Source organism: Carassius carassius, chromosome 6 (genome assembly GCF_963082965.1).
Source record: "Carassius carassius chromosome 6, fCarCar2.1, whole genome shotgun sequence".
Lineage (NCBI taxonomy): Eukaryota > Metazoa > Chordata > Actinopteri > Cypriniformes > Cyprinidae > Carassius > Carassius carassius.
Genome location: NC_081760.1, coordinates 26,320,003 through 26,374,675, shown reverse-complemented (window position 1 = coordinate 26,374,675; position 54,673 = coordinate 26,320,003). Strand labels below are relative to the sequence as shown.

The window sequence follows — 54,673 nt, the reverse complement described above, 5'->3', positions numbered from 1 at the left end:
AATTAACAAAGTTTGGCCTTTTCATAAAATTGCCGGACACATAACTTATTCTGCTATAAATTAATGCTTTACAGCATAAAGCTGCTATTTAATTCAGCGGCATAACTAAAATAAAATAAAATAAAATAAAATAAAATAAAATAAAATAAAATAAAATAAAATATAATATAATATAATATAATATAATATAATATAATATAATATAATATAATATAATATAATATAATATAATATAATATAATAAAATAAATGGGTGGGCCGCTCACACTAAATTGAAAAGTAAGTACTACTACTGACCAGAACAGTCAGTATGGTCCCACTTTCGATGTCTCTTGCAACAAATTCATTCGTCCCTATTATGCAATATAATTTCTTGCAGTACTACTGCTGTTCAAAGGTGCTGTTATATGTCATATTTGTTGCCATATTTTAGGAGAAAATAAAAAGTAACTTTTTTTTTTTTTTTACCACAGGTGGCCTTTAGTCCCATAGAACAGGTAGGCTATGTGTGAGAGCCTAAATCAGGGGTCTCTAAACTCGTTCTTGGAGGGCCAGCGTCCTGTAGAGTTTAGCTTTTTTCCCAATTAAACCCACCTGAACCATCTGATTAAGGTTTTATAGGCACACTAGAAACTACCAGACTCCAGGACAGAGTTTGGAGACCCCTGGCCTAAATCTTAGTCAATGTGAAATATTTAGACTGAAAAAAAAAGGTATACAAATGTAAGACCATAACTAGTGAAGACCACACATGATAATAATTATATAAATTGTGGCAGTTTGAAACTTTTATTCTCTTAATTTGATGTAGTATCGTCCTTCAACCAACAGATGACGGCATTGCATTGCGGCTGTTGTATCGCTAGACAGAAAAAAAATAACCATTTGGTTTTGTAGAAGGTTTGCCGTGGTCATATATCATAATAAGGACAAGACAAGGATAACAACAGCAGGGTAATTTTATTGCATTACTTTGAGTATGTGATGATAAAGAACACTAACAGAAAATGGCATCTATGAAATCTAGCATTCCAGAGATGAGATACTGATTATTGCCATATTTCTCAAAAGCTCCAATCCACTCAAAAAAAGAAAAAAAAAGTAGAGCATCATGTCATATACCTTTATTAACACGCCTGATCACTCCCTGCAGCCTGACAGTTTCAGGATATCAATGCCATGGTGAGCAAAGATATATCAAGTACAGAAGTATCCTAGTACATGGAACAACAGATGACAAACCCAAGACTTTAGATTGCAATACTTTTGCAACAGAGAAATCAAAATATCATGCACTTAATGGATCGAAAATGTCAAACTATTCTAAAATACAATATCACATTTGGTCTAATCTGTACAAATAAATTAGCAAAAGAACAAAACTCTGGCTTTGCTCCCTACAGTTTTCCTGCTTTACTGGCTCGTATAAAGGCAACTCTAAACTACTGCAAAATGACCCCAGAATAAAGTAGTGCTATAGGCACACCCTCTTAAGAATACACACACCAACAAATGCAAATAGCTTTCTTGTGTTTCTGCAGCAGAGTCAAAAAGTCAAGCAGTCTACTTTCAAACATACAGAAAATGTACTTTCAAGTTTCAGCAGGACAAGTTTTTTTTCTTCTTTTTGCCAGATTCAAAGTCTTTTTCCAGTCGCATACTTACATCCACCCTAAAAAGTGTTTAGCTATTCATAATCGGGACATGAGCTTTTCACGTCAGTAAATACAAAAGCAGAACGGATCTTTCATATCCAAAGTGCCTATACAATCAATCACACATTACGTTTTCAAACTGACTCTGGGTGCTGGAATCGGAAACCAAACTGGAAGAAGAGGAAAGCAGGGAGACAAGCACACGACCACTATACAGACAGTTCTGAATGTACTATGTTAAAGGCTGGGTTACACTTAATGACTTTTAAAAACAGAACAGGGGAATGTCCCTCCTCTGTTGAACACAAAAGAAGATATTTTGAATAATGTAGGTAACAAAACAGTTGCTGATCTACACTGACCTGACTTCCATAGTATAGAAAAAAAAATACTATGGAAGTGTCTCTTAGCTACCCACATTCTTCAAAATATCTTCTTACAATGAACTGAAATGCTACTGTATATTGAAATATTTTATAAACTGTGCTGGATGTTAAGTTTTCTGTGGAAGGGGAACATTTGAGCTCCTATATGAAACATACTGTTTATAATTACGGTACTACTACATGGTGACTTTCAAGTTGGAATTGTGTATATCGCAGAACAGTAACTGTAAAAAAAATATATTTTAGGCATATTTTGAGTTTTGATATTTGGGGTAAGGTCATTGGGCTAATTTTGACCCATTTTTGATTAGTCCCTGGTATGGATTTGTTTCGCAGACCTGGCAACCCTGCTTTCAAGCCTTTCCAAACGCAAGAATCTCACTCAGAACAAACTCACCTCAAGACACACAAATGTCAATATATGTGTTCTATAATCGTCACAAATATCAACAAGTTTGATATTCTCTTAACTGGTGGAATGATAATCTGTAACTAAAGAAATTGAAGTCTGTGCTGCTCATAATTGACAAGTTGGCTTGTGAAATCTGCAGACTGGCTCTTACTTTGGACAATGTACTCGTACAGATTATACAAATCGGGGGAAACATCATGTAGTGTATTCTGGCCTTATAGCTAATATTAAGTTTCAAAGCTTCGCAGAGTTGCTATACTGCATATGTATTTATGGATTTATATTTGAAACTGTCTCCATGTTGTTTCCCTAAGTAGTATTATTCTTTCATCTGCAGGCCCTTGCTGACCTCAGCCTCAGCCTCAGCACTGCATTCTGTGAAGTGGGGAGGTTGGGCATAGTGAGGGGAGGGCAGAGGTGCTGATGGTGCATTGGGGGTTGTTGAGGCTAAAGGCTCAATGGGAGCAGCACTCCTAGAGTCCTCTGATTGGACAGATGAGCGTCCCCTATGGGAGCGTCGTCTCTCTGGGTGGGTGGAGGAAGGGCTCTTTCCTGGGGGAGGGGGGCTGCGGTTCCTGACGCCGGCGAGAAAGCTGGATGGTTTCCTTATCTAGAGCTGTGTTCTACAGGAGAGAAACAATATGTTAATGTTCACATGAATAATGTGCACCCACCCAAAAATGAAAAGGAAACTGAAAAAAATTCAGTAGGGAAAGAGTAAGTGAGATGAAGTTATGATCTGGGAGGAAGAGAAAGAGATCATTTCAATCTTAAAGAGACAGTGCACCCAAAAGGAAAATTCTGTCATCATTTATTCATCTTGTTTCAAAATGTTATGACTGAATTTCTTCTGTGGAACACAAAAAATATGTTGGTCCACAAGAAAAGGTAAATTATGTTTATGAATTATGTTTTTTTTTTAAAGAAAGTGATGTCATGACTGTTGCAGGTCAAAACTTACTGTGACCTTTGCTTTAAAGGGTCATTTTTCATTTGCGTTTGACACTTTGTAAAAATAATGGCATATTTGTAGGGTGAAAACACTTTGTGCAGTTAGGTTTTTTTTTTTAATTTTTTTTTTACTGTTTTTTGTTTTGCAGTTTAAAATATTAGGTTTTTTTAATATATATATATATATATAGTTGGGCAGAAATATTGGTGACACCATAAATATAAGTAGTTAGCATCAGTGCAAAAACTTCAGTATTTCTGACTAAAATTAATATTTAAAAAAATTAAACATTCTGCCTCTAGTTTGAACTGGAACACATTCAAACTAAGATACAGAAGACAATATACATGACCTGGTTTCACTGAAAAGTCAATACTATCACATCACAGGTGGGAGAAGACCACCGCAGTAAAAAAAAATGTAAATAAATGACAGAGAGTGAAAAACAAGACTGAGGTTCATGACGGGATTAAAGTGAGTCAACAATTCTCTAAACTGTCAAATTCCCATGTCATGTAGAGGAGAATAATCACCTTCAGTGATGTTATTGTCACTTTCACCCAGTATAAAAGTGTATGTGTGGAGACAGAGGCGGGGAGTGAGGAGCATAGCAGTTAGTGTTAGTACATACCATTGCCTTGGAGCTAGTCAAAGGAAAGTAATGCCATGGGGAGAGCAGAAGCAGAGGACAGAGACTAGTCTTACTAACTGAGCACATACAGCACAAATTCATACACAATGCTGACATAACGTCTAATACTTCAGCTGAGGGACATCTCACAAGGACTACTTCAGAATCACTCAGCTTGCTTGACTGAAGAAAATATATAGCCACTTAAAAGGGCAGTTCACTCAGAAATTAACTTTCTGACATTATTCACCCTCATATGCTTCCAAACACACACAACGCTGTTTTTCGTATCCAAACAAGCTGTCAAGTTTTAAAATGAACAAAAAGCAATATAAAAGCACGTAAATAAAGTCCACACCACTCTTCTGAAGCCATTTGATTACTTTTTGCATCTATGATGCAAGTTTGATGTAATGACGTGTGCTTACAAGACACTTGTTATTATTGACATCAAATACATGCCATAAGAAGCATATTTATTTGAGAGCTGATTATCAGTGCATCAACTTTAGTCTGGTCATTACAAAGCTATAATTTCAGAACACATGTAATATAGCAAATTAGTCATATAGATAGACCATGGTTCCAGTGTGACATTTCTCAAAGAAACAAAAAAAAATAAAAACGATTTCCTTTCAGTATATTTGGAATGACTTGAGGGTGAGTATTTGGCAAAAGCTTCATTTTGGGGTAAGCTATTCCTTTCAATTGTGACATGTTCTGGTTTCTTTGGTACGTTCCTCAGCTGTAGACAAAACCAGTTATTGAAAAGAAAGCTTACAAAACAAATAGAATGTGTCTGGACCCTATTAATAAATATAGATATACTAGCTTTCAAATAAAAAAAAATGCATATTCAATTAAAAGGGGAAAAATTAAATCCCGATTTTATCTCAAATATCTAAATAACAATTAAAACTTTCAGTAAAAAAATTCATCCAAGGCAATTTTTTGTGCATAATTGAGCATCTCTCTCCCCCAGTCATTAGATTTATTCATTTAAATTATTAATTACAATACTGCCAGAAGATGGCAGATTTTCATATTATCAAAACATCTTTCTTTAAAATTTTGATGGCAGTGGTCAAGGTCCTAAGAGTGAGGCTCATTTTTGGGACGTTGGCAGCAGCCATGAAATAGACTATGTCTGGATTAGGCAACAGAGAGAGAGAGAACCCATTGAATTGAAGTGTTAATATTACAAGCGGTCAGTATTGCATGCACGCTGATACAAACCTTCCAGCTAAAGCCCAGAAAGAAAATGATATACCGCAATAATGCAACAAAGCAGAATATCACCGCAATAAATTAATTTAGAGAGCCACCATGAACATGGAGTGGAATGATAAGATGGAAAGACAAAAAGATTATGGTTGGGACATGAGGTATGATATGATTGTTGTCTAGAGTTAGATGCAGGACCAGCAAGTGCTGAAAAACCCAGTGATAGTGAATAAGAGGCAGTCGGAGTGCAGAGGCTGCTAGATTTTAGTGTAGTCAAAGAACTCAAGCTCATTAAAAAGAGGTTTAGGTTTGCAGTCAAATACCCAATATCCAGTGGTAGACATCACTTCGGGTCTCGGGAGAGCAAGGAAGGGGTGTAGTACAGCCCTGCCCTTACAGATCAAACTGTCAAATGAGATTCACATCAATGCCTATTCAGCCAGAGTCCCTGCTGCTGCTGTTGCTGCTGCTGCTGATGATTTTTCAAGCAGTGTAGTTAACAAAAAAGGTCCATAGATTTTTTTTAAAAAAGGTTAGGGTTTTAACAATGTATTATAAAGGAAAATGCCATAAACAAATGTGTCCAATGCAATGTTTAAATTAGTATCATCAGAATGTTCACTAATATAATTTATCCCCAGCAGAATCAAATGCAAATATGTCATGAATATTCAATATACCGCATAGCAGTTATTTTAATGTATACTGAGGACTTAGTTTCAAATATCAAAAATGTAATTTCCTTTCTGCATGATTGGGTCAAGTAAAAACAATGAATGATAGGTAGTTTGATTGCTCGTGACAATGTAGACAAGGTGAAGACCAGTGACAACACTGAAAACCACACATTTACAGAGACAAACACCTTAATGATAGTGAGAAGAACTAAGACAAGGCTGGTAGTGAGGGGTTTATGGGATGGGAATTTAATAACACATGGGGGTGGACATGGCTGAAAATGCTTCACCCATGTCTCCCTCTGAGCTCATAAAGTTCCGTACTTGGCCAATAGAACCTTTTACCAAAAAAATTGTTCTATGTAGAACCCTTGCATGCAAAGAACCTTTTTTTTATTAAAATGTATACATTCTGTCAAGCAATAAAATGATTATGATGAGACCTTAAGCAATTTTCAGGCACTATAGAGAGCAACACTTTTTTCACATCCTGTATTTAACACAATTTATTTTATTTTATTTATTTTTTTGAGCATCAAATCAGCATATTAGAATGATTTCTGAAGGATGATGTGATACTGAAAATTGTTGTAATAGCTGCTGAAAATTCAGCTTTGCATCACAGGAATAAATTACATTTGAAACTATATTCAAATAGAAAACACCTATTTTAAATAGTAATAATATTTCACAATATTACTGTTTTTACTATATTTTTGATCAAGTAAATGGTGAGCGTAAAATACTTAAAAAACATTAAAAACATACTGTATAATGCATTATGTATTTGAAAAAAAAGGTACAATAGAAAACTAATGGCTTATAGTCATTGAATATAAGCATAAAAACAGCACATTCAAATGTATTCAAATATATAAGTCTTTTGGTTGGCTCTCATGGATTTATGGATTATGGGTAGTAGGTTAGTTTTTAACCATCAGTTTGGCATTTGAACATATTTAAAGAGGTTTTCAAAACTTGAAATCATGTTACTTGTGGCATGTGTTGACAGGTTTATACATTATCACTTAAAAGAAAATTCTATGGAGAAATTAAGCATGATTTTTTTACTTGCACCTGATGTGCCGTTTTCTACAGTCATGTCCTATTTTATAGCTCTGGCAAATTTTGTCCTTTGCCCTCTTACAATACAATAATCTCTAATATTTCCTGAGATTTAGCAGTTATGTAATTCATGAGTGCTGAGGGAGACAAACTGATTGATTTGATGCTGGTGTCCACAGTGGCTGTAATTTCAGTGACGGCTATGCTTCGGAATTATGTGTAATCCAAGTACTAATCATCAGGGGTTGAGAGGATGACATTGGTTATTTTTTAAGCAAAGCATATTAACAGACGACAGCAGCTGCAGTTATGATGTGCAGACTGTTTCTCATGTGTGAGTGTGTGTGCTCACCACAATAACAGAGGCTCCAGGGAAAATGTTGCTCTGTTTCTGCACAGCGTTAAAGTGCTTTTTGAGTTTACCTGCCACCTCCATCTTCATATTGTTTTCCATTGCAGCACCCTCCTGTTGGTTATTGAAGTGGATTAGGATAGGCCAATCTAATGGCAAGCAATATAACTGTGTTCACCAAAACATTCAGACTAAATTGTATAGGTTTTAAGTTTGAAAAATAATTTGAAGCATAAATCAAAACCACTTCTAATACAGGTCAAATGACACAAATTATGTTTTATGAGTATATAAATGAATCCCTTGTGGCCAATCATGCCACATTTTGTCATATTATATTTTATAAATAGAAATCTGATACTGTAATGTAGCACATGCATTATCTAACTTGACAAAAACACACACATTCACACAGCACTTAACCTTTTTACACACATTTACCGTGACCCAGGGGTGAGACAGAACATCCTCTGCTGTGTATCTTGCTTCCACATTCACCTGCAGCATGTGACCAATCAACTCCTGTGCGAACACACCATGACCATATTTTCAATAAACAGATGTACTTCATTTCATCATAAAAACAGAAAAGGTACACAAGACAGAAAACAAATAGTTCCCCTTCAGAGACTTCCCTTATGAAAAATAAGTTTATTCAAGTGTGCTATTAGTATACTTCTTTTAAACTAAAAATAGGAAAGTATGCTTTTAGTTTACTTTTTATGGGCTTCTCAGATATATCCTTAAAATAAAATTTAAGTATATTTGACTTTTACTTCCAAAAAGTCTAAATATATTTAGAAACCGTGTTTTCATTGTTTTATGGTAGAGGGCGCTAGTACACATCTTCTGTACAGAATTTCCAAAAAAACACAAGTGAAGAAGAAAAAATAAGCAACAGATACTAGCACATGTAACACGATCATCTGACATGAAATAGCATCATTCATAACTGTAAAGTTATGGAATAATATGTCAACCGGTGAAGAGGTAATAATCACAGTCAAGCTTTGGGGTGTTGATCGACTCCATCTACCTTTTGATTATTATTCTGAATCCACTTCCTAGTCTTTTTTCAGCTTTTTGTTCAAAATGTTATTTCTTTATATTTCTTTTTAATAAAACTTACCCACAGTAAAGTGTTTAAAAAAAAGAATGTATGAATCTAGAATAAAAAAATTTTGTTTACAAGCAGATACCCTGTTCTTTCTCTGGATGGTATGTTCAGATATTCATATAACAAAATATATGCAAATTAAAACATAAATAAGGTCATAGTAGTATACATAAAGTATGATGTAAAGTTCACTTAAAGAAAATTTATGAGTATACTTGCAGTATAAAATATACTTCAAAGTGTACAAAGTATTTAATTAGTAATCTATCAGAATACATATGTTCACTTTTAGAATAACTGCAGTACAAACTACAAACATAGAAGTAAACTAGTTGTGTACTCAAAGTTTGCTACTGTTATACTTAACGTATAAAAGTATACTTTTATATACTAGAAAGTGGGCCAATTTAGTCCCAAGAAGTATTGAAAGTACACTTACAAGTATACTACTAGAACACTGATATTTGTAAACTTGCTACATGAAGTATACTTAAAAATATACTTAATAAAATAAACTTGAAATATACTACTTTTTGGTAAGGGTTGTGCTGCATCAGAAATGCGTGACGCATGTCTCTGCATGCAATGCTCTGCACATGTGTGAAATCAGTCCAATGGAATGGCAAGATGTCATAGATGGGATGACATAGCAACCAGTAAGCTTGTGTGTGTCTGTGCCAGTGCACAATTCTTTATTTCGTTTGCAAAAAGAGTGACAAGCAACATTTAGATTGTGTGTTCCTACACACATTTTAGATTGTGTGTTCCTATACACGCAATCTTTGCGTTGCTCGTCTGGAAGTGGAGCACGCATAGACAGGTCTCAAGGGGGCTTACTGTAGCTCTCACTGTGTACACTCTGCTTCCACCGGGCACTCTTTGAGGAGGGTGCCCTGGCAAGCATTATGCACGGCTCGGGTCCTGCTTCTGCCGAGGCAGAGTGGTGGCTACGATTGTGGGATCACAAATGGATCTGGAGGAGAGGTTAGAGACAGGCTTGTCCCTTTCTTCGCCCTCACCCATTAGATCCAGCGCTCTCTCTCAGGGATCAGAACCCAGCAAAACAGCTGGAACCAGAGCGGTGCTCCCAGTCTAAATCTTTTAGACAGAAGACTGTTCTGAGGACCATCATTCTTGCCTAGAAGGCTTCGGCCAAGAAGTCCTGACACCTGTTGCGCTGGACTTCTGAGGGCAGGCCTTATTATACAGTGCCCGTCTCTCCTCAGTGACCTCACATTGTCCACTCTGGTTCTCCCTCATATGCCCAGCTCCTCTGGGACTGAATGGTATGGTACAGACATGGCTGAGCCTGCATCTGTATGCATTTTACCTGATTGTTCTGCTCCCGGTAGTTCTGGAGTTCTACTAGTAGCCCGGTAGTTCTACTAGTAGCCCCATTCTGGCCGGGCCAGTCAACTCCCTGGTTGGTTCAGTGCTGGAGTTCCTGCAAGAACAGTTTTCCACAGGGTTAACCCCCTTCACCCTGAAGGCATATGTGGCAGCCATAGCTGCTTACAACACCCTCCTGAATGGTCAGTCATTGGGGAGAAACCTGTTGCTTACACAATGGCACCTTGATGCTGAGGCCTGCATCACGCTCTAGAGTGCTATCCTGGGATTTGGCCGTGGTCCTAGAAGCTCTTTGTAATCCTCCCTTTGAACCCCTTGAGGAAGTTTCAAAGTGGTTCCTTACAGTTAATACTGTTTTCCTACTGATCATCTCTTTCCTTAAGAGAGATGATGATCTTTAGGGCCTTTCTGTGGCCCCTTCTTTTCTGGAGTTTGCGCCTGGTATGGATAAAGCATTCTTATACCCTAGGCTAGGGTATGTGCCTAAGGTGCCCCTTTATGATGCAGGCTTTTTTTCCTTCTTTAGGGCCCCGGGCCAGGAAAAGCTTAATCTTGTTTGTCCAGTCAGAGCACTAGACGCTTATGTCCACAGAGCTTCCCTGTAGAGGAAGTCTAACCAGTTATTTGTTTACTTTGGTCCTCCCAAGAGTGGTACCCTGGCAACCAAGCAGACCTTAAATCGGTGGATTGTGGATGCAATATCTTTGGATTATATGTCCACTAACCTTCCTTCACCCTTGGGAGTCAGAGTGCCACACTCTACTAGAAGTAGACATGCATGACATCTGTAATGTTGCAGGTTTGTTTACCTCGCTTACGTTTGTCAGGTTTTACAACCTTGACATGGGAGCCACTCCTGGCTCCTCTGTTCTCTTGTCCCAGTTGTATAGTGTTCCACACTAGGCAGGAATTTGTAACCATGTTGGAGTGAGTATTCTCATTCCCAAAGCATTTCTAATGCAGCACAAGTTCCCTGAAGGGGAATGTGACGAGTGGGGCGGGGCCGAGGGACATGGGAGCGAGGCCGGTGAAGTGATTGGAGATGAGCTACACCTGTTCGACCCGCCGGTCTCGAGGCCCACGGAGGAGATAGAAGGATATAAAACTGGAGCGACGACAGTGAAGGACGAGAGAGGACCAGGCCTGGGATTTTAGTTGTGTCTTGGTTTTATTTTGTGCGCACCAGTCGTCCGTGAGGGGCTGGTGCGCAATTTTGTGTTTATTTTGAATAATTAAATGTTATTTGATTGTCCGCCGGTTCCCGCCTCCTTCTTCCCGATGATTAGGAAGTTTTTATCATTACAGGGAACATCTCTGGGTGATGTATGTAACCATGGCTCCCCTAAGGGAATGAGACACTGCTGCATATGCTTTTAAGCTTCCTGGTCACCATGTCATCCTGCCTATGATGCCTCGCATTCAACTGGACTGGTTTCACACTTGCTTCAGATCGTTATCATGCAGATGTATTCCCAAAGCGTTTCTGATGCAGCGTCTCATTCCATAACTTAGCAACGTTATTTTAAACCTTTCTGCTTTAAGTTAAGGAATTATGGTAAGTGAGGACATACTTCAGTGAATCCAAACTTCAGAAAAAGACTTATTTAGTTTGTAAAACATTAGTCTTAGTGACAGATTTAGTCTCAGCCCTAATGATCTAACATTTCTGGATTATGTTGAGTCCCAAACAGAATCTGACTTTTTAAAAAAATATATTATATATAAATACATTTAAAATATAATATAATATAATATAACATAATATAATATAATATAATATAATATAATATAATATAATATAATATAATATAATATAATATAATATAATATAATATAATATAATATAATATAATATAATATAATATAATGTAATTTAATGTAATATAATTTAATGGCCTGATTTCCTAATAAAAAGACCATTAACATGAGTATGCAAAAAAAAATAATAATAATAATAATTCTAATATTAGGACTGAATGTCTACATTTGCCCACAGCAAAAAAAAATCTGTCATTGAGTGCAAAATAATATGTTAGAAACCCAGAAAGGAAAACAGTTCTAAAGCTGGATGGGGTGAATGTGAGAGGGGGAGGATGAGTGAGATGAATGAGATGTGATGTGAGTAGGATGAAACAGAGTAGGGTGCAGTCATGACAGAGAATATTAGCATTAAGCATGAAGGATGTTAAGATAAATGGGTGAAAGTGAGACAGTGTGTTTAAAGTATGCTAAAGGAATACTTCAGCCAAAACTGAAAATTTGTTGCAAATTTACTCACTCTCATGTCATTCAAGATGTAGATCATTTTGTTTCTAAATCAGAACAAATTTTGAGAAATTTAGCATTACGTCACTCACTAATGTTACTAAATCTTACTATTGCTATTCTGATGAATAATGGAACTTGGATGGCCCATGGGTGAGTACATTTCTAACAATTTTGACTTTTAAGGCAAACTATTCCTGTGTCTCCACTCACTTTAGCAGAATCTGTGATATTGTCCCAAAAGGGTGAGGGGAACTCTAAACGCCCCACTAGGATCTGATCAAATAGGTCCTCCTGGAGGTTATTCTCACTACAAAAACAAATGCCAAGCACACAGACAATAAAATATATATTTAATGTTACAAACAATACATACAAAACATGAGCAATATGAACAATTTGAGACTAAATATCACATTTTAAACACTGTAGATTATTAACATGAAGGACTGCGCAGTCACTATCTTGTGGTACAGTACCTGCGGAAAGGTGGAAAGCCACATAGGAGGATGTAGGTAATTACACCAGCAGCCCATACGTCCACTTTCAGCCCATATCTGCGGAGATGCCCAGACAGAAAGACACAGTCAATAACATTCAGCCCCAGTATTTTAAAGGCTATTAATCACAGCTATGCATGCGTCCATATCAATATCACTTTAGAAAAATAAAAAAAAAACAATTATAAATAAATATAATAAAAGATAAAAAAAATTCTGATATGAAAACAAAACAATCAGTGATTCTTACCCCGACTCTGCTATGATTTCTGGGGCAACATATGTAGGTGTTCCGCAAACAGTGTAAAGCGGCCCTTCAACCACTGTGGCCAAGCCAAAATCACCCAACTTTAATGACTTTATACCATTAGGGTACTCACACACCTATGACACACAAATTGATTATTTTTATCCACCCAGATTTATGTTTTTTTTTGTTTTCTTCACAGTTTTTTTTTTATTATTTTTATTTCTGTACTGCTGTGTATGTGTTAAAGATGTGTGAACTAAAGTATTTTCAGATTTATTGTCTTGGTGGAGAATGTGTAGGTGTATATACCTGTACAGTATATTGTATATTTAATGTCTCTTTTGAGGATAGGTTTGTCTGCGTATATAAGCGTACCAGCAGATTCTCAGGTTTGATGTCACGATGGACGATACACATTCTGTGCAGATATTTGAGAGCTGCCGCCAGGTTCAATACCATGACACCAGCATCTCTTTCAGTATATTTTGTCGAGGAGGTGATTGAATCAAACAGATCTCCACCCTGAAACACACAGATGGCAATACAAATAACAAAAAATCCCTGTATTTTGTAAAAAACACATTTTCACCCAGAGGTAAAATGTTTTGGTCTTTATATGGGAGTTTGAGTTTGATCAATAATCAATAAGTTTGATCAATATCGAAAAATTCAGATTTTAACATAGATATTCAGGAATTACCATTATTACACATTATATTCCATAAAAATTACATAATAATATACACTATGATATATACTGTTTATTGTATTTTTAACCAATTAAATGTAGCGTTGTTAAGCATTAATTATAAAATATCTTACATATGCCAATGGTAGTTTGAATGGTAGTGTCTGATATAAAAACTAAATAAATATCAAATAATATATAAAAAAAGTTTCAGAAGCAGGGTGTGCAATGTTGAGAAATGTATAGACTGTATCAGATTGTATAAGAAGTGGCTAACAAACCTTCACAGCAACAGTACCTTCACAAGCTCCATGACTAGATAGAGCTCAGTGGGCGTATCCACCTCCTCAATCAGCATGATTATATTAGGATGCTTAACTCGCCTCAACACTGCCACCTCACTCTCGATCAGGTGCTCCTGTGTGTTCAAAGCATGTGTCACAACAAATTCCCAACCATAAAGCAACTCTGAGCATTCATTTGCCTTTAGCTGCCTAGGCATAAATCTGAATGAATTCCTGAGGTTTGCTCTTGCAGGAAACCAGAAAAACAGGAAATGAACTTCCTTGGTTAAAACACAGACTGAAATTAGATTATGAGACATTTTCCACCAATATAACTGCTGTTTACATATCATTCATACATGGCCAAAAGAATGTGAACACCCATTCTGAATTATGGGTCTAGCTATTTCAGTAATTCTAGTGAAAAGGACTCAAAATTTAGCAGCTTACAATGACATTACAACTTTATTTCAACAGTTTGGGGAGAAACCTTACCATTCTAACCTCAGTAGATAAAGGGAGATCCATAAAGAAATGATTTAATGAGTTTGGTATAGAAGAGCTTGACTGGTCTGTACAAAATCCCTTAATGCTATTGAACACCTTTAAGATCAATTGGGTCTCGTTTGTTGGTCAGCTTTTCTCCCATGACTTGCAAAAACTGCAGCATGCTGGGTTAATGGAAGTACATAAAATATAATCTAATCAGCCATATTAAATGGACAAATTTTTTTGCTGACCACTAAGACGTAAATCATTTGGATTGCAATAACCCAACCTTACAGGCAGTGCTCAAAACTCATAAACACCAATAATTGCATCGTTATAAGGACAAAAATATATGTATTATCAATAAAAACAATGCAAAATACAGTTTCATGGCTGGTAAGGAATATTCATAACTGGTATTTTCTCAATTCACTCTCTACGTTGGGTGGTGTCGCAAAAAGGCCAACTCACTTTGCCTCTGCATTTGTTTTTATCGATGATCTTCAGTGCAAACTCCTTTCCAGTGGATCTGTTGAAAGAAAGAAACAGAAAAATAGACTTTGTTTCACGGAGGTTAATGAAGGTCTGTTTTGAGTGCATTCAGAGCCTCAGGTATCTATTTATGAGCTGGATGTCCTTTTTATGCACAAGAGATCTTCCTTTGTACATTCTAGCCTAAAAACACAAACAGGAAAACTGAATCTAGATGTGGACAGTATTATTTATGTATTTTAATCAGAGATCACGACAATAACAAACTTAGAAGAGAGAACAAACAAAATACAGCACAATTTTATTAACCCCCGAAGAGCTATTTTATGTTTTTCTGACAGAACAAAACAACAACAAAAAAAACACATTTTAAATTATTATAACTTGTCATTTTCTTACCGTTCGACACACTCCTTTACCACAGCAAAGTTCCCATCACCTATAACTTTGCCAATTTTGTACTTGTCCAAAATAGTGGAAGCAGTAATGTTCCTGTTTCCATTAACTAAAGGGAACAAACCAATACATTAAACATATCAGACTGAAAGAACATCATTTTTTACCATATGACCAAAAATGTTTTCAAGGTGAAAAGTCATGGGTGTAGGGATGTTTTGTAAAAAAAAAACAAATAACAGATTAGCCCCAACTTCCTCATCCAGCAAATCAAACTTGGTCAGAGCACTAGGCAGACAAATAGCCGAAGGTCATTCTGACTCATGCCCTGCTGAGCAGGGATGTTTGCACAGTGTGTGAAAGGGGTGGAGTGCCTGAGCAAATGTGGCACAGAGTGGCATGTGTCAGCACTTTCACCGCCAAACCTTGTCTGGCCTCTGAAATGCCCTTTGGGGACTTCTGGCTTGAAACATACTAAGATCCAAGGTGAGTGAGGGCACGACAGTGATTCATAGCAGGTGGACATTCACCTTCAGGGCTCACACTGTTGTTGTGTTGTGGGGGAGTCTCAGAGGAGCCGTTCACATTGGTTGCAGAGGAGTGATGTGCTGGAATCTGCAAACAGAGACTAAATAAATCACAAAGAGCTAAAACAGAGCTAGAAAGCACCATAGATATTTTACTTGCATACAATAGTGATAGGGCTGGGCAATATAACTCAAAAAGTATGAGTGATTTTTGTTTTCCAAACATCAAATGTAGCCAAGCATATAAAAAAATATTTTTAAGTAAGTTAAAGTTTTCAAGGCATGGCCATAACCATCATAGAATTGATCAATAGGTCAAGGCATGTTTTCAGCAACGTTTTTCACAATGAAACAGTGCAGAATGAAAAAAGGCAACAATATTACAATGGCTTCTGAAAATTTAGCTTTGTCATCACAGGAATGAATAACATTTAAAAATATATTATTTTAAATTGCAATCATTTTTTACTATATTTCTGAACAAATAAATACAGTCTTGGTTAGCATAAGAGATTTCTTTGAGAAACGTAAAAAAAAAAAAAAAAAACCTTCTGAATTATAAAGTTTCACTGACCATAAGTCTCCAGTGAACATTTCCTAAGCGATAATGCTATGTATTATTTGAATCAGAGTTTGATGAAATTATTTAGATTAATTTCTGTTTCATAAAAGATCATAAAAGTTCATTTGCCCGAAACAGGTGAAGCTGTATGAATGTGCTTTGACTATGAATAGTCATTATTGATAAAAGTGCACATTTACCACCTTCCTGATTCACAAATCCATATTCCTGACAAGTGAACACCTGTTATTAAATGCATTAAAGGTTAAACTACAAATAGTAATTAGGGGTGTCCCCGACTAAGGGTTTTCATAGTCAAATCTGAATTTTCGAATCTTGCCGATAGTCGACGGATAGTTGAATCATATGTTTGGGGGGCGATGCAAAATACATTAACAAGAGTCAAGTCAGACATTCGACTAACATAATCAATGATGTTAACACACAGGGAAAATGTGTAATGAACACCTTGCAGATATAAACAAGGTAAATAATGTTTTATGTTTTGATGAACAGATAGCTAACACTTAACATCGGCGTAACCATAACAATTAACTATTTTATTTTTATTTTTTTACAATAGTGCTCTCATTATAATGTTAGCCTAAAACGTTAGCAGTTAATGTTCTGCATTTCTGTTTTGAGCAGCTGACACTGAGTATCATCCTTAGTGAAATAAATGGTTGATGAGGAGACAAAGAGAACTGTCTGGAAGAAAAACTCTGGCTGTCACACTGTCTCACTTTGAAAAACACACTGAAAAACACACTGTCTCACTTTCACCCATTTATCTTAACATCCTTCATGCTTAATACTATATTCTCAGTCATGACTGCACCCTACTCTGTTTCATCCTACTCACATCACATCTCATTCACATCCTCCCCCTCTCACGTTCACCCCATCCAGCTTTTTGCTTTCTGGGTTTCTAACATATTATTTTGCACTCAATGACAGATTTCTTGTTGTGGGCAAATGTGGACAATCAGTCCTAATATCAGAAAAAAAAACTCTGTGACTCTGGCTGGAAAAAAAATGGAGCTAGTCTTAAAATATTTTAAATGGTCTGACAATCGGTATGGTTAAAATGCCTGCAAGTTATCTTTATTAAGCAGCCAAATAAGACTCAAACCGAAGTGACAGTGACATGTGAGAGAACACTAAGTAAGCCAATGGAGACAAATACTGGCAGCACCCTGGTTAAAGCTGGTGTGATAGAGGCCACAGGATTCCTCTAGTTACACAAGTAACAGTTGGGTATTACAAGCTGTATTGAAGGATTCAAATACTCCAGTGGATTGGAAGTTGAAATATACTGTTGTTAAAGTGACTGATACAATCATTTGTGTAAGATCCCAACTAAAAACGTGAATACCCAGAAGGAACTGCAGCTAATTTGAACAGTGCTACAGAAGGCAGAGTTTCATAATACCTGTACAGAGAGACGGAGGGGGACTCCCATCCGCTTGTTGCAACTAAACTAAAGGCAAGTGGGAAGATATTTATGTAACCACAACATTGGTGCGTTTAGTCTAAAATTAGCTTGAAATTTCAGGAACAATGTGCAAAGAACCAGCCTCACAGGCAACTCACCATCAAACCACTTATTCAGCCATATTTCAAGAGCACAATAATGGTAGAATACTATGAATAATTTGGCAAAGGCTGTTTCACAAGGTCATAAAGTTTTTGCAGCTTTTAAACAGTCTTATACAGCTTTTTACACTTAATATAATGCAATACAATTTTTACTTAAACAACATTTAACTTTGTCTCAGATTTTTATCTAAGACATCATAGTAGATTTCCCTAGGAACAATTAAAAAATAAAAAGACAAAGCAATTTATGCCATATGAGAGATTAAATTAATATGCATGACACCGGCCAAATAAATCTTAGCATAATGCGTAATGTCAAGCTCTCTTCTGAGAAGCTAAGTCATCCTTGTGAGATTCCCAAGGAAGTGGATCTCTCTCTCTCTCTCTCTCTCTCTCTCTCTCTCTCTCTCTCTCTCTCTCTCTCAAAAAAAATAAAAATAAAAATAAAAAAACACAAACAAACAAACAAAAACAACAACAACTGAGATCTCATTTGGGATTTTTCTACAAATTGACTTAGTATGTGCCAAACAACTCTCTATTCACTATTAAATCTAACAATAAATCATCTAAAAATGAATGAAAGTGTCCTGTTGTCATGCAATTTATCCTTGTGCTTTTAGGAAGCTTTAAAGATAGCACCGGTACAAAGAAGAAGCTTACTGTATGATAGACAGGTCAGTTAAGCAGATTAACAGCAGGAGTTCTCGAGGCTATGATCATACTTGACTTTGACCTTTGCTTTAATTACAGATCTGTAGTCAGACTCTAAGAATAGGAGTGATCAGACCTATCAGAGCAGATTTTCTGTTACAAGTGCTGTTGAAGACTTCTATGTCCTTACTAGATAATGTTGAAACAATACTGATACTAAATGACCCCTATATAGACAACTACTGAATGCTCTCAAATATTCAATATTGCAATTTTTATTTCAGAAATTGCCCAAACCGAAACACCCCAATATTATCATATTAGTATATTAGCTACCAGAGATATCACTGACATGTCATTCATGTTACCATTTAACAAACAACAAAGAGATAACAAGGTAAACGCTTGAATATACAGTATCATCAAAATTATATGAAAACTTTACACAGCAGAAAAAAATACATAATTTCTCATTCAAAATAATTTTTCCTGAACCGTATAATTTTTTTTCTTAAGTATAGGAAAAAGTTAAAAAGTGTCATCATTCCAACCTGAAGAAATGCAGGGGCGTTACAACGGCTGCTTTAACTTGTTGTGAGGCAATCATTTTAATTAATCGTGTGTGAGAGTGATTCAGTCATCCTGAAACCCAATCTTATTTTTGAATTGATGAAGAAATAATCTATTCTAAAACTCTGATTCTAAAAACTGATTAGAGGAAACATGTTGCAATGTCAACGGGTTTACCTTGAAGTTACGCATGCTGCGGGGGCTGGTAGGAGAGGAACTGGAGGCTTTTGCAGATTTGGGGGTAGTGATTTGGCTGTTCGGCACTCCATTTACTGAGGATTGTGACAAGAAGAGGAAGGGAAACAGAGAACAGAGAAAAACACATCGTCACACAGTGTTACTTCTTACACTGCTTATTTAATGATACACATGCATTGTCTTGGACATCATCAGTATTAGTGCTGAATACATTTCAGTCTGTTTCAAGAGGATGTGACATGTGATTCCAAATATCATTTACAATGTCAAATTTCATTACTTTTCATTTTTAGCAAACCTGTATGACTTACTTTCTTCTGCAGACAACAAAAAGACAAACAAAAGGCTTAGCTTGTTTCCAAACGATGAGTCTATATGACTTGCCAGTCTACTAAAATCATATAATTCTTCCCAATCATTGTAGCAGTCAAATTATATTTGTGCAATTTTAATGTATGATTATATACAGTCATAAGCAGTGTTGGGGATAATGCATAACAAGTAATGTAAATTTGGTAATCAGATTACAAGTAACTAGTAAAGTAACGCATTACTTTTAAATTTACAACAAAATATCTGAGTTACGTTTTCAAATAAGTACGGCAAGTTACTTTGTTTTCCCATTTATTCCTGTCTCCGTGTTGAGAGAAATTGGGAGTGAGATGCAGAGGCAGAGGTACTTCCTTCTGCCTGAGGCTTATTCTTTCACTTTTGGTGTGAAAGAGCCTCTACAGTTGCCAAAAAATATATTTTGGGGTTTCTGTTATTAAAAGCAAATAAGCAAGCATTCCCCAGAAGACAAAAAGTAATGCAAAAGTAACATAATGCATTATTTTCCATAAAAAGTAATAAAGTAATGCAATTAGTTACCTTTTTATTGAGTATATTACTTTACATTACTTTCAAAAGTAACGTTCCCTAACACTGGACATAAGTGAATTTAAAGGAGGTTTGAGAGCTATGCTGGAGGGAAATAACAACTTAAATTCTGATTTTCCTCACACACATAGTGTACAGTACATAACTGCAGTCTTCATCTTATGTTAATGTACTTATTCTCAACCAAGGGTGCCAGAGTCAAAACAAGCTTTAATTAAGGTTTCCAAGGTTCAGAAAGCTATGTGTTATCAAGCATCAAACACTGTTTTTAATAGATCATGTCACCCAGATACATACAGGAGTAGAAGAATTAAAAAAAACAATGCACATTATTGGAGCGCATCCCAAGTGCGTCAGAATCCACAGGGAGCAGGGATTTGTAGAGAAGCTGTTCTTGGCATTTCCTGCTGAGGTTGTCGATAGAAGCATGAGCAGATTTCTCTCCAGGCATGCAAGAGAGCCTTAACAGTTCACGGGCACAGGAATTTGGGGTGTGTGTACTGCATTAGCCAGTCTAAGCAGAAAGCAGATGAGGATGCCTGAATTAAGTATACACATCCAATTGGTATGTCAGATAGATTAGAGTGTGTGCATGCCAGGGTTCGGGGCAGTGGCCAGTGAGGGAGTTTTAAATAGCACTCTAGTCTAGCTGATGGATTTAGACAGGCCATGATGTAGAGCTATTAGCATGATTGAATGGCGCACTGTAGGGTTAGAGGTCACATGCAGCTCATTCCAAAGATGAATGTCCTTTAGGTAAATTCTACATCATTTGGGGAAGATCCTCTCAAGATGCTCAAGAATTTCATAGGGCTGTCAGATTCTCTAGTTGTCAGCTCCTAAGCTAGTCTTGGTCGTGGTAAAGGCATCAGGAACTAACATATTTTACTTATTTTACTTTTATATTCTACTTTTTTTACATATCAATGCTTATTCTGTATTTAGTTTGGCAGGGGCGCTGTTAAGCTGTGGTCATACTGGCAAAATTCCATGGACAAAAAAATCCAATTGACTTATCAATAGACTAGCGATGTATTTAACACAGCTTACACAAAAGTAACTTTCAAAGCAAGCAAATTACTGTTAGTCAACTCTGTGAATCCACTTGAAGCAGCTGTGAAATCTGCATGAATAAATCTTTCGCGTCATGTAAAATTTCAGATCGCAAGAACTCTTACTGAAATGGCCAGATTTTGCCGAACCATGCTACACGTGACCACACCTTTATTCAGTTAACATGTGAAGAGGTTAGCCAATCCTAACAGAAGTCATTTACCTTTAGAAGTCTAAATATTTTGTTAAAACAAAGGGTTAAAGAGTTCCTGTGACTCAGTGGTAGAGCACTGCGTTAGCAGCGCAAAAGGTCATGGGTTCAATTCTTGAAACAATTTTTTGTTTCAAAAAACCTTGACAAATCCTTACTTGGTGATTTGACTGGAGACTGACTATTTGCAGAGAAGTGTCCTGCTGTTCTTCTCACTGTTTAACAAAGAACAGAACATTTCAGAAAGGAGTGGGAGAAGGGAGATGACAGGAAGAGACGTGAATCGCAGTTGTAAAGGATTGTTACATTTTTTAAACAAAGGTTTATGTGGTAACAGGATTGTGTGGTTTGTGTCCATGTTGCATGTAACTAGTGGTGGTGCATTGTTTCCTCACCAGATCCAGGGGATTTGCTGCGGCGGGTGGGTCCTGGACTTTTACTACCAGAGTATCTCACAGGGGGAGCAGAACGAGAAGAATAGGACGACTTGAGGACCTCACATTCTGGACACAGAGATAATATAAAAAATCAGCAAGGCATGCACGTGTCTCATAATGTGTCATGATGAAGTAAAATTAGGAGCAGTTATTGTCATTACTCATTCCAAATATATATATATATATATATATATATATATATATATATTATTTTTATTTTTTTCTGGTTGACTTATTGTTTACTACATTTCAAAAGTTTAGAGATAAAAAAAAACATGTTTTTGAAAGAAGTCTCTCTTTTATTCTCACCAAAGCTACAGTTAAGCATGAGCCACCATCATTATTGACCCTTTTTTGGAAACAAACACACAGACAAGACTAATATACAGTCGATACAAGTTAGTAAGTGAATGGGATTATTTCCAAATTCACGTGTGCCAAGACTGTGAAGCTTTCTGCAAAGGCGTAATCAAATTGTCTACTCAAGGCCTATAAGAGCAGACCATCTTTCTAATGAGAGCAATGTGTGCAGAACTTCAGTAAGGATTGACTCATATTCTACAGCAGCTACTGGGCCCGATCTGTCCTATCTACGGCACTTGCTAATGACACCGAGCAGTGATAAATTAGCTGATGAGTACCAGATTGTCAAGTGATGAAGATAAAACAAGCCTGATGCCATTATTAAAATGCCATTACTGCCCAGCTAATCAGTTTCATGGAGCTTAATTTAAGCATTTAACAGCAGAATCTGAAAGAGAGTGTGTAATGAGTTCTTTAGTTACAGAAGATTTAGATTTGTGGTGGGTTTGCATTTTAAGGACACTCCACTTCTGCTGCGAACAGAAAAGGTTGAGGAGTAAATACTTGCAGACACAAACTTACCGTGTCTTTATATTTTTGGAAAACTCCTACTTAACCTAAGTGGGGCAGCAAAGAAGAACTAGGACAAAATGCCAAGCAGATGAACTAAATTCACACAGCTATGAATCAAGTTATCAAGTGTGTGTGTGTGTGTGGTAAATGCTACAAGATCTGGAGGCATTTCAGCAAATCAGGATGAAAATTATTGTTAATAAAAGTTTTTATTTAGAACTTCACAGCCACAGAACACCTTCACTTCCCCACCTGTATTACCACATTCACTAGTAGATAAATACAAACTACACACTGAACAATGTGAGGAACCTGCATAAGAGGCCTTGAAGGGGGTCATGAACTTTTTGAATTATTTAATATGTTGTCTGAGGTGTTGTCTATTTTTTTACATTCAAAAACCACCAAAAACCATTGCTTTTTAATCTCAGTCTCTCTGCTACTCCAGCGTCGACCCGTGTCTTATCTACAAAGGAAACAGCAGTGAAATGAGGCGAACAAATGCTCAATGTTTTACTCACGTGAGCTGAAACGTCATTAAAAATAAAGTTCAACCACGCATTCCTAATATTTGAATCTGAAGGAAGGTTATGCAGCGACTGTGTTTTCAGTTATGAAACTTACAAGATATTCTTTTGGTACGATCATCTCTTATATATCTAAATCTCAAGTTGATTTCTCAATTCATGACCCCTTTAAAATTGCCAACAGGTCTATTAATGTCAACCTGCTTTAAGTAGATTAGATCAGTGATTATAAAAAGTAGTGTCCTAAAGTTGTCACAATCCTTACTTTCTCTCTGTATTTTATATACTGTATATTTTTTTTAAATATGAATTGACAGCTTATTGTTATGCTGAAAACTGCTTTATTTTATCAGGGACATGTTCTTTTATTTGGAATTTTAAAAAAATATTTATATTATTAGAGTTTAGTATCAGAGACATTGGGTTGAAATGAAGTTAGTGTTTAGCTGAGCCTACCGGTTATAAAGGCTGTGGAAGCCTTACCACTGTGATCCAACACAAAATCGTCCTGCGCATAACGGTACTTCTCAGGGCCACATGCGATGAATACATCATCGTCCCCGAAAAGGTCTTGCAAACATATAATCTGGACAGAGAGAGGAAGGGGTGGAGGAAGAGGAAAAGAGAGAAACACTGTTTGAGAAAAGAATGGAAGTACCTGTAACCATGTGACTGCAACAGCCAACTGACGGACTGATAAAGCATGTAGCAGCTCACATACGGCACTGCAGAATATCCAGATCCAGTTTGAAATACCAATAGCTAGACTCAGACTGAGGATAGTTTGCAAATTTATTTGCACAAATGGATTTAAACTAGGGCTGGTAAGCGATTAAAATTTTAAATTTTAAGCTTCAAGCTTGTTTGACTTGAAGTGGATCATCACCATCAGACCGACATGACTGACCTGACCAACACCGACATGTGACATCAAAGTACCGCAAGAGCTTTAGAGAGCATACAGCTATTTGAGTGTAAAAACATTTAAAAGCATTTATTGTTTGAAATGTATTATAAAATTGACAGTTTGAAAGTTGAGACTTTGGACATGTTCATACTAGACAGGTTTGATTGGATTAAAGCGAACTTTGGTGTGATTGCTATGATATGCAATTAATTTGAATAAGTGTGACCAGTACCATCCAAGCCTTGTTGCACATGAAACAAGCAGATAACTGCCTTTTTAAGTTCACTTCCAAACAAACTCTGGTGCAGTTTGATTGAAATTTGAACAGAACACAAACCAAAGACAATCAAAGACAAATCGAAGACAAGATGCAGTACAAAATACCCAACAATACCTGTTTTTTCTTACCAAAGGAGCTACAGTTTGTTACCCATTACAATTCGATTTACTGACAAAGTCAAAATGAGCCTTCTATTAAGCGCTAATTGAAAATCATGTTTTAGTCTTCAATTTCGGCCCTCCAAACTATTTAGTCTGTAACAAAAAATAAAAAAAAATGTTGGCCAAATAATTGGGGATGGTGCAATTTTAGTGCATCACTACTTTTTGATAAATGTATCAACTCAGCATTCAGGATGAGTAATATACAGAGCGTCTCTAGGAATACTAAAAGGAAACATTTTGAGAGCACATGCAAACACACCCACATACACTCGCAACTGCAGTGGGCAAAGAATGATGTCCGGATTTCAGCCCACTCCTCGACTCATGAAGGTGGGCAGCAGGAAACAGATGGTCCCAATGTGGAGCTCCATCAAACACACACACACAAACACACTTCTACATGGAATTGAGAGAAAGATCAGACAGATGGAGAGGAACACAGCCCCCTCTTCCCCTTCATGAGCCTGACACTATACAGAGAAAGACACAAAAGGCCAAGAGAGAATTGTTCCAAGATCACTCTTGTACTTTATTAACAGGATGCTAATGATAATGAGTGATTCAACAGCCTCTCATGGCAATGAGGACTTTAAATATCATAAAGCACACATAAAAAGACGGTGTAACACAACTGAGCTCAAGCATTTCAGTCTCTTTGTGCTTGTGTTTAGATTTTTTATCATATTCGCATTATAATCTAACTGATTAGGCAGTCATAATACTCTTATTATTCATTTTAAAATCACAAATTAAGCACATTTTTAAAGTAACACCCTCAAATCGTTCTCTCTAAATCACATACAAATCTGTACTGTAAGGAATCCACATGGCCAGCCTGTGGGTTGGATCAGTATTCCCATCATTCAGCAGATCAGAGGAGCATATGGGCCCAGTTGTTGGCCTGAGCACAGTAACAGACTAAAGCCACACTGGGAGACTATTACACATGCCTGACACTATTCAGCTGATATCTTGGTTCTGTAATATAAAGTACAGTCTGGAATGGAGCCAAATATGTTTTGGTAAATTGACTGATGGAAAACAGAAGATACATATTTTTGTCAACCGAAGTTCAAGTGCACATATATGCTGTCAGAAAAAAAAGAGCAAAAATAGGACATTTAGGGGTACAACAGCTTGTCACTAAGCACCAGTTCTCAACCGGGGTCCTTGGCTCGCTTACAAGATGGCTTAAAATTATTTTAAATGACAAAACAAGCTTAAACAGCTAAAACGCAGTGTGAGATTACATTACATTTTTAATTTAATTCGTTCCTTCTGCATTAAATCTTTCTCACAGTCTTGGGATACCTGGATAAATGAGGGATTTCTAGACCTGGAAAAGTCATGGAAATCCTAAAAAGGGGAGCAACTGGGGGTTCAGTGCCTTGCTCAAGATTGAGGGTGGAAGAGAGCGCTGTTCATTCACTCCCCCCCACCTACAACTCCTGCCAGCACCGAGACCTTCAAGTTGCTAGTCCAACTCTCAAACCATTAGGCCACAGCTGCCCTTTATTTATTAATAAATAAATAAAAAATAAATAAATAAAAGTGTAAACCCTTAATAATATTTAGTTATTGAAACTTCTTTTAATATACTACCATACCCAGTTTCTGTAAAGTTTGTAGAAGTACCATGTCATAGGGGCCTTTCAGCAAGTTCCAAGTTTGTATCAATTTTGTAAGATGGCAAAAAATGACATGGACAGCATGAAAAATACTGCAATGTGTAGATTTAAACTGATAAAACCATGTTGATTCTGGTTACCAGTATAAATTTCCAAGCTCTCACCCTCAGTGCTCACCCTCCTGTCATTCCAAACCTGTCTAAATTTCTTTCTCCTGTTGAACAAAAAAGCATTGTGTACCTTAAATAGAACATATTTTGAAGAACCTGGGTAACTAAACAGTTTCTGTTCCCTGTTGACTATGGAAGTCAATGGAGACCATCAACTGGTTACACTCTTTAAATCTCTTAAATGTCCTTCTTTTATGGTCCAGGGAAGAAAGTCAGTCATACAGGTTTGTAATGACAGGAGGGCGAAGGTGAAGTAGAGATGGTTGCTTGCAGAAGTTGTGCATGCTGGTGTTTTGTTGCCAAATATCTCACGGGCATCTGCAATGCATAGGCTTCTCTCAGATGCAGAAGGTCTCCCTCATTTCACTGACTGAGCCACCAGGAATGTCCCAGTGCACATGATGGCAAGTACATGCTTCATGTTCACGAATACTAGAATAAACAAAACGAGGCATGATGCATATGCAAAAAACATTTACCACATGTTGCTTTGTTTTTACTTTCTCAATATTTTGGAAGGTTTTGAGTATTTGACGCAGCTGCTAGGTGGTTAGGTTAGTTGTTAGATCTATGAAGTGGCTGTATTACTATAATCAACATTACAAATTCTAAGTAAATTAAAAGTCTTTTACTTGTTTTATTTTAAGTTTCTTACAAGGTGTTCATTAAGACTTGTATTATTAAGCTCCTCTAAGCCTTAAAGTACAGGCCTGTGCTTCGAGACCCGACAGGATACTGAGACTAATAACAGCCCTGCTTTATTTGGATGACAATAATGCAGGGTGTATAAGAGCAGCATTGCTCTACACTGTGTCAAGACAGAAATAACGAAAGGATTAAGAAATAGAAAGCATATAAATGGGATGGGGGAGGAGTTTTATTCTCAAAATTGCCGTTTTGGGTTCTTATTTGACCAGAGATCCAATGCAGAGTACATGAATGTCAACAAAGAGGAAAAGACAATGGAAGATCATAGTATTAGCCAAATTGACTTGAAGGGGGAAAAACAGAACAGCACATAGCTCCAGCAGTGATTACTGCTAATGTGCTGTTAGCTTGGCTGTTTCTTGCAGGCAAAATTGATTACTCAGAGGCTTTGAATGAGCTGGACCCTTCTAGGCTTGTCAACCATTAGCTACTAAAGAAGAGGAAGGGCAGTTAAGGAAAGAGGTTTTCCTCAAATCAGCCATTAATAATGAATGCTGTTAAAGGCGGTGTTGACAAATGGGCCTTTCACAGAGAAAATCCAGTTATGATATTATATTTAATGGGACACTTCTGCTGCCAAGTCAAGTGGGTTTGAAATAAATCAAAAATAAAGTAAAAAGTGCAAAAAATCATGGAGTTTCATAAGTCTACAATATTGTACAAATACTATAGCAGGAAGAGACACATAACAGACTAAAGTAATGTTTGTTTTTATATACTATGCAATTCTTTATACTACTGTTTAAAATGTTGTGCTCTGCACAATTTCTCTAAAAGACTTGAACACTTTTATTCAGCAAGGATGCAATAAATTGACTGAAAGTGACAGTCAAGACATTTATAATGTTACTTAACTTTCTTTTTTTATATAAATGCTGTTCTTATGAATTTTGAATTAAAAACTTGAAAAATGCATCCTAGTTTTCAACTGTTTTCAACATTGATAATTATAAGAAATATTTATTGAGCACTACATTGGATATTAGAATGATCTCTGAAGGATCATTTGCCTTTGAAGACTGGAGAAATGGTTGCTGAAAATACAGCTTTGCATCACAGGAACAAATTGCATGTTAAAATATAGATAAGTAGAAAACAGTTCATTTAAAATGTAATAATATTTCACAATATTCTTGTTTTTACTGTATTTTTGTTCAAATAATTGCAGACTTGGCGATTATAAGAGATTCAAAAACTGTTAAAAAAAATCTTACATGCCCCAAATCTTTGAAAACCATGTAATTTAGATGTTACCACATAAAGTAATTTATTTATTTATTTATTATTATTATTTTTTTAATTTTTACAATAGAACTAAAGCAGCTCCTACAGCGTAAACCGCACAGGACAGAAGAATAAAGGCAGTCTCAGAAGCCGGTCATCAAAAGTCTAATTGATGAGAACAAGCAATGAACAGGACATCAGTTTTCATTTATCACTGTGATGAGATGAGCTGTCAAACCACAGTAACATCAGCACCAGGCTCCCCACGCTAAATCTGCTGTGTGGGATTGAGTCAATCAAAGGGCTTATCTGCTCTACAGTACTTAATATTTGAATTTTAAGAAAAAAAAAAAAGTTTTAATATTCATGCTATTATTTAAATTGTGAACCTGAATAATCTTAGCAGAAATCATGGTGCCAGCCAAATTTGTGCTTGAGCAGATTTACAATTTGCTCACAGCATTCATTATAAGATTAGAAACATTAATAAACAATATTCTGTTTCTGTGATGCAGGAATCCTGGAAGATTCTTAAAGCAGGGATTATATTTGGTGCCTTGCATTATTATTATTATTATTATTATTATTATTATTTCCATAAACGTATGAATGACAGGAATTGGTCAATGTTTATGAATGTATAGAAACAAAAAATTAAAAAGTTAACGCTGCTATTTGCTTTAACATCAGACAGAAATGTATTTGTACCAATTTACAAGATGCCAAAAAAAGGAAAAGAAAAGAAATGGACAGCATGAAAATAAAATGCGTGGCCCATTATTAAAACAACAAAAACAGCCTATACCAGTGTAGATGTATACAGCTAAATCCATTTTATTGCTGGTTGCCAGTATACTTTTAACTGACCGGTATGCTGGTCTAAATGTTATAACCAACTTGTGCCAATAACAATTTTTCAGAATTCAAGAGGAACATAAATAATTTATATTCTGCTTCTGAGAAATCAGGGATCCTGAAACAGGATCAGCATTATCATTTCCTAACAGCATTTTTTTAAGGTTCAGCTGGTTCATGTTTCTTAAAAATAGCATTATATTTTATGCTTTGCATTATTTATTTAAAGGGGTGGTTGACCGAATTATTTTTTTTTTTTTTCTAGGCTTGATTGTGCTTATGGGGTTCAGTCTAAAATGTGTTAATGCTTTGATAAAAATATAAAAACAGAAACGTATTATTTTTCACATAATTTACCTTTATTCCACACCGCTCTGTCCCTTCTCTGAGAAATACGCTGATAATTTCTGATAATCAGAAATAGGCGATGGGCTCTGATTGGTTAGGTAGCCCAGTGTGTTGTGATTGGCTAAACGCCTCTAGTACATGTCTGAACATCCCGCCCCTCACCTCAACAGCATCGTTAATATGGTTTATCAGTTTGAGCCCGATTGAGAAGCAGAGGATATTATTAAAGAGGATCGTGCAGAACCTGTGCAAGCACGGCTTTTAATGCCAGGCCTATGTTTTTTGTTTGTTGTTGTCTCATACTTTTAGATACGCTGTTATTTGTAAATGCTATTGCTTATGTTAGCTTTTCATTTATGGTTTTATCCTGATTAAAGCTTTAATAAAGTATGTATGTACTTTATAATAAAGTACGTATGTACTTTTAATAAAGTACGTATGTAAGTATGTTTAATATCATAGCTATGTGAAAATAAGTTTATAATTGGAACAGTTTATTGTTGGAGCTGAGCTGGATGAGAGAGAGACAGAATGAAAGAACAGCTGCCTTACAACATTGATTCTGAAATTTGTGAATCCGTTAGAAGACAGAATCGCGAGTCATATATGAATAGATTTTTACATGCACCTATAGTTTTCTCTTCCTCTTCTCTAAAGCAGCGCATCATGGCCTCGTCCCTTTTACTGTCTTTTCCCGAGGGCAAGGTTTATCTGGGTTTGTTATATCATGAACCCGTGAAGTAACTTTGGGAACTAGTAGTAGGAAGTAAATAGTCCCTACGAGCCATTTTTGTAAGCAATAAATTGCCAGAATTTGACAAGATGTATATCTCCGTTTGCATTGAACTTTCAGCTTCGTAACTTTGCAGATACTGTTTATGCTCAAACAGCAACGTTACACAGCAACGTTACACACTAACTAACGTTAAAAAAGTGAAATCGCAATCAACCAAAAAGTGAAAGGAATTGGTGAATTTGCTGGGACGTGTAGAAACAAAAAATGAAAAATGACAATAAACAGGAAACTGATAACGGTGAAAAATGGGGCACGTGGAAATGCTTTTCTGCACCCGTGGACTCACTTGATAAAGACTCCAGACGGGGCAGACAAAAACAAAAGATTGCACTGAGATCACACAGTAACCCCAGCTGACTCCACTGACATGTTTCTGGGTGTGTGCCAGCCCAGTCTCCTAGTGATGCCTGATGGGACTGGCAGGCCAGTCAGACAAGTCATAGACACGAGGCACTTTCTATTTTGCCTGCTACTTGCATGAAGCATCCACACAGACGGTTTGTTATATTACAGTAATGTTGCATTTGCAGATGGTAGTTGTCACGGAGCAAACCCGTGATCATGAATGGACTGTATGTAGGTACACCATATCAAACACACAAACATGTGCAGCATTAACACAGTCTGTTTACTGACACTGATATCCTGGATATTCAGACTGCAGTGTTGTGAATGTGCAATGTTTGTGCAATGCTTGAATGTATTGTGTATAATGTGTTTTAGATATTTAAGGGTACAATGTGTATTTGTTTGTTATGTGTAGTGGATATGTACAACGTGTTTGGGTATCATTAGCCGCTAACATTGTTCATTCATCTTTATAGAGAACTACAACACAAATATGTTTGATTTGAAAACTTTATTGAAAATTGTGTAACACATTATTACATATCTAACTTACCTGCTTGGAAAACACCTGTGACCAAACCTGTATTAAGCAGAGTATTTAAACATGGTGGACATGCTGCTGTGTAATTTAATTATAGATGTTGTTTAATATGCATTAGGTGGTTGGAAGTACATATGTTAGAAAGTAAAACTTACCTGTAGAATGGTACATTCCAGGGTGTGACCTAGACTATAAATGGCTGCCAGAAAGCATGGTGTAGGAGGGTCAGGTTGGTTGTGTGAAGTGGAAGCAAACCCATAGAACTTGTTCCAGAAAGTTTGTTAACCAAACGATATAACTGCTGTTGTGGCTACCTTTCCACAAAAACTTGTAAATATTTATGTTATTTTTTATATAGTTTTTTTTTTCTTTTTTTGTTTTTGCCGTTGGATTTGCACTGTCTTCACAATAAATTCACCTTAATTGGGATTTCCTGTCGCATTGGTCTTATTATGCCTCTGATCGCGAGGGCGATCACTAACAGTAGTTTATATTAATTAGAAGAATAATTGTTATCTTCATGATACTTTGACCTCAATTACTCTTTAATCCTGATCTGCCCTTAAATAAAGTGAAGCAAATAATGTTCAGGTCCTCATGTGCCTCAGAGCCACCGCAGGATGCATCACATTTTTATATTGCAAGAAAGAAACTAACCTAAACTTGTTTCATCTAACAATTAATTTAATTTGAAATGCAAACCCTTTAGATGTTACAACTACGGTGTGTGCTAAACGTAAGACAAAGTGCTCGAGGAGGATATTGATCAAAATGAGTTTACTGGATGACGACGGAGAATACAGACTATACACAACGCCACATTAACTTCACAATAGGTTAAGATACAAATACATTAAGTTACATTCACATTCAGATGCACATTCAATCACGGACCAAGAAGAACTAAACAGACAGGGTATTTAAACATCCAGGAGGTAATGAGGGAACTGGAGACTGGAGGTGGGGAATAATCAATTAACAAAACAAGAACAGGAAGACCAAATAAGGAAACGGAAAGTTCATAAACTTAACATTAGAGAGGGTAAATCCTATCAGATTTCCTTATTCCTGTTCTGACTGTGAGGTAAAACTAATATGGGTAAGAGATTAAGATATCTAAAGAAACTCTAGCAGACAGAGTATTGTTACAAAGTGTCCTATTTACTGCTGAGTTGATGATCTAATGTGATTTAAAGGACTTGAAGAAATGTGGTCTGAAGTCTGTTATCTCTATTATCAGATTGTATCAGAGCTTAGTTTCTTGTTCACATTATTTTGTCATATAAACATAAAATGCTGTACAGCTTTTAATATGCTAATATGCATTAAGTAAGGTCTATTACCATGTCATTGGTTGCACTTATCAGCTAATCACAAAGCACACGGCTGGGAGAAGACGTAATGCATCTAACATCTAGGTTAATACATCAAAACTGGTAAGTTTTATTGACTTATTACTAATTTGGCAACTCCTGCCAAATAAAATGCAGCTTCTTTCTCTCCATCTGCTTCTGTGATGTAAAACCAAGCAAAGCTCTTTAGGGGAAAAACGAAAGGAAAAAAAAGAGCGATTGTCATTCATGGAGTTGGACGTTAAGAAGCGTATCTGACTGAGAGAGTCTTGTGTTTGCTAGTACAGATCCGCTAGCCCCCCTAAACGCGGCTCACACCTGCCAGCTGCACTTGAAATCCTCCAGCCTTTAGGGTCTATTACAGCAGAGTTGGATGGAGTCATAGTGGGGTGTCTACACCTCAGCATCCACACCCCCACCTGCCGGGAATAAGGCTCGGGAGCAGATTGCGTCCAGTGGCTATCATGTTAACATGCATGTTACCACTAAATATTCACAATTTAGCATTTGATTTGGGTGGGGGGGGGGGGGGGCTTTCTTTGATTTCAAGGCCTTAAAAAAAAAAAAAAAGCTTTTTAACAATAATATTGATAGTTTTTTGCTTATAATGGATAAGGCCATCTTAATTTTAGATGCATGCAGCCTATCGGTGTTGCAAATTGCAAGCATTACGCTTATTAATGTAGATTAATATAGCTTTTATATAACAATATAGAATTAAATATAAACACACTACCATTCAAATTATTTTTAAGAAATCATTATTTTAATTCCGCAAGAATGCATTAAATTGATTAAAAGAAGAGTAAAGGCATTCATAATGTTACAAACGATTTCTATCTTCTATTAGAATGATTTCTGAAGGATCATGTGACTGAATGGCTGCTGAAAATTCACCCTTGCCATCAAAGGAATAAATTACATTTTAAAACACATTAAAACAGTTATTTTATTTCACTTTGGCAAAATAAATGCAGCCTTGGTGAGAATAAGAGACTTGTTTAAAAAAAAATACTCACAGGCCCCAAACTTTTAAAAAGGTAGTGTAAATAAATATAATATATACATGCACTAAAAATGCATCCCAGCCAATATAACCCTGCTCAACATAGGCTCTTGGGCTTCATTTCTCTGGAAGATAGTAGCAATATAGTCAGAAACAGCTAGAGACACTACTGTATATACCCTCTGCAGCAGGGGATGTCCTTTTCATCTTTTTTGCTTGCAGCTGTGCATTGAGGACATGCCACTACAAACTCTTCACAGTCCTACTGAGGGCGTACCAACTGCAATCAAATATGACATGCAGTGATGCCTTGCTCAAAACAACCAAAAAAGCTCTGAAGTAAACTCAGTTACAAAGCAAATTCTGTCTTTTGCAAGTGTACAGAGTAAGCAGCTTAAATGTAAGAAAAGTTTCATCTAAGTCAGTCTGATGGATTAGCATTTTGACTGCATTTTGTTCTAGTTGGATATTTCTTGGAACCTTGTTATTGGTGTCTGCAAATACAAAGTTCCAGTCCGAATAATATTTTCTTTCTCATCCCATTTCTTATACCTCAGCTGTAAAGAGATTCATCAAAGACGTTAATCTTACTACACGGCAAAGAAAAGACACAGTGAGAGTACCCCAGCACTGAACTATTTGCCGATGCCTCACGATTGTTAAGGTGAGCACACAAGATAAACTGTAGAGAAATGCACGAGTGGACCAATTTTTGTACAGTACACTGTTTCTGCTACATTCATTCTGCCGTGTCGGGCCTGCAGTAGAGCATATTCTAAGACCCTTCGGGGCCCCATGACTACTTTTAACCATTCGAGGCAGAAATAAGATCTGTAAGATAAGTAAAAACATAACAAAGATGCTAATAACCTGGAATTAAAAGCTGTGACTTAAAAAAAATAAAAATTATATATATTTCATTTATTTTGTCTTGACTTCTTCATCTTGCAATCTAAAAGTAAAAATCCCATTTGCTGGTGTTAAGATTCATAAAATTTCTCCTCAATAAAAAGTATTTCTGAAATGTCTTAAAAACATTGGTATAACTGCCGTGCTATCCCATTATATATTTGTAATGCTTATCGGTGACAAACCATGCTATCTGTGTGTGTGCCAGGACCTACTCCCACTGAGCCACTCACAGACATCAGGATTCCCTGTGCTGCAGGGTAGATGACATGTTCTACTCAATCATAGACAGCATTAGAGCCTACATGTATTAGTGGTAAACTGCCATTAGCTGCTCAATCTCAGCTACATGAAGTCAATGAATAATGTAAAGCACTTTGGGCTAAAAATCCATTTCACAGGTTGAGACGGTCTAACATGTGTTTAAATGTTTTTTTTTTCAAATGAAGTCTACTTTGGACATTCCAAACTTTCTAAGATTTAATAATAATAATAATAATAGCAATCATTAAAGGCTCGATGGGAATTAGTTGCAAAGCTGTGTTGCTAACCAGTTTTGCCATTGTTGTATTTGCAAAGGTAAGAGTGCAACCAGACTTAAATGCAAGGAATAAGTAAGATTATAAGAGTGGAAGGCAACCCTCTACACACTGTAATATTGTTGGTCATTCAGTGTTTCTGTAAAAAGGGGGAGAAACTACAATAATAATAATATGAATATGAATTCTAATACTAATAACAATATAAAACACACTAAAGATTAACGTAAATATTGAATATTAATCACATTGTTGTTCACCCCAAATGATTTACTGAAATCAAAATAGGGACGATAATAGGTGAGCACCAGCCTATAAGATTGCAATTTGCACATAAATCGTGCACCTTCACACTAGAATTTACGTAAAAAATACAGCCACACTGCTCATCCATTGAGATGAACTGAAAAATAATACAAGAAGTCAGTCCGAGTGTTCGGTGAGTAAAAAAAATTCTGTCCTAAACTTAGTCTTAGCCTACAACTCACACACTGGCATGTAAAATCTAAGAATTTATTAGCCAGTGGCTAATGTTAGACATCATTTAGTCAACCAGAATAAAAGAATTTGTTGCATATGCGACCGATTTACTCTACTACATTGTAGAGGGTTGAATAATATTGATAGTTTTTTGCTTATAATGGATAAGGCCATCTTAATTTTAGATGCATGCAGCCTATCGGTGTTGCAAATTGCAAGCATTAAGCTTATTAATGTAGATTAATATAGCTTTTATATAACAATATAGAATTAAATATAAACACACTACCATTCAAATTATTTTTAAGAAATCATTATTTTAATTCCGCAAGAATGCATTAAATTGATTAAAAGAAGAGTAAAAGCATTCATAATGTTACAAACGATTTCTATCTTCTATTAGAATGATTTCTGAAGGATCATGTGACTGAATGGCTGCTGAAAATTCACCCTTGCCATCAAAGGAATAAATTACATTTTAAAACACATTAAAACAGTTATTTTATTTCACTTTGGCAAAATAAATGCAGCCTTGGTGAGAATAAGAGACTTGTTTAAAAAAAATACTCACAGGCCCCAAACTTTTAAAAAGGTAGTGTAAATAAATATAATATATACATGCACTAAAAATGCATCCCAGCCAATATAACCCTGCTCAACATAGGCTCTTGGGCTTCATTTCTCTGGAAGATAGTAGCAATATAGTCAGAAACAGCTAGAGACACTACTGTATATACCCTCTGCAGCAGGGGATGTCCTTTTCATCTTTTTTGCTTGCAGCTGTGCATTGAGGACATGCCACTACAAACTCTTCACAGTCCTACTGAGGGCGTACCAACTGCAATCAAATATGACATGCAGTGATGCCTTGCTCAAAACAACCAAAAAAGCTCTGAAGTAAACTCAGTTACAAAGCAAATTCTGTCTTTTGAAAGTGTACAGAGTAAGCAGCTTAAATGTAAGAAAAGTTTCATCTAAGTCAGTCTGATGGATTAGCATTTTGACTGCATTTTGTTCTAGTTGGATATTTCTTGGAACCAGAATAAAAGAATTTGTTGCATATGCGACCGATTTACTCTACTACATTGTAGAGGGTTGGGAAGGTATCAAATATAGATGTGAATATCTTTACCATAGCAATAATAACTTAGCATGTGACTAAAAAGCAGTATGTAAATATTGAAATGAAAAGGGCCAAAAACAGAGCCTTTCACAAGGTTGTATTTATTAGGTCACAGGGTCTCAAAATGACAATATTTCTTCCACCAATATCACACACTCATATAACAGAGAATGAAGTGACTCGTTTCAGCCACTTTCTCATTTAAATCCAGCCAAAGACATTACAATAATAATTCTACATTCACCTTTGTCAGGCAATTCTTGGAGGCAGTTTTGCATAATTAAGGCAGATTAAGCCGGGACAGACTTCAGATATGTGAATGGGTTCCCTCACTAAATTCCAAAAAGATTCACGGTGTTCGATAGGCAGCCTGGAGCTTTCTATATACAATTCACTACTGCTGTGCCAAATCCCTGATAACATCATCAACCCGTCAGCTGCACATCCCATCAAGCGTGTACCCTAGCTTTTTGGATGAGAACAGAAAGGGATAATTCCCCTGCCCCCAAAAGATTTCTGCATGAAAATCCTTCAAAATGTATATTTTGTTCCAAAGAAACAATATTCATTTGCTGAAATTCCACATTTAGATTTTTAGGAAACAAAGGATACATTGTCTCAAAAACTTAAAAGAAGAGAAAACAAACACAGAGGAGCACACAGACAGGACATGAAATGCTACATGTACAGATGAAAAGAGAAGGAAAAAACTGTGGGACACACTCTGTCTCTGCTGGAAAGACCATGGCTGAATGATCAGTGTCCATGTCATTACCAGAATACAAAGGTCAGTTGTGCTTTCTGCCAGTCCTCTATATTATACTGTGTCAAACAATTCCAATATAATGTGTTCACGTCTATTTTTTTTCAAAGACTACTGTAAATAACCAAAGTATTTTGATGACTTCTAGTGAAGTATTTCATTTACTAAGATGAATGGAAATATCAATAAATGATGTGAAGCTGCAACAGAATTAAACACATTCATTTACTTGACACTTTGCTTTTCTTATAATGGACTATAGATTGGTTTAACCACATAATATTGTTTTAGTGTTCTAATAACCACAGAGCTGGCTAAAGACAAGCCCAGTCTGGATTTCCCATCTGGACTGGTTAAAGCACGTTCAGAATTAAAGAAGGTGGTCATTACCAACTCCTGATGTAAAATTATGCACTATCTATATGACAACAGCTCAGATCATTATTTGAGAGTCCCTTGAGGGTAGCATCATTGAAGTGTTCACATTTAGTAAAGGTGATAAAATATTAAAGTGTGGCCTCATTTTTTTCCCAGGACAATGCTCTGTTGGTGCATCCAAGGATAAAGGAGAAATACAGTAAGTATAGGAAGCTACCTCTAAAAAACAGATGAAATGGACTTTACTTGCAATTAAATTTAAAAAAATCCATTGCATAAATAAGTCATGAAAATATTGTTTTTAGACGTTTTAATTAAAACAAAACACCTAAATGTCAAAAACTGAAAAACAATTCATGGCAAGACTTGTGGGTGCTTGAGGCAAATTTGTTCCCTATGAGGAAAGATACTGTCACATGAAATGCAGTCTTCAACTTTTATTGGTCAATTGGACTGACATTTTGAATATTGTTGATCGCTAGTTTTTTTTACAGCCACTCATCTATAATATAAGAAATGCAGTTAGCCACAGACTCTTTGTAGACTGAAAGTTTATAGAGTCTTCAACATGGGGATAAAAAGTTATAGCTGTTCAAATTAAAGATGTAGTAATGACACTATTCCAAAATAAAGGTAATAGGCATGTGCTGGTTTCCTATGATATCCAGGCAATGCCAGAGCATAAATAACTCAGACAAAATTCAGATTAATGATCCTGTTTGAAACCATAGGGGCCATTCCAACCCACTGTGGGCTTTGGCTAATATCTTTATTTAAATAATTGTATTAAATTACTCTTTAGATCTATCACTTACTTGTTTGCCTTCCAGAGTATAGAGTCTTTTCACAGCCCCAGAATCCAGTTTAATGGCGTCAGTGATGTCTGTGAGCACCTGCTCAAAGGAGTGCACAGTCTTCTTATTCAAGAGGATCCGGACAGCTTTACGGGGTTTGACGCCACTCCTGATGACCGTCACCAACTTGGGTTTGATGAAGTCTTTACTTTCTTGTTCTCTTAGCTCATTCTTTGAGGTGGTAAGAGATGGCAGTGAGCGGGATGTGCCCGTCTTCACATTGACTGACCAGTTGGGATTGATGTTCTTGGTATAGTCCACTTTACGGTAGGGTTCACTGGAAGCACACACATAGCTTTCACCTGCCAAGGGCAACAAGGAGAATAAGATGAATTGAATTGTTTTGTTCAAATTGCTTCAAAATGCAGATATAGGTTTTCAGTCATGAATAAAGTGCCACCTTACTGAAAACCTAAATCATTAATTTATTTCCAAATGCATTTTTGACATCATGTTTGGAAGTAAGAGGTGATTTGGATATTTATGAAGCAGACATTTAAATAATGTAATGAATACAGTCTATTTTTACTTGATTAAATATTAACTAAAAGTTATAAAAATAGAACCTTAATTCTATTATTCTTTTAATTAATTAAAAAAACGGTGCACAGCGGGCAAATGCATTTACAGGAACCCTCTGGCAGTCTGGTTTTAAGGGTTACAGCAATGAAAGGTATGCACTATAACACCAAAAGTGTGAAACAGACACACTATACTATAAAGTTCACTATAAAGTTTCATTTGGTAATAATAACTGACTATATATTACTTGGCCTTGTAAATAAAACCATATTGATATTTATCGATGGTACACCTTCTCAGTGACTCAGACAGCACACACAAACATGAATGCTGATTTGAGTGATGTGCCTGCTTTTGATGAGGAGATTGTAAATAAAGAATGAATATTAGTCAAATTTAAAATTGCATTTGAATGTTAGGTGTGCATCTGAGAACGTCATCAGTGGCGCGTGAGAAGCGGTGATAATGTAAGTGATATTGTTGCAGTTTAATGGTTTGTTAGTCTACTCTAACCCATGAGACGCGCTGCTGCTGCATTATTCATTCAAAATATTAGAGAAATATAGAAGCTCAATGCGGAGAAGATCTTGATAAAGGTTAAAACAGAAACCAAGTGATTCACACAGATGCATATTCAGCACATTTTTAAGGTCGGAAAACTATGACTGTTGCACTCGCATCTCACACAAGAGATGTATAGAAAGCCATGCAAAGTTATAAACCGTTTAAACTTTTTGCAAATTAAAACGTAGCAAATTTTTGATGGAGGGCTCATTGTCCCCTCCTGTTGCCTCGGGATATAATTAGAGATATACAATAAAGACCTATTTAATCTGCATATAAAACATTAAAAATTAAATGTTTGTTTAATTTTTATTTTGTGTCTGATTGTTAAAACAAAACCTATCTGTTGTTTGTCTCAATATATTGTATTAATTTTTTTTTTTTAAATGGTTATAAAAATGTCAATGATTATCGATACCGAACGATATGAAACATTTTATCGTTGATAAAAAAGAATTTGCTATATCGCCCAGCCCTAATGTTGGTTAAAATAGTTATACAGAATTTATTAATGTTAGTTAACATTAAGTTCAAAACTTACTAACACATTATTAATTAAAATGTAACGTTGTATCTGTTAACGTTAGTTAATGCACTGTGAGCTTATAAGAACATGAACATTTTATTAACATTATCAAAAATTAATAAATGCTGTAAAAAAAAATATTATTCATTGTTAGTTCATGTTAGTTAATGCAAAACTGATGTTAACAAATGAGACCTTATTGTAAGGTGTTGCCAAAAGTATTTAATGATCTATAGCCATATTTATTATTTTAATGCAAACTGCTGAAGTTTCATCAAAATCAGACAACGTATGTGCAAGTTATAACACACTTCCTGTTCCCCTTTTTTTCACAAAAACAAATTGTCACCTCGCCATGGCCAAATCATTTGAGATATCAAAATCCCTTCCCAATTTTGCAAACCCAGTGTCTTACGGTTATGTTGACCAAGTTTGGTGGTGATCAGATACAAAACCTAGGAGGAGTATCACAAATTCCACAGACTAAATAATAAATAATAATCCTTAGAAAAACAATAGGGTCCTGCACCCTGGGCCCTAATGAATCGGATATGAAAGCCCATTTTGGCAGTGGAACAGAAAATAAAACTGGTAATTGTAGGATAAAGTTGAAAATGAAAAGTTAAATTCCATTAAAAAGTGGTATTTTACCACCCTCCTGGACAAATTCTAAGCACCTTTCTAGAAGAGCTGGACAGGCTGCTGTCCTCATTCTCAGAGGATGGCAGTCCACTTTTAATCTTTGGTGACTTCAACATTCATCTGGACAAGCCTTATGCTACACTCTTCCATTCCCTCCTAGCTTCATTTGATCTCAAACGCCTTACCACTACAAGTACTCCCAAATCAGGCAAACAACTTGACTTAATTTACACAGGCAATTGCATTGCAGACAACATTTTGGTCAAACCCCTATATATATCTAACAATTTGTTCATTACATTTACTCTACATTAATAAATATCCTACTTTCTACCTATGTGCCACTAACCCCTCTACCGGTTACTTTAAGACAAAACCTACACTCCCATTCACCCTCACATCTTTCCTCTGTACTATCCTATTCTCTTCCCCCACCTATCCATTTCCCATCTCTGGTTGTGAATGCAGAAACTGACACTTTATGCTCAACTTTAACTTCTTGTCTACATGATATTTGTCCTCTCTCCTCCAGGCCAACACGGGCTGCCCCCTCTAACCTTTGGTTATCTGATGTTCTCCGTGAGCATCGGTCCAAACTAAGGGCAGCACAGAGAAAATGGCACAGATCAAACAGAACAGATTTCTCTGCTGAAGTCCACACTGCTGCACATCTAAGATAACCAGAAACTGCAAAGGGTTGGGTTGAATAAAATACACTTAACCTATCTGTGACCCCAGCTCTGCCGCTCTACACACTTCAGCTGTGGTTTTGGACAAAGTCCAAAGCAAAGTATTTTCCTTTTTGCATAAATTCATATGTAACTGTTAGCAAATATGCACTCCCGTTCACATAGCTATACTTCACAAACCAAAAGGCCTTATAAATAAATACCATTAGAATGAAACATTATTTCCCAAGAAATATTGCATAATGCATTCCTTCCTTATGGAGTTCATTATGAAACGTTTCCATGACTAAACTTTGGCATGTCTGATAGACATTGGGCCCTATTTTAATGATCTAAACGCAAAGTGTAAATGTCCAAAACCACTTTTGCTATTTTAACGATGGAAAAACGCATCTCCGATATATCCTAATCAAATAGATATCCTAATTCTGATACATGCGATGACTATCCATTATGACATGTGTATATATATATATATATATATATATATATATATATATATATATATATATATATATATATATATTGTATGTAGCCTACAAAAAAAAATCTTATGCATTGCAATCCTTTAATTTTTTATATTTGGCTTATGCTGTGTTTAATAAGCAGCGTGTAAGCTCTTTAAACAACACAGAAAAAACATTGCGCCAGACATTAGACCAGGTTTGAGCTGGGCGCAATAATAAGCGCAAATACATTTGCTAATTAAACGACGTGGCGCTGTATAGGAAAATGTGTACGACGCCAGACTGAAACTAACAAACAAACTTGCGCTCCGCCTTGCATCGCATTGCACCGGGTGTATGATAGGGCCCATTGTGTTAATACCATAGACTGTATAAAAACATAGACGTAGTGTCCGTGACGTCACCCGTAGACTCCTGAAGAGAGTTTTTGAAGCCTAAAGTGTGCAGAGTGAGCCGTCGCGATCTTGGCAGCGCGTCACCGCGCGACTCTCCCGGACAATCGAAAATGGGCAAAAGGGCGGGAGCTGGTTGCTGAAGCCACGCCCACCTAGCGCGACGGCTGTGACAGCAGTGGCAATTCACCTGAGTGGCCACGCCCTTAATTATGCAGAACTTTAAGGCTTAATATAATTTAAACGGATGAGTTATAAAAAAATTCACCCCCTCACAGTTGTCATGAAGGGCAAAATTAGCTATATAGACCAAAATCATGTTTTGCACCAGGCTGAAAACATGTTTTTTTCTGCTGTAAAGTTGGGCATTTTAACATGGGGAGACTATGGGATTGACTCTCTTTTGCAGCCAGCCTCGAGCGGCCAGTCGATGAATTGCAGTTTTAGTCACTTCCTTATTGGCTTCACTAGAGAGAGCGGGAGGTTGCCGCTCGGTTAATACTTAAAGCCCATGAAAGTGTGCATGACAGCATAAAGGCCATGTTTGTTGTTCATGTGTGATGATGGCACATCTTGGCACTACAGCAGAGGCAGTTGGTCTGAAAATGGAGCTTTGTCATCCTAAGGAGTGCATTGCTGTTGGGTCAAAAGAAATGCTACTGTATCAAATGAGGACAAACATCCCTTCCTGCTTCCTCTCTACCTCAGCTCAGAGAAAACATATCTGAATGTCATAGTTACAACAGTTATGGCTTCTGATGAATAATCAGGAAAAACATCCATCAAAGCATGATTAAATTAATTTCAAATCAAAATGAATTTGTGTGATGTATTTTGTATGCAATTTACTCTGACAAAAAAAAAAAAAGTAATATTGATTTGGTTAGTTCTGTTCCTCTACATTCACTTGCCAAGATATTCAGTGTGACATCACTCCTGCGAATATGATTTTGCTTTATGTTTGATGAGCAGTGTAAGCTTTATGGTGGTAAAGTGATTCTCATATTAAGGTCGAAGGGTCAAGATGATATCAGGAGTTGAAAATTTAACCATTCATGATTACTGATGAAAAACTAACCCAAAATCAAATGGCAGCTATTTGACATAATATGTGTGTTGGAAGACAGAATTATAGTAACACTGACGTCATTCACATGGGACTCAGGTGTGGACTGGAACAAACATTGAGGTTATGAACCCTCCATCACCCTCTCCTAACCAGTCCTGACGGGACACTGATGCCCCCATCATTCAACAAAGTGTGGTGTGCCAGAACCATAAGCTGTATCAGTAGCTACAAACTCTCTACAGAGTTGCCTATTGCTCGTTATCTTCAGCGAGTAGCATTCATTGCTTTGATCATGTGTGTAAGACTTTACACGGATTTGTAACAAAAGAGAACTAAGCCAACCCTCAGTCAGCGTGAAGAGATGCTGAGCTCAGCACTTCACATGCAACGCACTTATACAATTGCATCATTGAGTCAACACAGAGCCACATTCTGCGTCACAATCTCACATGCTGGACCACAGCAGCTGCACTTGTGCTTGTGAACTAATTTAGTAAAATATATAATCATTACAGCTTGAATTGTTTAGAATAACGTGGAATACCACGTTAAACTATGAAATGAATTCGGCTTTCACTATATTATTTAAATACCATAGAGCAATAACAAGGTCTGGATATTTGGGATGGTTTTTATGACAGTCAAGTCTACATACTATAACTTTGTTATTTACAAATAAAAATGTGTATTCTAAGAGAACGTTATTAACATTTAGGTAAAACATTCTTACTTATTCATTGTGACTGAGTGCTGGCTTTGAATGACCAGTGGCAGTCAAAGCAACATAGTTCACCCCCCAAAAATGGCATTCTTATGTTGATCTAAATGGCTTTCTCTTCTATGGAGTACAGAAGGTATTTTGTCATTTTTGGGTGATCTATATCCTGTTCCATGTCTATTTTCAAGTTCAGTCAGCGAAGGAATGGGCCTTAGAAATGACAGTTGCCTTAAGTGACTTGAAACTTACTGTGTCTTAATATATTATTTCATCAGCTGATTATGAATTAAATAAACATGCATTCATCTTGGTTAAAACAATGTTTATTGCTGCTATCCTAGTTATCATGCATGGCTTGTAGTGTTCAAATTTCACTCTGAAAATTTAACCCAACAGCTGGGTTCGTCCATGTTTAACCCCAAAAGTTTGTTCATCATTTAATGACTTTCCACGTTGCAACATTGCATTGGATTGGGTGTTTTGTCACATGGGCAAACGAATTGGAAGTGTCTGTTGTGTCTATCCAGACATTTAGACCCTTGCAGCCTCACCTTCTATTAACTCATCCAGGCTGATGATCTTCTTCCCTCCTTCCATAGCATAGATGTTCCGGACTCCTTGCGGTAAATTCACATTGTCCGAGAGGGAGCGGGTGAGCTCCATCAGCAGCGCGTCGAAAGATCTGAAGCGGTCACCGGACACCGCGTACACCAAGCCCTTAAAGTACTTATCACCGTTCCGATAGAAGCGAACTTTTTTCGCTTTCTTCTCTGAGGTGAGCGACTGCAGCGTGCGTGTGCGGTAGAAACTACAGTGCGCACTGTGAGCGGGACTGGGCACGAGCCCGTTACCCCGCGAGCCGGAATGAGAAGCGCTACTGCCCCGCGGGGACCGGTGACCCTTCTCTCGCTCCTCGAAATGCTCCCACTCGATGCTTCTGCTGGACATGTTTATTTCCTTTTAGTCAACGCGCGGATCCTTGAATAAATTAGCTTTTAGATGTTGTTTCTGCTGGTTGTTTTTGTTATTTCTTCCTTCTTATGACTTTCAACAAATGACATGCATTTAAGAAATCAGTCAAACAACAGCCCAAATGCTGTTCTCTTCAACTTTTACACAGCTAATCAAAGAAGTTGTTAAAATATAGGCTATATATACATATATATTAGTCCCAGTAGTCCACAAATCAAAGAACTGTATAATTCAAGAACAGTCGCTATAGTTGAGGTGAGCGCGGGTCATGATGAGGTGAGACGCGCAGAGCTGTATGAGCGCATGCTGGACGCGCGTGACCGTCCGCGGTTTTCTTCATTCCTCCGCTAGAGCTCAATCAGATCAACACTTACCACAGACCTACATGAAAGCCACAGAGGAGAGGACAAGAGCTGCTCCTCCACAGGGTCCTAAAACGCCAATTCTCTCCAAACATGGTGATTCTGCGTGGCTCACTAGGGGGCCTCACCCTTCAAAGGGGATCAATATTATTTAAAGAGATAGTACACCCCAAGGTGCGTGACGATATATGGAGGTCATATGACGTAAACGAGCAGTCTGTGTAAGAAAATGAACAATTTTTACAACTTACATTACTTATAATCAATACCCCTAGACAAACAGGGAAGTCAGTTTCGGGACAGTTTGTTTCAATGTACTGGTTTTAATAATCAAATGTTTTGTTCTTTTTTTTTGGTTTCCTCAGTTCTGTTACTGATGGAGTAACAGAGCACTGAATGAGCTGACAAAAAGTAACATGCAGTTAAGTAACTTGTAACATGTAGATCTGTATTGCTTTTTTACCATTTTATTTACAGTATGTTAAAGATATCGCCAAACTTAAACACTATATAACACAATAGTGTATAATATATATATATATATATATATATATATATATATATATATATATATATGCATACTTTTCAACAATATAAAAAACAAAACGGCAGAAAAATACAGTCACAATAACTATTAATTTTTTACGATTTTAAAGTGCAGGCTAGTCCTATAGTCTTAAAATTATGTAATCATTGGAAGCAGCCTGGCACCAGAAGTCACGCAGAACAAAATGAAATGTTAGAATTTTACATTTAGCAAATAAGCCAACTTCGTTAAGCCAATTATGATGACTTAAAACATAATTTCATTGATCATAAATACAATAGAATCAACAAATTAATTTAATCAAGAATTGAATAGATTAAATAAGTATTCATATGTTAGTGTTTATGCAAACTTAAGTAAATGTATGTGTGGTAGAATCATATTGTATGTAAAATACATATCATGAGACTCGTGAGATTACAGTGGACTACAAACAGTTAATTTAAGTTATTCTAATTTATGTTAGAACGTTTGGGACAGTTTGTCTTTGTTCTGAAAATCAAACCCTTTCACAAGAACAGCATTTTCCCTTGCTTTTTAGTATTCTTGCAGTCACAACACTGAAACTGCTGACTGTAATATCAAGACACAGGTTAAGCAAAATATTTCCTATTTCGGTGGTGCAGGCCTTTCTGCCTCCTGTGACATTGTAAGGACAAATTCTGACATGGCAGTTCTTTTATGAATTTAAGGAAGAATAAAAACTGCTGTAACTGCATGAAAGGAAGTAAACGGGAAGAAAAGCCCCAGAGAGAGGAAATCCTGAAGACAATAACAGTTGCAGCTGAGAAAGGATCTCTTCCTGAGAAATGAGAGAGAGAGAGAGAGAGAGAGATTACATAATCACTGAAAACATTTTAAGAGTGGATCATTTTAAGAATAATGATCTTAAATACATTAATGCTGTTTAAGTTTAATAATATTAATAGAAAAAAAGTAATAAGAAAATTGTCATTAGTTAAAAGTTATATATATATAAAACAATTAACTCAATAGTTTTACACAAGGCTGATAGAGGTAACTGTTTTGAGGGTGAAGTAACTGGATTTACCAAAGTTTGCAAGGATGGTAAAATGCAATCTTAAAGATGTTATTTGAAACTTATACGCCACTTTTTATGTTTTATTTTTCTCCATTAATACCAGTGGTAATACTTTTTCTGATAAACTTGCCCCTAAAGGCCTGATCTTAGATAGACGATTGCATAGCCTCCTGCAGCTTGAGCTGCATTAAATATCTGCCATCAGAGTCTGCCATCTAGTGGATGAGCCATGCTTGCACAGGATGCATTATAAACCATTTTATGTGCGGTATCAAAATCAGAAATTAATTTTCAATCCATTGCATCTATAGTATTAAGAACTTCGGGCTCCGGTTCCAGTTCGAATGTTGGCCTGCTGCACCGAGGAGGAGAGAGAGAGATGTGATGCACTGAGCAGAGTCTGATGTTTTTTAAAAGCATATATTATCGCTTTGTGGGTGAGCATTTCTTTAAGGCCACTTTTTGCCTTTTATATGGACTTAAAAATGTAATGTAATTGTAATAAATTTTTCCTTGCTGGTTTAATTAAAACATACATTAAAAATGTGAAAGCATGTAGCTACATGCATTACAGAGAATTCAGTTTTTTTTTTACCCAGAACATCATGAATGTTTCTACCAAAATGTCATTTGTTTTTTAGCACACACATATCAAAATATTTTTGCATTGCATTGCATTTGGTTATGCAAAGAAACAATAAATAAATAATTAGTACCTATTCTTTCACTTGGCTAATGGTACGTTTATATCTATATATTTATACAATAATATATTTTTTCTATATATGTGTGTGAACTGTATTTATACACACACGCACGCACACACACAGATACACACACACACACACCTATATATTATTATTATTATTATTATTTTCTCTAAAAAAAATTGTTCATGGATGTTAAATGGTGGCATGAAAAACATTGAAGACCGCTCTCTTATAGCTATACTGATGTTCAGACCTGCATTTCCGCTTTTTGCCACATTGTGATGCACTAATACACAACTTGACAAAAAGTTTCTATCGGTTTCTGGGAAACAGTACATTACTTGACATAAATGCATCTTGAATAGAATTATTTATCATTGTGTTAATAAAATGTCAGTTTGTCAGGGGCAGATGGTTGAGATGGTCCAAGCCATGAACACACACACACACACACACACACACACACACACACACACACACATATATATATGTAAGGTCAAATTTACTGGTTTTGCTATCCTTGTGTGGACATGTGGTCCCCATAACATAGGGATTACCAGGACCACACACACATTTGTTTTTATTAATAAACATTTCTGACTAGTAGAATTGTCTATTTTTTTCATGCTGAGATTATGACATTTTTATCCACTAACCCTCACTTTTTTATTTATCTATCTAGACCTACATATATTTATTATAAAATTGTATCCATATGTTTCTATTTTTTCTTTTGTCAGATTTAGCTCACTACACACACAACACACCCACCTAATAGATACAGACATACTCATTGGGTCATTCATTACACTGAGGTGGCCTTGGAGTTCTGTAAATGATGCACCAGGACAGCATAGTGCTCTTTATTACAAAGGAACATTTTGGCTGATAGCAGCATCGGGTAAAATATCTGTCTGTTAAATATGCCATAAATATGTCAGCCAGCACATTTGTTATCATGCATCTGTGTCATCTGTGGCCAAAAGTGATCCAAGGTTACACACATCAGGACGAGCTCACTGGGCAACTGATCTGATCATATGACTCTAACCACAAACTCTCCCTTGAGAAATATCATTGTGTCGGCAGTGGCCATGAGGCTGGGACACAAATGGTAGTTGCTCCAGCAGATGAGAACATGCTTGCATTAATAATATGTTTACTAGACATGGAAAGGAAGGCTATGTGAGACCATCAAGTAATAGAATGTTTGTTGACATTTTATAGATCCATGGACCAGATATCATCATATTAATTAGTAAATGAGCCTAACGGGAATTAAAAACAAAAAATAAAAATAAATGCCACTGGATATTTTTTGTTAATTGGTAGCACTTTAAAGTAAGGGTCCATTTGTTATCATTAATTCACTATATTAGTTAACATTAACTAACAATGAAAAATACTTCAAAAGCATTTATTATTTGTTAGTATTTAACAAAACTGAGCTACCATGAACTAACACAAAAGAAAGAAAGAAAGAAAGAAAGAAAGAAAGAAAGAAAGAAAGAAAGAAAGAAAGAAAGAAAGAAAGAAAGAAAGAATCAAAGATTAACAACAAAGGATGATAACATTTTTATGAGTTTCTTTTTTCTGAGGGACATAAAAGAAGATATTTTAAAGAATGTTTTAATTGTTTTTGTCTATACAATGTCAAAAGGGTCAAAACAACTGTCATATATATATATATATATATATATATATATATGTTTGTGTGTTGTAAAAAAAAAAAACAACAACAACCAAAAAAACAAACAAAAAAACAAAATTCATACCAGTTTGGAACACTAATAAGAGTGAGCAAATCATGACAGAATTATCCGTTTGAGAAGCTACATCCTTGTGAAAACTATGATGTAAAAACAAATGACAATTCACAGCCCTTCCCACACATTACCCTTCTCTTCTTAACAATTTCCCAGTTACTGTAGTCAGATTTGCATTGCTTCAGCATGAGTCAAGTTCATTGACGGCTAGTTTCACAGTGAATAGCAAGCTCTTTGTGGGATAGCACTGTCTGGTCAATTCGCTGCTGTCTGACATTTTTCTAAGCGTCACAGTCCATGTGTCGCCCACTGCTTGACCAAATAGCACTGTTTTTGTTGTTAGTGTTGCAACATAACAATTTGAGCGCAGAAAGTTCACATGATTCATGTCGCATCACACTTTGAGGCGCAATGACCATAATGACTGACAAATGGCCATTAACATATCTGTCATGTCATAGCATTTAGAAGGACAGATTCAACCCGAATTCCCTTTAAAATTTTATAATATTTCATATATAAACAGTATTTCTTATAGAAAAGTTGAAAAAGAAACTGCAACGATTTATAGTTTGTAGACAAATCCTTCTCTGCGACTGGTCAATAGATGGAACTGTTGCTCAGGCTTTTGTTTTTAGTCTTCGAGGAACCTCCAAACTAGTAAATGTGTGTTTCATGGCCTGGTTTAAACTGTGTATCGAAACTCTCTGTGCTAGACACCTCTGACACTTCATCGATGAAACTTAAACAGGACTGTCATTCTCTCAGAGGCACTTTTTGCAAACATTCACTTTTATTAAAAAATCATTGCTCTTTCGGCCATAGCCGTGCATTTGAATGTACAGCTATTCAGGATGCCAGATTGCAAAATACGTCCATACACATTTTGAAAATGTGACCTCGACCTGAGAGATATAAAGAGCTTCAATGTCACCGGCGAAATTCTGCATCATATAGCGTTCCCATATTCATGAGAAGCTTTTCAGCTGATTCAGTGTGATAGATGCATTTCTAAAGGGCAGGAGCAGAACTGAATCTCGCTCAGATGTTCCTCCGTCTCACTGAGACAATGATTCCTCTGGTTGCTAGGAAACCTGCACCTCAATCTCCTCAACTGGTCTCCAACCTTCCTCGAGGTGCCTCTAACGATCAATCACCTCCTTGCATGAAAACTGGCTTCAGATTAGGGAGAAATATGTATGGCCACTTAATCACTTTCAGCATGTTATTCTGTAGACAGAGTGTGAAATGTCCAAAACCACTTCATGTGTCTGATATTAGAATGCGCTTCTGGCAAAGTATTAATTAATGCTTCTCAAATCTCTGGTTGTGTCTTTCACTCACTTCCTTTCGTCTTCTCTTTCCTGCCATCCATCTGTTGCTCATTTCCATTTCTTCTGGTTGAGTTTGGGATAGAAACAAGCCCTCTTCTGTGCTGCATGCACCATTTATAATAATTATTAATTCTCTCAACTGATGTGGTTTGTGTTCAACTGTAACAAAGAACAGAGAGCCAAACTTCTAAAATATCATTTATAAGGTTAGCGACTCAATATAGCTTCTAGAATCAATAATAACTCAATCAACTTTACTCTGTGGTACTCTGATTCAAAAACACAATGGGGCGATTTCCCAGACAGATCTTAAGCCTAGTCCTAAATTAAAATGGCCTCTAAAAACCTGATTAACAGAAATTAGCTTTCTCTGTCATGATATTAAACAGTCTTTGTGTAGTCCAGAATTGAATGGGCTGATTACCTAGACTAGAGCTACTTCAAGACTAAATTGAGGCTTAAATTAAACGTACCAGCATGATCAAAGAAGCCTGTGAACTTAAATCTGCACTGATTTTTTATTAAACACACACACCCCACACACAAAACCCTCAAAACTTTCATTGAAGGGAAATCTCATTATTAAAGTAATGTTTTTCTCTCTAATAGACATTAATGGCACCCTTTTGTTCAATACATTTTGCAGCCTCCTCCAAGATAACAGTTCTGAGTCTTCACCTATGAATTATGCCTGATGAGTTCAGAGAACACCTGAGACCATTATTCTCTTCAGTATTTCTCCAGATCCTTCAGTTTCCCAGGTCCGTGTGGATACACTCTCCTCTTCAGCTTTATATAGGGGTTCAGATCATAGGACTGGGATGATTAAAGATGAAAGATAAAGCAGTACATTGTGCACATGGAGTATTATTTTAATCCCTGTGTGCATCAAATCCAAATGTTTTCTGCAAAATAGTTTTTTTTAGGTTCATCTGACCAATAGAAATCAGTCCTGTTTGAAGTTCCAGTAGTGTTTGGCAACTGAATATGCTGGAATTTGTTTTTGAATGAAAGCAGAGGATTTTTCTTCAAACCCTCCCGAACAACTGGTGGTTATGTTGATAGATAGATAGATAGATAGATAGATAGATAGATAGATAGATAGATAGATAGATAGATAGATAGATAGATGGATGGATGGATGGATGGATGGATGGATGGATGGATGGATGGATGGATGGATGGATGGATGGATAGATAGATAGATAGATAGATAGATAGATAGATAGATAGATAGATAGATAGATAGATAGATAGATAGATAGATAGATAGATAGATAGATAGATAGATAGATAGATAGATAGATAGATAGATAGATAGATAGATAGATAGATAGATAGATATCTAATCAGAGCTATATTCTTTGGTTTTACTCTTTGTGAAGGATGATTAAGGAAATTTGGCCTTTGTTTTCCTAATATTTATAGTGTGTCATGGCTTTTTTTACTTTCATTTTTAATTACTTAATAAACAACACAGATTTATTTTCATTTTATCTTCTTTGATCATATGTTTTTAGGGTGCCTAATAATTCTGACCATGACACACACTGTCATGCTAATTCAGATTAGCACAGCTGGTTTTAAATTGGTTATAAATTAATCTATTTCATTTATTTTAGTTCAGGACACCATCTGTTTTAAATCTGTGTTTCAGAAGCCATTTTTAAAACCATGATTAACCAATTCAGCTGTTATTTTGATTTTTTGAGAATTAGGCATATGCAATATTGGACCCACCAGTGGGTCCCCAGAGTTGATGTGGTTAACTATTTCTAGATTAAGTCTATACTCCATATGTAATTTAGACCCTGTCTAAATCTGAAAACTCACCAAAACCTTGCTATATTACTATAATGATAAAATGAATATCTTGATTACAAATGAACGAAACACAAAAGATAGAAACAGCATTTGTAAACGCTGCAGTTTCTGGAGCAAAAATGTTCATCAGTGACCGATTTATGATGTAGTATTTTATTGATTTATTATTATTTAATTTTGGATGAGGCCAAGACAGAGCTTGCTATACCAATTTTAAAGTGCTACAGAGTGTGTGGTCCAAATCTAAAACCTTAATAAACACCATACCTACAGAGAGACTGTTCAATAAAGATATTTTTATAATACTACTGAATATTAACTGAAAAAGAGTTTACTTAGTCAGATACAACTTTGGTATAATTAATAATTCATTACATTTATATAGCGCTTTTCTAGGCACTCAAAGCGCTTTACATAGTCTAGACGGCAGCCATAGTGCGCCAGAACGCCCACCACACACCAGCTTACTGGTGGAGAGGAGACAGAGTGATGAAGCCAGTCAGCAGATATGGGGATTGTTAGGAGGCCATGATGGTCAGAGGCCAAAGGGCGAATTTAGCCAGGATGCCGAGGTCACACCTCTACTCTTTTCGAAACACATCCTGGGATTTTTAATGACCACAGAGAGTCAGGACCTCGGTTTAATGTCTCATCCGAAGGACGGTGCTTGTTGACAGTATAGTGTCCCCATCACTACACTGGGGCGCTAGTACCCACACAGACCACAGGGTGAGCACCCCCTGCTGGCCTCACTAGCACCTCTTCCAGCAGCAACCTAGTTTTCTCAGGAGGTCTCCCATCCAGGTACTGACCAGGCTCAGCCCTGCTTAGCTTCAGTGGGAAACCGGTCTTGGGCTCCAGGGTGAAATGTCTGCCGGTATGTTAGTTGTTGATGTAAAACTGGTAGTTACATCAGTATGGCAAAGTTAAGTATGAATGTAGCAACTTGGAATTGCTGCCAAAATGACTACATGCTTTTTAAGTCAAGAAAGGCTGGACCAGAAGCCTACAGAGTTCTCTTACCGCAGTATTTCCAGACTTAAGGTGAGTCAGCACTTGGTGGTCAGAGCACTGATGAGAATATGACGGCCGTGCAAGAGCCTGTCCATGGCGGCACAGCTGCTCTCGTAAAATGATTTGATAGCCTTAATAAGTGCGGGCACTATGTGCTGCGCTTTACCATGATTAAATCCAATCAGTCCACATGCTGTAAATGATCTCTTTGACTTTACCACAACCGCTGTTCTCAATAACAACCATCGCAGAGACAAAAGGGTCATTCTTCAGTCATGGGAACATTTCACTACTTGAAACAGATTATTTATTATTATAAACAAAACATAGATCTGATTTAATCACATGTCAGTTGTTAGAGAAATGTTTATTAAGCCTTTAACATTTAAATATATATTTTTAAATAAATAAATAATACGATTTTCAATAAAAACAAAGAAAGAATGAGCGAACGAATGAACTATGCTCTTTAAGGGTACATTTTCAAATTAGGGGAACATTTCTGCACCCCTAATTTAAGAACTTACCCTGAAAATGAATATATTTAAAAAAAAACCCCTCTAACTGCAACTTCATCAATAAGCGGGTTTCTAACCGAAGGAAGCGTGAAATCCTCCTCAGATCAGCACACATGTGAGGGAGCTCATTCTGAACAAACTCCTTCTGTCTCCTTCTATGGTGACTGGACAAATATCAGCTCTGTAGCTGCTAACTGGACTCCTTTGAGTGGCCTGTGTGTATCCTCGGCTTTGGCTGTCATAGTGAATGATCGTTACTGAACTGCCCTAATTGTTTAATTAGGTTGGGGCGGATGAGATGTGACAGCTGCAGGGTGATTCATGTTTACGAGTTTCCCACTGCC

At 36.4% G+C, this 54,673-nt stretch overlaps 1 protein-coding gene across 1 annotated transcript; it reads right to left on the bottom strand.

Moving 5' to 3' along the window:
* Nucleotides 1-2,383: 2,383 nt before the first annotated feature.
* On the bottom strand, nucleotides 2,384-45,682 carry LOC132142550 (serine/threonine-protein kinase DCLK2-like). Its single transcript, XM_059552503.1, is given in 18 exon segments — nucleotides 2,384-3,024; nucleotides 3,026-3,076; nucleotides 7,355-7,468; nucleotides 7,790-7,876; nucleotides 12,300-12,396; nucleotides 12,566-12,643; nucleotides 12,837-12,970; nucleotides 13,212-13,358; nucleotides 13,823-13,942; nucleotides 14,769-14,826; nucleotides 15,189-15,294; nucleotides 15,716-15,800; nucleotides 19,275-19,369; nucleotides 21,597-21,653; nucleotides 21,834-21,941; nucleotides 23,762-23,864; nucleotides 38,613-38,953; nucleotides 44,792-45,682. Coding segments are annotated over 18 exon segments (2,430 nt in total). The 5' UTR covers nucleotides 45,189-45,682; the 3' UTR covers nucleotides 2,384-2,772.
* Between the last annotated feature and the right edge of the window lie 8,991 nt (nucleotides 45,683-54,673).